This window comes from Paramormyrops kingsleyae, chromosome 16, assembly GCF_048594095.1.
Source record: "Paramormyrops kingsleyae isolate MSU_618 chromosome 16, PKINGS_0.4, whole genome shotgun sequence".
Taxonomy (NCBI): domain Eukaryota; kingdom Metazoa; phylum Chordata; class Actinopteri; order Osteoglossiformes; family Mormyridae; genus Paramormyrops; species Paramormyrops kingsleyae.
This window is the reverse complement of record NC_132812.1, coordinates 32,839,665-32,900,612: the sequence shown is the minus strand read 5'-3', so window position 1 is coordinate 32,900,612 and position 60,948 is coordinate 32,839,665. Positions and strand designations below refer to the sequence as shown.

At 44.4% G+C, this 60,948-nt stretch overlaps 4 protein-coding genes and 1 long non-coding RNA gene across 14 annotated transcripts; 2 read left to right on the top strand and 3 right to left on the bottom strand.

The window, feature by feature from the left end:
• Nucleotides 1-932: 932 nt before the first annotated feature.
• On the bottom strand, nt 933-2,033 carry dph3 (diphthamide biosynthesis 3). The gene is made up of 3 exons (XM_023811454.2): nt 1,829-2,033; nt 1,440-1,514; nt 933-1,181 (listed from the first exon to the last, which is right to left on the bottom strand). Exons 1-3 carry the CDS (start codon nt 1,934-1,936, stop codon nt 1,110-1,112), a joined length of 255 nt encoding a protein of 84 aa, XP_023667222.1. The 5' UTR covers nt 1,937-2,033; the 3' UTR covers nt 933-1,109.
• A 13,106-nt stretch (nt 2,034-15,139) lies between these two features.
• Nucleotides 15,140-22,162, bottom strand: LOC111843686 (uncharacterized). 3 transcript variants are annotated; one of them, XR_011982948.1, is made up of 4 exons: nt 21,822-22,162; nt 20,934-21,031; nt 18,071-18,269; nt 15,140-16,345 (listed from the first exon to the last, which is right to left on the bottom strand). It is a non-coding gene; the product is annotated as an uncharacterized lncRNA (long non-coding RNA). The 3 variants fall into 3 exon arrangements; XR_011982946.1 differs by having other exon boundaries at nt 21,998-22,162; XR_011982947.1 differs by lacking the exon at nt 18,071-18,269 and having other exon boundaries at nt 21,998-22,162.
• LOC111843685 (four and a half LIM domains protein 2) lies at nt 20,443-29,716 on the top strand. Of its 3 annotated transcripts, none has more exons than XM_072700446.1 (6): nt 20,443-20,600; nt 24,610-24,787; nt 26,399-26,573; nt 27,206-27,444; nt 27,678-27,864; nt 28,509-29,716. In XM_072700446.1, exons 2-6 carry the CDS (start codon nt 24,632-24,634, stop codon nt 28,658-28,660), a joined length of 909 nt encoding a protein of 302 aa, XP_072556547.1. In that variant the 5' UTR covers nt 20,443-20,600; nt 24,610-24,631; the 3' UTR covers nt 28,661-29,716. The 3 variants fall into 3 exon arrangements, with proteins under 3 accessions (XP_072556547.1, XP_072556546.1, XP_023667232.1); XM_072700445.1 differs by lacking the exon at nt 20,443-20,600 and adding an exon at nt 23,769-23,943; XM_023811464.2 differs by lacking the exon at nt 20,443-20,600 and adding an exon at nt 23,771-23,943 and having other exon boundaries at nt 27,275-27,444.
• Nucleotides 29,717-34,778: 5,062 nt separating this feature from the next.
• On the top strand, nt 34,779-48,513 carry tgfbrap1 (transforming growth factor, beta receptor associated protein 1). Of its 2 annotated transcripts, none has more exons than XM_023811394.2 (12): nt 34,779-34,929; nt 35,618-36,390; nt 36,836-37,030; nt 39,628-39,782; nt 39,910-39,992; nt 41,895-42,236; nt 42,513-42,570; nt 42,948-43,091; nt 43,725-43,871; nt 44,295-44,454; nt 44,569-45,002; nt 45,774-48,513. In XM_023811394.2, the coding sequence occupies exons 2-12, from the start codon at nt 35,703-35,705 to the stop codon at nt 45,960-45,962; spliced, it is 2,595 nt and encodes an 864-aa protein (XP_023667162.2). In that variant the 5' UTR covers nt 34,779-34,929; nt 35,618-35,702; the 3' UTR covers nt 45,963-48,513. The 2 variants fall into 2 exon arrangements, with proteins under 2 accessions (XP_023667162.2, XP_023667164.2); XM_023811396.2 differs by lacking the exon at nt 34,779-34,929 and adding an exon at nt 35,209-35,363.
• Nucleotides 48,514-48,759: 246 nt separating this feature from the next.
• Nucleotides 48,760-54,589, bottom strand: gpr45 (G protein-coupled receptor 45). Of its 5 annotated transcripts, none has more exons than XM_023811398.2 (2): nt 54,368-54,589; nt 48,760-51,808 (listed from the first exon to the last, which is right to left on the bottom strand). In XM_023811398.2, the coding sequence occupies exon 2, from the start codon at nt 50,697-50,699 to the stop codon at nt 49,566-49,568; it is 1,134 nt and encodes a 377-aa protein (XP_023667166.1). In that variant the 5' UTR covers nt 50,700-51,808; nt 54,368-54,589; the 3' UTR covers nt 48,760-49,565. The 5 variants fall into 5 exon arrangements, with proteins under 5 accessions (XP_023667166.1, XP_023667169.1, XP_023667167.1 ...); XM_023811401.2 differs by having other exon boundaries at nt 54,222-54,587; XM_023811399.2 differs by having other exon boundaries at nt 54,372-54,587.
• Between the last annotated feature and the right edge of the window lie 6,359 nt (nt 54,590-60,948).

Here is a 60,948-nt window from a genome sequence, read left to right as displayed (position 1 = left end):
CCAAACCGGTCATGAACAATGTTACAGGCAGCATAATGTTCTCCAGGGCTTCTCCAGACCGTTTCACTTCTGTCACATGTGCTCAGGGTGAACCTGCTCTCATCTGTGAAAAGCACAGGGCGCCAGTGGTGGACCTGCCAATTCTGGTATTCTATGGCAAATGCCAAACGAGCTCCACGGTGCCGGGCAGTGAGCACAGGGCCCACTAGAGGACGTCTGGCCCTCAGGCCACCATCATGAAGTCTGTTTCTGATTGTTTGGTCAGAGACATTCACACCAGTGGCCTGCTGGAGGTCATTTTGTAGGGCTCTGGCAGTGCTCATCCTGTTCCTCCTTGCACATAGGAGCAGATACCGGTCCTGCTGATAGGTTAAGGACCTTCTACGGCCCTGTCCAGCTCTCCTAGAGTAACTGCCTGTCTCCTGGAACCTCCTCCATGCCCTTGAGACTGTGCTGGGAGACACAGCAAACCGTCTGGCAATAACACGTATTGATGCACCATCCTGGAGGAGACGGACTGCCTGTGCAACCTCTGTAGGGTCCAGGTATCTCCTCATGCTACCAGTAGTAACACTGACCGTAGCCAAATGCAAGATTTGTGAAAAAAAACACTCAGAAAAGATGAGGAGGGAAAAATGTCAGTGGCCCCCACCTGTTAAACCAATCCTGTTTTGGGGGTCGTCTCATTGTTGCCCCTCTAGTGCACCTGCTGTTAATTTAATTAACACCAAAGCAGCTGAAACTGATTAACAACCCCCTCTGTTATTTAACTGATCAGGGGTCAGTTTCCCGAAGCCTTCTTAACGCTACGTCGTTCGTTAGTTCTATCTTTTAACACAGAACTTAAGAACGACGTAGCGTTAAGAACGCTTCGGGAAACTCACCCCAGATCAATATCACAGACGTTTAATTGACTTGATGCTATACTCTGATTAAAAAGTTTTCCTTTAATTTTTTTGAGCAGTGTATTGCTTTCAAACCGTGTTCATTTCATAGTGTAAAGGAGTCCATGTCTTTAACTTTTGTCAGTTCCTGTTCTGCTGTGTCGAGGTAGTGATGGAACCAGTCCATAAAATCTGTGCCAGTCCTCAGTGAAGCTCAGAAGATGCTCAGGTCTTCACCAGCTCCGCTTTCCTCTCTGCTGCTGGAGCTTGAATTACTTCTCCAGTCATGAATTCCTCCTGCTCACAAAACAATCATTCCATAACTACATTATCACTGCATTAAACCAGTCCAGGGTGAATAAAATTTGCACACTGTACATCTTAATTGTAAACCACTTATCTTCAATTATAACAACACTCAGTCGTCAGATAGATCTGGTGACATTTACATGTTTTGCAATAAAAACCAACATAAACCCTCTAGCCACGGTTCCCAAAGCAGACTCGCCCCCGGCAGATTGTCACTGACGCCACACAGCTGCGGATCGCACTCACTTTGTCGTAGATAACTTTCACTATCAGCGAGCAGCTCGGGCATGTTGCTACTTCCTCGCCATTCTCCAAGTCCTCCTAAAAGCAATGTTAAAAGAAAGATTACACAAAACAGCCATATCACCATATACATGCTCGTTTACAGTCTAAATTCCCTACACCGGCTGGCTCAATTCAGTGTGTTTGTGTGTGTACACACTCTCGTTTTTAATAGATTAGAACTACATTATGTCAAAACGATAATCACGAATGATAACACATATAATGACAAATACATGCTAGTTAGATAGCTAAACAGTGATTGACCATTTCATGTTTACAGGGGATAATCGGCGAGCTTCATACGGGGACTCGGCACAACGTGAAAAAAGTTACTACCAAAACCGACTTACTTTGGTTATAGCAAATCTGTCTCCACACGGGCAGGGGAAATAGTATGTCTCCGTTTCCTCGTCATATTCAAAATCTTCAATTTCTACCTCATCGTGATATACTGACATTTTCCGTAAGTATCATGAGTTTCGTAAGTATCATGAGTTAACAACCCATGGATTTCTCCTTACCACCGTCTCAGAAATTCTACGTATGCAGCAGCTGCGATGGCGCGGGGTATTGTGGGAAATGACGTTTTTCATCAATCATCGCTCGTTTGTGCGTTTTTCATGAAATAAAACCTGTTATCACACTCACCGAAAGAAATCCACTTAACACCATACCACCTTTTTTATATGAATGAATGAAAGTTACATTTATATAGCGCTTTTTCAAACACTGAATGGGCTTTACAAAACCAATGGGGAGCCACTCTAACAACCGCCGCTGTGTAGTAGCCACCTAGATGATACGATAGCAGCCATTCTGAGCCAGTACGATCACCACACAGTAGCTAAGGTGGTGAAGGGTCAGGAGAAAATTCATCAATTAGATACAGGGGATGATTAGGAGGCCAGATTTGATAGGGCTACAGTGGGTAACTTTAGCCAGGACATCAGGGTACCACCACTACTCTTTCTAAAGATGCCCAAGGATCTTTTATGACATCAGACCGTCATGATCTCGAGGACAGCATCATTTTTACAGCACCGTGTCCCTGTCATTGCACCGGGATCCACACAGACCACAGGATGAGCTAACCTGCTGACCCCACCAGCACCTCTTCCAGCAGAAACCCAGCTTTCATAGTTGGTTTCCCCCATCCAAGAATTGGCCAGACCCAAACATGCTTAGCTTCAGGCAGATTACTTGGTTGTGTCCAATATAACATTTGAGAAATAACGGTTGAACACCTTCAGCTGAGTGTGACATCCATATATACAGTACAGTGGAATGAAAATAGTTGAATTTGTGATTACTGTGACACTTCATCCTTCCACATTTATACCACTTCTCCTGGTGCAAACTTCAGTAGCAGCATGCTGGGCTGGTCAGACCAGAACTCTTTTTCCAACACAACATATACTGTAACTCCTTCTGGGAAATTCCCCAGGCCTTCCCAAGGCACCTGGGAGGTATAATCTTTTTAGCATGTCCTGGGTGTGGCCCAAGGTGTCCACCCAGTGAATAAGCCCAGAATAGCACCCTATGGGGCAAACTGGGCAGTGACCCTCCATCACAGACCCTGACATTCCTGTAGAAGGAAACATCCCTCAGTGTAGTTGCTTCTACTCACGACCTTGTTTGATTAGTCATCACCCACAGCTCTGCACCTTAGCTGTGGACTGGGGAAGGCCAGGAAACTGCAAGTGTAAATCTGGCATCTTAGCCCTTGCATCCTTCACATTAGATCCAGTTAGTGCCCTCAAAACAGTAGCGACCAAAACAATGCCAGTTCATTCTGTTGTATGACCATTTATGAATCAGATCACAAGGTAAATTCATTAATTAGTGGCAGAGTCCCCCAAAGCCCCCAACTTGGAAAACAAACAAATAAACAAACAAAACAGTCCACTCCTACCCATAAGTGTACCATGGTTTTGGACATTTAGAGTTGCAGATTGTCCTTGTTGCCACTTTACATTGAATCTCTCAAGTTTTTGCTGCAGGTCCTGACTGGATTTAAAAAATAAAAAATAAAACCAAATTTACACGACATGGGAAATGCCAGGAATGTCACATGTACTGAATGTCCTTCCAGAAATGGCTGTAGTTTGATTTTCTGTCCATGAAGATTATGAACAGGAGTGGAGACGAGTCACACTTCTGCCAGAAGCCGACATGCACTCTACAGGAGCTCAACTTTATGTGAAGCATGTGCTCATAGACCTGATACATTCAATCGAGCCACCAGGGGGAGCTGTATTCAAAAAAGAAGAATATGCTCGTATTTTGTTCTTGATTTGCTGAAATTAACCTTTTTTTGCAGAATTCTTTGACAAGAACAAATCAGTAGTATTCAGTTGTAAATTTAAGACAAAAATCTACGTAAAAATCATTAACATACTAATCTCAGAAGGCTGTTGCAGTTCCCTGTAACCTCAAGATGGCATTTTATCAGTTAATTAGCCACTTCTGGGTAATTAATTAACCCTGTCATCACTGAATTCTCCAGACACCTAAGCAGACTTTCCTGAATGATCCTCTCCCTGGAATCTTCCCAGATGCTAGTTCTAGTTACAGAATATCTTTACTGCATGCAAGTTTCAAAACCAGTTTCATTTAAGAAAACCTAGCTCATTTGTGTAGTTTGCTACATTTTATTTGATACAGTTCATACATTAAATATTCAAGCATAATATTTTAAATTATACTTTAACCATTTCCAAATTTAATTACAAACATCTAATGATGTGCTCAGCTACTAAAACAGATATTGTTTTGTTGTTGTTTGTTTGTTTTGATGTTGTTTCTCTGCAGATCCATCCATCTTTCCAACCATCTTCTTGTCACTTATATAACTGCACATTGTGAAGTATATGCAAACATACATATGTTCTTAATCCATATTTAAATACATGAAAAAATTTGATGTATATATTAAATAATGTATTTGCATAGATGTAAACATATAGTATGTTTGGTATATAGTTTTTCTTACATTATCTCACTTTTATACAGGCAGTACTCACTTTACTGGGTACTCATGGTTGTTAATGTAAACAGCCTGCGCCTGCAAACATTATTTCACTTTTATACAGGCAGTACTCACTTTACTGGGCACTCATGGTTGTTAATGTAAACAGCCTGCGCCTGCAAACATTATTTCACTTTTATACAGGCAGTACTCACTTTACTGGGCACTCATGGTTGTTAATGTAAACAGCCTGCGCCTGCAAACATTATTTCACTTTTATACAGGCAGTACTCACTTTACTGGGCACTCATGGTTGTTAATGTAAACAGCCTGCGCCTGCAAACATTATTTCACTTTTATACAGGCAGTACTCACTTTACTGGGTACTCATGGTTGTTAATGTAAACAGCCTGCGCCTGCAAACATTATTTCACTTTTATACAGGCAGTACTCACTTTACTGGGCACTCATGGTTGTTAATGTAAACAGCCTGCGCCTGCAAACATTATTTCACTTTTATACAGGCAGTACTCACTTTACTGGGTACTCATGGTTGTTAATGTAAACAGCCTGCGCCTGCAAACATTATTTCACTTTTATACAGGCAGTACTCACTTTACTGGGCACTCATGGTTGTTAATGTAAACAGCCTGCGCCTGCAAACATTATTTCACTTTTATACAGGCAGTACTCACTTTACTGGGTACTCATGGTTGTTAATGTAAACAGCCTGCGCCTGCAAACATTATTTCACTTTTATACAGGCAGTACTCACTTTACTGGGTACTCATGGTTGTTAATGTAAACAGCCTGCGCCTGCAAACATTATTTCACTTTTATACAGGCAGTACTCACTTTACTGGGCACTCATGGTTGTTAATGTAAACAGCCTGCGCCTGTAAACAGTGAATCATGCAGCTGCAACTGAATACAAGCAGTACTGCAGTATATAGCAGAATGTTCTAGAGTTTCGTGGGAAAACATTCAGTCAGGGGCAGTTTTGTTGCTCAGGACACTTTACTAATGTTTTCAGAGCAGTCATAGGATAACGGACTAACTCATTACAGGTAAAAGAAAAACCGCAAGTGCAAAAATAACAGCTCAGCACATCAGTGGTGTGTAGAAAGGCTTCTCTAAACACACAACTCATCAACCCATACAATGATTCTTGAAAAAACAGGGGCTCATACCTGGTACTTCATGTGTACCTATCAAAAAGCCCTCTGGGTGTATATCATTTAAAATGTTTGTTAACAGTTTAGTTACTGACCGCAAGGAGATCTTTCACCCTCTTATATCATTCAAGGAAAAAATTGGTTGAATTGTTGTGTTTCTATTACATTGCAGCACTCTGTCATACAGGATCAGGGATTTTTTTCCTGGGAAAGTTCCTGTTTACAGTAACCATTCTTCATATTTCTGTGAAGCATGTATATGTGTGACTTGGTAAAATCAAGTTTAGTAAAATTAAATTCTGTAATTTGGTAGATTATGGCTAAAAAGTGAGACAGAACCTAAAGTTTGACTTGATTTCCCATTGATAGTTTGCTGTCATAGTTGGTCAAATTTACTGAAAAATATTCCACCATCACCAGACAAAACTTGTATAACCAGCGCATATATTCCCAGACTGGATTAGAAAGAAAAGTAAATAGTCTTTGAAATGTTCTTAATCATTAAAATGTTTTGAGGTTTCTGTTCCACCTTTGGCCTCTTCTGAAAGGACAGGGAAGCTGATTAAAATGGCTATAGAATGCCACTAAATGCTTCCCCATTTCCAGGGTCCAGAGGGCCTCTCTGCAGCTGCTGGCTCCAGTTATCGCATGTCTCTGCCCCCCCACACGATTTCTTGTTTGGGTCTGTCGCTGGGGTTCCCTGACCCACCTTGGCACCTTCCTCTATCAGCATGTTACAGAGGGCACTGCATCTTTCAAAGTTTTGGCAGGACACTGATGGGGGTTAGATATCCTGTGCTTAGTAAGTGGGGGGGGGGGGGCGTGATCAGTAGGTGCAGATCGTCCTGTCCAGCTCTGGTTATAGCCTGGCCAGACCCCAACATCCATCATCAGATCCACAGGGGATGCTTTGTTGCTCTCCATCTTCTCTCTCTTTGCAAATCGATACCCTGATGTTCATGGATATTGAAGATTCAGCTCCAGGTTATACAAAGAAAAATATGAAGCATCTTTTAAGCATTTTTTTTTTACTTTTCTTCTGGGTGAACTGTTTTCATGTCATCATGCACTGTCTACCCAAAAACACAATCTATGATAAGATTCACATTCACAATAAAATGTCATTCAGATTATTCTCATTTATTAATTATTTTCAATTAACAAATGTGGCTGATGTAGACTGAGTCATCAATATGTCTCAGTACCTTACTTATGTGACTGCATCTCTGTGGCATCAGCTTGTTTTTGGTGAGTCGTACTGGAAACAGTAAACCTTTAAGTCTGATCACGCCTGACATTTCAAGAGGTCCAGTGAGACCAAAATCCGATTTGTAATCCCCAGCGAGACGTAAAGACTTCCACCCACCAATGATTTCCATCCATTAAGAAGGATTCTGAAAATTCTGTTGAAGAATGAGTGCATATTACAAAGAGGGTTAAGGTTTTCAAGAATGGTTGTTTCATAATAAAAACCACATGCCTTATTACAATATTCTGGCTTGTAAGAGTGCAAAATCGGAGGGCACAGGGTATTCCCGCAAGGAGTTTACTACCCATTTCCTAACCTCCTTGTTTTATTGAAGAAAGTCACATGAAAGTAGGTTTTGATTGACAGTGATAGCATTTTATTATTTTGATGCACAAATCATTGTGAGCATATTCTTTAATTCACTACAAAGGATGTCCGCTCTTGCATGTTTTTCATGTGGGTTTTAATTTTTTCTCCATGGTCTCAAGACATGATCTTTGGGTGAATATGTGACTTTAAATGTGATTGACTGGATTTGAGCAGGACATTACTCACAGTCCATTAGGTGGATTTCAGATCACAAAAGGGAACTTTACTACAAAGGAACTTTAAAAAACACAAAAGAAAAAGGGACCATGAGCGGTCAAAACAAAGGTAGGTAGGCAGAACAAGGACCAGCAAGGGCTAGAACTAAGGCAGAGGATACACCGAGGGAACACTAACTAAGGCAGAGGATACAACGAGGGAACACTAACTAAGGCAGAGGATACACCGAGGGAACACTAACTAAGGCAGAGGATACAACGAGGGAACACTAACTAAGGCAGAGGATACACCGAGGGAACACTAACTAAGGCAGAGGATACACCGAGGGAACACTAACTAAGGCAGAGGATACACCGAGGGAACACTAACTAAGGCAGAGGATACAACGAGGGAACACTAACTAAGGCAGAGGATACACCGAGGGAACACTAACTAAGGCAGAGGATACACCGAGGGAACACTAACTAAGGCAGAGGATACACCGAGGGAACAATAACTAAGGCAGAGGATACACCGAGGGAACACTAACTAAGGCAGAGGATACAACGAGGGAACACTAACTAAGGCAGAGGATACACCGAGGGAACACTAACTAAGGCAGAGGATACACCGAGGGAACACTAACTAAGGCAGAGGATACAACGAGGGAACACTAACTAAGGCAGAGGATACACCGAGGGAACACTAACTAAGGCAGAGGATACAACGAGGGAACACTAACTACTGTAAGGCAGAGGATACACCGAGGGAACACTAACTAAGGTAGAGGATACAACGAGGGAACACTAACTAAGGCAGAGGATACACTGAGGGAACACTAACTAAGGCAGAGGATACAACGAGGGAACACTAACTAAGGCAGAGGATACACCGAGGGAACACTAACTAAGGAAAAGGATACACCTAGGGAACACTAACTGAGGCAGAGGATACACCGAGGGAACACTAACTGAGGCAGAGGATACAATGAGGGAACACTAAGGCAGAGGATACACCGAGGGAACACTAACTAAGGCAGAGGATACACCGAGGGAACACTAACTAAGGAAAAGGATACACCTAGGGAACACTAACTGAGGCAGAGGATACACCGAGGGAACACTAACTGAGGCAGAGGATACAATGAGGGAACACTAAGGCAGAGGATACAATGAGGAAACACTAACTAAGGCAGAGGATACAATGAGGGAACACTAACTAAGGCAGAGGATACACCGAGGGAACACTAACTAAGGCAGAGGATACACCGAGGGAACACTAACTAAGGCAGAGGATACACCGAGGGAACACTAACTAAGGCAGAGGATACACCGAGGGAACACTAACTAAGGCAGAGGATACACCGAGGGAACACTAACTAAGGCAGAGGATACACCGAGGGAACACTAACTGAGGCAGAGGATACACCGAGGGAACACTAACTGAGGCAAAGGATACACCTAGGGAACACTAACTGAGGCAGAGGATACACCGAGGGAACACTAACTGAGGCAGAGGATACAATGAGGGAACACTAAGGCAGAGGATACAATGAGGGAACACTAACTAAGGCAGAGGATACAATGAGGGAACACTAACTAAGGCAGAGGATACACCGAGGGAACACTAACTAAGGCAGAGGATACAATGAGGGAACACTAACTAAGGCAGAGGATACAATGAGGGAACACTAAGGCAGAGGATACAATGAGGGAACACTAACTAAGGAAACAAACACACATGCACCATTTACAACAGACCCACAGAACCTGCAATGACTGACAAAGGAACAGGGCAAGGGCAGGCACAAACGCACAGGAGGACTATACAAAGAATAGATGTAGGGACTAATAATCAACTGAACACTAGGAATTAGGGGAGATACTACAGAGGAGATACTGTGAATAAAGGTGAAACAGGACAAAACTATAAAACTAGATACAAAAAGGGATAACTAGGAACAAAAGCACAAAAAACAGAACTAATGCAAAAATGAACAAATAAAAAATACATGATTATCAAAGGGACTAAATCTCCAATTGTCTAACATTATATATCCCATAAGAGAAGGGAAGCACAATTACTTAGCCTGATACTCAGCCCATCCGGCCACATGGCAGCCCAGAGGACAGCTGATTAAGTTGAGCTGCTTGCAGAGAATGTAGCTGAATACGTACAGCATCAAGTCAAGAAGTTCAGTTACTGAGCAGCATTAAGACAGCTAAGTCACATGATCTAAATTATTTTAAATGTGGCGTGATTGTTGATGTTAGAAGTGGTGGTTCCTGTATCTCAAAGACAGTCACCATCCTGGGATTTTCACATTAACACAATTCTGGAAGAAAAAGTGGCTGCTGCTTGGTACTAATTAGATGTAACCCCCTAAAGTGACGACTGACTGTCTATTGAGACAAAAAAAGAAACACAAATCCTGTACGGTTTTTAAAAATTCTGAATTTGGATTTTATTTAGTTTTATTCACAAAGACCAAACATTTCTAAGTTATTCAGAAAAGTATTGGAGGATGATATAAATGGATAAAATAATCCATAAAATAATGAGTTGAGTCAGTAGCCGTTTATGGATATTGGGAAATGGTCAATTTTTCTAATAGGATGAGATTATTCAATCATCTGCAGGGAAGCTCAGTGGAAAATCATTCACTAAGACTAAGAACTACTGTATGTAGTGCCAAATAAGAGGGGGAGGGGGCTTTCCCAAAGTCTATTGTGGAGTCAGTAATGGTTTGTTTGGACATCAGAAATCTTGAAACACTAACGTTCACTGATGGAACGAGGCAACGAGTGACTTTATTGAACAAAAGATGCCAAGATTAAATTCCATTCCTTACCACAGTAATTCATGCAGACAGACCAGATAAAATCACAGGCCTGTGAAACTCCTCCAACTATATACGTTACAAAAAACAAAGAGTCACCCTGCAACTTATGGACACTGGCTTTGCATGGCTTGGCATGGTCTGGACCAGGAGCATGAGGACAGAGTGCTTGAGGAGTGCAAATCGAACAGAACAGAACAGAACAGAACAGAACAGAATAGAATAGAATAGTGATTGTTTATCCTTGTAGTGAAACTGTCTTTTCTCATATCCCATTTGGTTCCCCTGATACTCACAGACACATATACAGATCAGAGCAAGCTTTTTGCTTCACATTGCAGGGTCAGGCAGCACCCCTAGAAAACAAAATTACGGGCCTTGCTCAGGAGCCCAATGCTGAAATCACTCCACCTGCCACAGGATTCAGCACAGCATCCAATCCCGTGCCCCCCCACTCTCCAACAAAAGGTACCAACAAGTTGACAGGAATAGAAGGAAAGGCAAAAAACAAGGCAATTTCCATCTATAGTAGAACTATCTATAGCATCTGAACTGAAGAGGGGGGCGAGAAAGATGGGGTCTCACATTTCACACATATTCCTTCTACTCTTTAATGAGTATAATACAATGTTGCAGGAAGTGGGAATGTCCTGGGGTAGGATCCAAGGAGAAGTGGAAATGGGAATGTCCTGGGGTAGGATCCAAGGAGAAGTGGAAGTGGAATGTCCTAGGGTAGGATCCAAGGAGAAGTGGAAGTGGGAATGTCCTGGGGTAGGATCCAAGGAGAAGTGGAAGTGGAATGTCCTGGGGTAGGATCCAAGGAGAAGTGGAAATGGGAATGTCCTGGGGTAGGATCCAAGGAGAAGTGGAAATGTCCTGGGGTAGAATCCAAGGAGAAGTGGAAATGGGAATGTCCTAGGGTAGGATCCAAGGAGAAGTGGAAATGGGAATGTCCTGGGGTAGGATCCAAGGAGAAGTGGAAATGGGAATATCCTGGGGTAGGATCCAAGGAGAAGTGGAAGTGGAATGTCCTAGGGTAGGATCCAAGGAGAAGTGGAAGTGGGAATGTCCTGAGGTAGGATCCAAGGAGAAGTGGAAGTGGAATGTCCTGGGATAGGATCCAAGGAGAAGTGGAAGTGGGAATGTCCTGGGGTAGGATCCAAGGAGAAGTGGAAGTGGAATGTCCTGGGGTAGGATCCAAGGAGAAGTGGAAATGGGAATGTCCTGGGGTAGGATCCAAGGAGAAGTGGAAGTGGAATGTCCTAGGGTAGGATCCAAGGAGAAGTGGAAGTGGGAATGTCCTGGGGTAGGATCCAAGGAGAAGTGGAAGTGGGAATGTCCTGGGGTAGGATCCAAGGAGAAGTGGAAATGGGAATGTCCTGGGGTAGGATCCAAGGAGAAGTGGAATTGGAATGTCCTAGGGTAGGATCCAAGGAGAAGTGGAAGTGGAATGTCCTGGGGTAGGATCCAAGGAGAAGTGGAAATGGGAATGTCCTAGGGTAGGATCCAAGGAGAAGTGGAAATGGGAATGTCCTAGGGTAGGATCCAAGGAGAAGTGGAAGTGGAATGTCCTGGGGTAGGATCCAAGGAGAAGTGGAAGTGGAATGTCCTGGGGTAGGGTCCAGGGAGAAGTGGAAGTGGAATGTCCTGGGGTAAGGTCCAGGGAGAAGTGGAAGTGGGAATGTACTGGGTAAGGTCCAGGGAGAAGTGGAAGTGGAATGTCCTGGGGTAGGATCCAAGGAGAAGTGGAATGTCCTGGGGTAGGGTCCAAGGAGAAGTGGAAGTGGAATGTACTGGGAAGTCCAGGGACAAGCCTGATACTCACCTGTAAGTAGTTATGTGTAAATAGATAGTAAATTGGTTGATGGCTGATTATCATTCACCTGTGGTAATATCTCATCTTCCGACTGTTCATTTTGATCACAATCATGATAGTCTGGAGTTTATACCAAGTAAAAGCAATTTTCAGAGATATTTAGCATTTCAATTTAAGGATAAGATCATTTGAAATTTAAATATATTTCCTTATTTATATATTTACCCTTTGCATTTGTCATGCAGTTTATTATTCTGGCAGCTGTTAATTATGAGCATAAGGCTGCAGGTGCATTTACTGAAATGTGTCTGCCAACACTTCATAAAACACGTTTTTGTTGGTTTATTGTCTATGACAAACTTTATTTGATTATGTCCCAAAACTGCCTGTGCAATTACTTTAAAGCTGGGTTATGCAAACCCTATGACTAAAATGAGTTAATCATTCCCTTGCAGGCTGATTTGTAAAGCTGAACCATTCCATGTAAGATCATGGTTGACCAGGTTCATCATGCACCTAGACTGAGTTTGCTTCAGCTCTTAAAGCCCTCTAATGCAATATGAAGAGATCCTACAGTGACTACTTCATAGACAGTAAATGATGGTTTGGTCTAATTACTGCAGATGAGTTACACCTCTCCGGCTCAGGAATGGACACAACAAGGTTCGATGTTCCCAAAGAATGGAGTTACTGTGTACTCACAGTGGTGTGACTGTCAGACCTCATTCTTTCCTTCCAGCACAAAACATTTGTAAATGTATGGAGAATAAATTAAAATGCTCCATAGATCACTAGTGGTTTCTGCTTTGCATGCAATGAAAGGTCTTCTTTCTTCTGTGTCGCTTATAATCATTAGTTTTATATGAAACCATGTGAACAGTTTGCAGATAGAAAAATGCTTTCTGGTAAATGCGTCAAACTGCAGACTTTCACCTTTCCAGGAAGGATATGTCACTTTCCATGTTGTTTCAAACAAGCTTGACACTCCAGTATTATAGTACCTGTTAGTGATACAAGGTAACTCAGTGGGTAACATTATCACTTCCCATCACTGACTCTGGGGTTCAAATCAGGAACTGTTTGATGTTTTGTGTACTGAGAGTTTCTAATGTCTGATCACAAAGTGGTACAGAGATCTCCACAGCATTCTCCTGAGCAGTGCTGCTGAGTGTGTAACTCATTCATTGTTATCATGTGGTGTGACTTGGTGTTGACCAGATCTCAATAAGGTTTATACGGGGTAATAATACCAATGTAACGGAATCACTTTACACACCGGCCCTTTAATGACTAGCCAGTGGCGAGAACAAAGCACATTACATTTTTCCAATTAATTAGAAAGTTCTTTCTTCAATGTTTAAGATCCAGTTGCTGTAATTATTTTTAGAAAAATTGCTTCATAATTGAACAGAATGTCTTGCCAGTGGTGAGCCAATGCCTTGGGACACAAACAGCCACAATAATATCTTAAACAAGGACCCAGCTAGCAGTGTGTGGCTGAGTGGTCTGAGCCTCTATGCCTGTGATCAGCAAGTCACTGGTTCAAGCCGGGTCTCAGCATGTCTGTGGGGTCTTGAGTAAGAGCCCTCAGCTCTCGAGGCACCACAACAAGTGGGTGTCCGTGGCATCTTGCTTGCTCTCACCTATAGAGATTGAGTTGGAGGAGGTGTAAAAAGAGTTTCCCCATGGGGATCAATAATGTATCTATTATGATGTGTTCTGTTTTCTGAGTGTGTTGTAGCCTCCCACCTCAATCACTGGGGGCAGGGGTGCTGAATTTGGGCCCCATGAAAGCATATTATATTGGGCCCCCAACACAGATCAATCAGAATATGTTCAAATTTTTTTAGGGCCGCAGTCACTCAGGGGCCTCATCATCATCAAATCATCATAACTCTCCCCGATTTCATGGCGCCCCTGACCGTGGGTCGTGTTCTTGCCGCAGCTATGTGTCTGTGACATAAGAACATAAGAACATAAGAAATTTACAAACGAGAGGAGGCCATTCAACATGTGCATGTTCTCCCTGTGTTCAAAGATGTGGTTTAGCTGGATTAATGTCTCTAAATATTCATTAGTGTTTTTGTGCTGTGAAATTGACAGGCATTCTATATTGTACTCAACTCTGTGCTTCCCAGGACAGTCTTAGATGTATGCATAAGTGATATGAGAATTATACATACTTTCCCTTTAAGGAATAGTCATACTTTATATTTTGATTTATTGACCTTTGTCTCCATCCCTCAGACACCCTCAGGAGAATGATGCCAAACTAGGACACAAATTAATAGCAGAAATCTTGTCAAAGAAGATTTGACACATGCAAGAGTGGTCTGAAACAATGTGTTATTATTCTAGTTAAACCCAGCCTGGGTCAAAAAAACAAAAAAAGACAAAAGGAACAAATGAAAGAGAGAACCCCAGGGACTGAAGAGGGGATTCGGTAAGATTTCCAGAGTGTCCTGACTGGATATGAACACTCTGGAAGTTTCTTCGGCTTATGATTTTCTTGGTCAATGTCATCACAGTTGATCGCTGGAATTTGATGGAAGTAGTGTTGAGCTGTAACTATTGTCCACACATATGGTGGGGGGGGGGGGGGAGTTTGACTTCACGCCCAGGTCTTTGTCAGACTGTCCCCCTTGGGGGGGGGGGGGGGGGGTCCAAACAGATGACTCCTGGCAAACTACAAAGGACCCCCTTTTTGAGTCACTGCAACACACAAGATGTGGCATGCACTGGCACTGTGACGGGTAGCCCTGTGCTCTCGAATGTGACAGCTGTCGCGGGATATGAGTCCATGCTGCTATCTAGCCAATATTCACAGGGATTAAGGGATTAAGGGCACAGGGAGAGTAAAAATATTACCATGATTTTACTGCTAACTATAAAAGAAAATTACGTGTCTAATGGTCAAGCGTGATCTTTACCAACGCACAAATCACCCCCAGTAAGACTGCATAAATCTGTTTGACTTTATCCTATAAACTGTGCATACATGTACTTTAACGTGCAACCTGTGAAGTTTAATGTAGAGCGACCAACTAGAATGAAAAATGATTACTGATGCATATAAAACATCATACAGATGACCGTTAACAACAAACTGCAATTTATTTCTTTCAAAAAAAAGAAACAAACTTGATGCATCAAAACATGCGTCATTTCCAGATGTAATATTTACTGCTGGGTACTGCTGGTCCTTCCACCTACGGAGTTGGGCATGTGTGATGCTAACAACCTCCCTTGTCGTCCAATTGTCCTCTGGAAATGCACAGGCATTCAGTTGGGTGAACTGCTGTTTCTACATAGCCCATAGTATGTGTTTGCACCCAGTGATGGACTGGCATGCCACCCAGGGTGTACCCTGCCTTGTGCCCTAGACTGCCTGGGAATAGTTCCAAGAAGTCTATGTAACCCAGTCCTGGATAGGTGATTGGAGGATGGATGGATGAATGGATGGATGGAATATTAAATTTCATATAGAAATGAATTGATTCAACTGTCAAAAAAAATTGTTTTCAAAAAACCTTCAAAAAAAAGAAAACTTAAACATAATGTGCACACAGAAATGTCAGGTTCAGAGGTCATTGTCTGCCGACTTGTGACATTTATTCTTGCAGGAATGTTTCTGAGTAACAGTACAAAAAATAGGATGAACATTTGTAGATTAAATGAAATTACATCAAACACAAAGGCCATCTGTGTGAGTATTATGTGTGAGTTACGGCAGCAGGAGCCGCTCCCAGTGTTACACAAATGTAGACATAGACCACATTTGTTTTATTGGAATGTTTAATGTTTAATTCTTTTTATGCTTAGTTTCTCAGAAGCCATATTCAATTTTGTGTTGGTGCGCATATCCCTTCTAAATGAATTTAGACGGCATTTAAAGAAGAAACAAATCCTTGAGCAGCCTCGCGCACGCAACAGAGGATCTGGTGCGTAGACGGCTCAGTTCCCTTGACACTGCTTAGAGGTTCGTTCATGTCGGGAGGGATCACTTTGCCTCGCTGTTGGTTCCAGCTTGGCTCAGGAGACTGGGGGGGGGAGTGTTTTACTGCCTGGTGGATTTGCCCTGACCTTTCGCTTTATTTTTTTTTCTGGCATTGCCTAGAGCCAGGCTTGAGCGAGGGGTCTATTACGCTGAGCTGGACAGCTGTGCGATGCTAGTGGGGCGAAGGCATTGTGGCGGGCAAGACGTCACGTTCATGAGGTCCTCCGACACGTCAGGGCTGGGACGGATGGCAGGCACACCTGAGCATCTGATTCCCTGATTCCACTTCTTGATTTTGCTGAAAATTTAAATGCACATAAAATAAGCATTTGCACTGTTACAAGTAATTGTTGTGCTTATGCGTACTTGTAAGTACTCATGCAAGCAGCTGCAAGCGGTGCCTCTATATGGACATTAATAAAATGAAGGCAATATTTAAGTGAATCGCCTTCAGAAGCTGCCCAAACCTTTAATGAACTCAGGAGAGTCCAGGCCGTTGCGGAAGGTGATTTTAAAACTTCACCAGTGTGCGAGTGAGTGATGATGCTTCCAGTTTCATTCTGAGGATTGGGAGCTAAAATTAGGCTCATTCTGGATGCAAAGCAGCCCATAAGCAGAAGGTGTTTGGAGGGAGGGAGGGAAGGGAGTCAAATCAGGCTCAGCCTTGCATCCCATGAGGAGTCAGTGTATAGAATGGCACTCCTTCATGGGGAGGAATGTGTCTCACGTGACTCTAATTTCCTGACCTAACACAGTAATAGAGACCTTTACTTCAAGCATGCTTTTATGTTTAACTACATGTAAACATACTGCACACTGCTTATACTGTTCTAAAAAGAAAACAAGATGCAATGATCACAAATTAAGGCTGATAGCGTTCTTGATTTTGTTAGTGCTTCAGTAAAAAGGCTCTTTGTTAATGCACTCTGAAATGTTTGTATGATTTCTTTATGGGGGTGTGTTACAATGCTATTTCATTGATTGGAAGGTCATCAGTTCAAATCTCGTGGTTGGCAGAGTGATTTCTCTGAGAAAGACCCTTAAGCCCAGCTACACCAGTTACTGGCTAACTCTGACACATAACGATACATACTTTGTTTTGGATCAAAGCATCTGCTTACTGAGCAGATGTGCATTCCCTAGTAATTAAGCCCACAATCTTTATTTTGTTAGCACAGTGCTATATTTGTGTGTCTGCAGGAGCTACTAAGCAAAGGAAAATATAATGAAATCTTGGAATTGCTATTAAAACTCCATCACCTTAATTATGGAAGCAGCACTGAATCCCCTATCTGCCACAAGTTCTTACCAGCACAAGGTGCCACTCATGCAGACCAGTGTCCCCTGTCCGGATGCTGATGGCAGGTGAGCTGTCCCTCATACACACAGGCCACCCGACCCATCTGTGTTAAGTGACAATGGACACAAGGGGTCCTTGTGGGCCACAGAGAAAATCCCCTCACCTCTAAGTATGGCACGGACACCTGGTATCTCTATAAAAAGAGGAGCATCGACAGGTGTTGTAAATCTAGTTTCTCCGTCTCATTTGCCCATATGTCACTGTTCTGTCTGTCTGCTGGCTGCTGTCTTAAATCCCCTGAAAAATATGCAGCAATGGCAACCAATGGGCCCACTCTCCACATTAGCCTTTCCAGACACCGGATATGGGATATCTTAGTCTCTGTTAATCTAACTAGTCTCTATTATTATCCATCTGATGCAGTGGCTTGTGGCTCAGCAGGTTAAGGTCTGTGTTAAGTGCCTGTTATTGAAAGGTTATTGGTTCAAACTCCATGGTTGGGTGAGTGGTTTTACTGTTGTATGTTGCTTTGGATAAAAAGAATGCTAAATAGATAATCCTTTCACAGTCTAATAAGACACCGAAAAGATACACTTTAAAAGACTGGGATCTATAATGTTGTCACAACCAGTTTTAGTTCATTGAAAAACACATCCAAGTTCTTCCATGCATAGAAGAAGAAAATCCATTGCATGACATTCTGTACCACAAGGATATTGATACCTGGACGTAGCAGTTTGCAGCTCTGTGTACCAGAGACCTCGTTCTTGGGTAATGAAAGGAATGGGAATGAGACTTGACTGGGAGATGATTACATGATCACCAGTCTGGATATGGTAGATTCACCTCTAATCATGCATAATTTGCAAGCTTGAGTCAAACTTTGCTGTTTTTTCCAGGTTTTTCTGCAGAGGTGTCATTCCTGGGAGCAGCAGAAAAACAAACTCTATGTCAATGGATTTAATTCAGGAAAAACAACAGGAGGAAACTCTAGTCCATGTCACACCCGTGTGTTTTTTTCTAACTTTCTGCTCTTGCTAAAGAAACAGTGAGAAAATGTTACGTTGAGGATATGAAAGACATGATTGGGAAATAAGGGCATAGCTGATGGGGGGGGCAAATACCAGAGAGACAGAACCGGTCCTTTTACAGAGAGAAGAGAGAAAGGCATTTGTTTTTGGAGCAAGCCTTGTTCCAGACTGTCATGTTTCTTCATTCTCTCCATTTGTTTGTTTGGCCTTATATCCGTAATATGCGTGACCCAGTCCAGCTGAAAACCCGAGGGCAGCTAATCAGGGGCATGTGTTACCCCGCCTGCCAGTCTTCCTTTGAGGTTTCAGCAAATGCAGCTATGACTGGTAGCCATATACACAGGCTGCTGACACAGAATGAGCCACCAGGGGCATTATGACAGCAGATTGAAGGAAAAGCCTACTGTCAAGTCATATATGACAACACGGCAGAGCGAGTGCTGCCTAATTCCTGTGGATCATGTCAAGGGGCAAGTCCTCTGGAGGAGATTCATTTTTTATGTTCTGTAAGGCACTTCATAGGCCTATGAGATTGAAGGTTCATGTCATTCTTGCGACTGCTAGTTAGGCTGTCCCAGATGTGCCAACTTGCATTTAAAAAACCAAACAACTTTATTTCAATGTTATTTAATAACAATCTTGGCTGAAAAATGGTCACTTCTGGAGTTGAGTCCTGCTGTGGAAGACAGCACAACAGAAAGTATCTGGGTAAATAAGTCCTCACTTATGGTTGCCCAAGGACTGATAACCTGTTGGTAACCCAGACTTATCATTGACAGGAACATGGTCTTCAGTTCTGATCTTCACACCTTCGCCAGAGTGACATGTGATTAACTCCATGTGGCTGAGACCAGAAGCAGAAGATAGTGTCTTTCATAAGGCATTATGGACACTTCTATCTCTCTCTCTCTCTCTCTCTCTCTCTCTCATTAATCTCCAATTATCTATCTCATCCTATTTCTGTCCCTTAATTCTTTACCAAAAATGTACTACATGATTCATTCCATAATTAATTTTGTCATGTACAGTAATATTACTAAATTAAAGTTTTGTAACCTTTATGAAATATTCCATACTTGAATTTAGGTTGGTTTAGTTACTGACTCTCAGAATCTAATTGGGATGTAAATGTATGTGTGTAAATGTGTGTAAATGTGTGTTTTTTGGTGTCTATGGTAAAATCTGTTACTTAGCTTGTGGGGAAATTTTTCAGGTCCCCACAATATAAGTCTCTATTTTATAAACATCTGTGAATGCAATAAAGAAAAAAAATGCCAAAAATCTTCTATTCTGTTTAGTGACTTATGGTTAAGGTTAGGGTTGGGTAGGGGTTAAAAGTGTCATACTTGGGGTTAGGGTTATGCCTGGAGAAATGAATGGAGAGCTGCCACAATAATACGAATTAGGAGTTGTGTGTGTATGTAGGTGTGTGTGAGCGTGTGCATTTCTTTGCACGTGTGCATCATAAACATGTGTCTCAGCAAGTGTAGCTGGCGTGTGCGTGTGTTTGGTGCGTGTGTCTGTGTGTTTAGTGTGCGTGTGTTTGGTGTGTGTGTCTGTGTGTTTAGTGTGTGTGTGTGGGTATATCTGTGGGTGTGTTTGGTGTGTGTGTCTGTGTGTTTAGTGTGTGTGTGTCTGTGTGTTTAGTGTGTGTGTGGGGGTATATCTGTGGGTGTGTCTATGTGTGTGTGTGAGCGGGTTTTCCTATCCTTATGGGGACATAATGTCCCCATAACGTGATGAATAAACCGGTCCCCATAAGGGAAAACTTTCATAAAAATCGGTGACTGCTATGAAAAAACTAAAAATGCAAAAACTCTTGTATTTTGTTAGGTTACTTATGGTTATGGTTAGGGCAGGGTGGGGGTTAAGGTTGTCATAGTTAGTGTTAGCATTTATCCCATTGAAATGAATGAGTGGTCCCCATAAGGATATGTATACCCTACATGTGTGTGTGTGTGTGTGTGTGTGTGTGTGAGTTCAGGACCACAATGTGAAGCCTTATAAGGCCACCAGCTGCTGTAGGACAGCAGACTTTATCTCCAGTGGCTCTTTGGAAGTTCTGTATTTATAGCTCTTCTGGATAAAAAGTCCGGTTCTGTCCAGACAGGCCCCTATTAGCCCATCCATTGGTGGAGTGATCTGATAAAGCACAGCTTAGAGTGACCACTGTCGCGCTGCGCTCACTCCGGACACGCGGCTCCTGAGGACATCGCTGCACGGTAAGCCTCCCCCCGCCCCCCCCTCTCTGCATCTGCTTTCGCCATCTCCCCGTCTAAACATCTGCTGCTAATGTTTATTCACTTCTGCGTCTTTGCATGTTTTACCTGGTCAGTTATGCTTAAGAAGCAGGCTTTGCTGCGTCCTGGACGTGTCAATGTTCATTTGAAAAGACAGAACAATTTACATCTCTGGAACTTTACTAACTTTAAGTTCACTAACTTTCATATTCCTGGACCCCCCATGACCTTAAAGAGGTTAAGTGGTGACAGAAAATGGATGGATGGAACTTTCATATTGTTTTCATAAATTGTATTTTATTTTATGTTTGTTACCTGTGATGGGTTGGTGCCCCGTCCTGGGTTATTTCCTGCCTTTGCTTCCGGAGCATTGGGAATACACTCCAGACTCCCAGAACCCTTCATAGAACAAACTGGCAAAGAAAATGGATCGATTGATGGTTATTATTTGCAAAATGTTAATTCACATTATATTATATTATATTATATTATATTATATTATAGTTCACTCAGTGAATATTTTGGCATACCTGACCATAACTAACAAAAAATTTTCACATTTAAAACTGAAGGACAGTGATTATTTTGCATGAAATGAGCAGTTCCTGATGATACATAACCCGTAACCTTACAGTGTGCTTTTATCCTCTTGGGGATACCGGCTATACGGCTGACTGCATTTGACTATGCTAGAAACCTTCCCTAGCCAAGGGAACCACAATCACTTCTATCAAAGCTGCTGACTGTATAATTGTTATTTGTTTTGTGTAACCTAATTCCACGAGTATATGATAAGTGAACAGGGTGAATTAAATAATGGAATTGCACTAAATTAGCTTTCAGACTAATAGCTCATTATTTTACTGCTTGAACTGTCTTCTAAATATTCTAATGTACATTTCCAGACGCCTACACAGACACTGTAAATAAATATTACTTGGTTCGGCTAAATATTAAATTTATCAGCATCCCAGCACTTAAATATAATGTGTAAGTTTAAGGTATATAAACCATTAATTTTATTTTAAGCAAATCAAATTGCAGTTGACTAGCTATTTCTACAATATATTCTGATAAAAGTTCATTTCCAGTGATTTTTATTTGTCTGCTCACCCTTATTTCAGGAGGAAAGAGTCAGTAATTTCTAGGGAAAATCTTTGAAAAGGCTGCTTGGGCCCCTCCCACATACACAGGATTCCCTACCGTGTCGTACTGGTGGAAAACGCAGTTAAATCGAGCCAAGATGTTAGCTGAGCCCCAGCAATACAACACAATGGGAACCGGGATGCTGTAGGCGGTCGGAACAATGCGCTGTCAGTTTTGTTGTCCTTTCTGCTGTGGCTACAATCTGTCGTTGGAGGTTCCTGAGTGGAACTTACGTCGCCTTTAATTAGCTTTGTGCGGGATGCCGGCTTGCAGGCCAAGTACGTGGCATCTGTCATAGTGTTGAGAGATGGTTGCTGATCGGGGGGGGGCATGTGGCACCCTTGGGATGATGATGATGTTTAGGAACGGCTGGTAGTACGCTAATCAGAGGGGTGGGGGGGGGGGGGCAGCCCCAACTTAAGTCACAAAGCTGTGGATCGCTGTGGATAGGGTTAGCCAATGAGCAGCTGATGACAGGAGGCTCCGGCCTGCCCACCTCTTGACCACGCCCCCTCTCTCTCAGGGCTTTAGGATTCCCTTTCCTGCTTCCTGTTGCTCTTGACGTTTCCTAGAGTGCTCACTCTTGGGAGCACCGTAGAGATGCCGCCATAGAAACCACTTGTGACATTTTCATGCTTCTCTATTAATAACCTGAAAGCACTCAAAGAGTAAGTCACCCCGAAACAGACGCCGTGTCACAAAGCACAGCTCTGCCCATGGTGTCCTGGCAGAGGCAATGAAACAGCTTTTTCTCGGAAAGGATTTCTAGCTATGGAAGGCATTTCTTTTATAATTCAGACACTCCCCACTCCCCAATAATCCAGAAAGTTCTCTTCCTTTCCTTTCTATATATTATTAACAGAATTGATTAATTTCATTCTTATTTTTGAAAAATTTTCATTCAGGGTTTGGATAAGTAATTACAAAATATTTTGTCGGTTGTCTTGAGAGAATTTAATTTAGTAACATAATTAAATGTAAATGTCTAAATAGCTTTAAATGTCCTTGTTCTCCATAAGTGTGTCATCAATTCAAGTTTGCCACTTAGGAGTAATTAACTTAATGTTTTTTTTTTTTATTTAAACAATTTTATTTGGGATCTCAGAGGAACGCATTATGTGAACCTTGGGCTGCGGCCCGCCTGGGGGGTGGGGGGGATCAGAATGGCATTTTCCAAAATCAGCTTAGCATGTCAGCTGCTTCTCTCTTGTGAAACTTTACTGGGCCCCCCAGCGAAGGTGGGCTGACAGGAACAGTCTGAACCTACCTTCTCAAAAATACATCACTTTGGGTAAAAGCTTCTGTTAAATACATGAAGTGTAATGCTTCATGATCATCATCAGCTCCAGCAGCTTAACCCCTGAGTGCTTCCTATAATAAGACATCCTCTACCATCCATCCATCATCCAACCCTTTTGCTCTGAGCTGGGGCTCGGTGGATGGTGTAACTTAATAATGTTTTTTCTTTCCAGAATTCCAGTCTGCTGGAATATCAGCATTACCTTAAAACAGCAAACCTTTCCTTTTGAACATTATTTTAAAGTATCACTATACAAACACAGGCAACATCAGGAAATCCCTATGAGAACATGGACTGGTGTCATCATCACCGTCCGTCTGGTGTGATGCACACAAATGATTTTGGGGGGTGGGGCAGGCAGCTTGATGCCAGATCTGAGGCCTGAATTGTGGTTAAATTCTTTGGTGGCCCATCTCACGACAATGCACTTGCTCGAGATGGACACCCACCAAGAATGAACTGGGCGACTCAGGCGGGGGGTATGAATAACAGAATAAAATAAATGATAAAAGTCAGTTGTTTGGTTTTATTTTTTTTGGGGGGGATGAATTACTGACGTAAGAAAGTGATAAATACGCCACAGGAAACATGAAGTGTGTATGTTGCCAGTTAAGACTGGGGGAGAGAGAGAGAGAGAGGGGGAGGGAGAGAGAGAGAGGGGGAGGTTTCTCGGATTTTACCTCCTTATATGGTCAAACCACGGAGGGAATTCTGAGTGCGAAACAGCCGTTGTGGTGCTCATTGAGAGACGGAGCATCCCGGGAGCCGCTAGCCCAGAGAGGGGCCACGACAGTCTCGTGGGCTTGGGCTGCAGGATCTCACATCAGGGCAGGCAGGGCGAGCAGCCAGGATCCCCCCGGGAGGGAAGCGGTCACGAACGTGAGTAGCGATGGCAGTGGTGTGACATCACCCTGTGCTGTCGTGGTTTCATTCCGTTAGTAATCATCCTGACATTGATGGAGGAGAGCGGGACGAACCAGTGAGCGAGCTGATTGGCTGTGAGATGCTCTTAGAGATATAGACTGGAGGGCAGACAGAAGCTCAGGGGCATTAGGGTACCTGGGGCAGGGGCAGTAATTAAACACTGCAGACAGTCCAGCTGTCTCCTGTAGCTCAATATGCTAAAAAGAGTTATTGGTTCAAATCCCAGGAAAATTGTAACACCTTTATCTACTGTAAGCCACTTTGGTTAAAAACGTTATGTAAATTATGTGTTTGCTGTATATAAATAAGGAAAGCAAACTAACCAAACCGTATCACAAACAAATTGTGATCATTTCACATTTTATGACATTTTTTTTTTATTGATACTGCATGTCTTTTATAATACGATAATAGCTGATTATTTAATTTTTTTGCTTTAAGGCTATTAAATTAATCAGCCATTATGGGGAATCCCCCACACAATTATTTCCAGAAGCTAATAAAAATATAATATAATATAATATAATAAGTGTCTGTAGAGAATCCATAAAAGTCATGTGGGCTCATAGTGATGCTTTAAATTGAATGAAAGGCTGACATTGTCACCCCTCATAATCGCAGGTGAAGTCATCCCTGAGTCAAAATGACGGACCGCTTCGATTGCCACTACTGTAAAGAGTCCCTGTTCGGGAAGAAGTACGTCCTACGTGAGGAGAACCCGTACTGCGTCAAGTGTTACGAGAGCCTGTACTCCAACACCTGTGAGGAATGCAAGAAGCCCATTGGCTGTGACAGCAAGGTGAGCTGTTCTTAATACATCTACAGGCACTCTGGTGAGCCACACATTAAATCTTTGCAGTGCATTGCATTGATGGCTTTTAAATGATGCACTATATCAGGGCTGTTCAAATCACGGTCCTCAATTGCAGTGCTTTTGGACAAGCTGATCAACTTAGGCCCCAGAGCACTGATCAGCTACAAATCGCTATCAGTGGCTGCTTCAGTGGATAAAAAACGCACCTAATGTCATGGTAACACTTTACTTTGGTGGACACAAATAATGTAGTATTATGCTATTACTTATGTATTAAGTTTTAGTTACATACTTATCTCATGTTAAATCATCATTAATGAATCATGACACACCTTTTATTTCGAGCAGTTACTATATTTGTTACTATATCTGTTAATTCTGTAAACATTTGTGGTGGTATCAGCTGGTTGTAACTTTAGCACTCACTAAACCCTCTTTGCGTTAAACCTGAAATCATATCTTAGTGGGTAATATTTTAAACTCACAGCTCCAGGCTTTGGGCTTTGAATTGCCCCCCCCCCCCCCCCCCCCCCCGGCTCCATGTGTGTAGAATTCACATGTTCTATTTTAGTGTGAATTTCCTCCAGGTGCTCTGGTTTCCTGACAGCCCCAAAGCACGTGGCTAACCAAATTAGGGACTCGAAGTTGCCCTAAGAGAGCATACCTGTGTCCTGCAACAAACTAACATCGCATCCAGGGAGTCCCCTGCCGGACATCGCGGGCTTCCTTGTACAGACGCCAGACGCACCACATTGTGTATAAAGACGATGTCTGATGTTGGAAATGAAAGATGAGAGAAAGTATCGATGTTCAACAGAAGCAGGATTTTGTCTGTAATTATGTAGCATTTATTGGGCTTTGGAAATGACGCTGACAGATTTATCAGACCTTAATAGTATTGGACCTTCAGGTCAGCAGGCAGACAGCATCTTTAAAATCATTCCCTGCTAACTGCTAGGATCAAATTACGACAATTACTGTCACCGTAGCTGCATTATGAGGTAATCTGATCCTGTGAAGGTGCTCAGATCTCTTTGTGAAGATAATCTAGTAACCATGGAACTGGCGCCTATCAGCACCTCGTGATGTTGTCCTTCGCGCCGAGACCCTCACAAATGACTACTGTCCTCATCAACTTAAAAAGCTCTGAAGCCCGATGTTGCCTCTTGGGGTCAGAACATTTCCCTGAGTATCAAGTGAAAGATGACATTTCTGTGGCTCTTTCAGCTCGGATAATTGCAAAGTAATCGGAGGGTAGGGTGAGGTGAGGTGGCTTAGGATACTATGCCTGAAGTCAGAAGGTCATTGGTTCAAGTCCCCTGGTTTGAGTGAGTTCACTGTTGAGCCCTTGAGCAAGGCCCTTAATCTACAGGGACCCTGCTTTCTGAGTTATATGTTGATTTGGATTAAAGGGTCTGCTAAATAAAATAAATGCAAAGTGGAATTGGTTTGGCCCACACACAGTCATATATACATTCTTCCCTACTATATATTTTTATGATCTGTACTGAGTCATACTAGGTCACTCATGTGTTTTTTTGTCAGTGAGCTTGCAGCCAGACCCCCACTAACAGAGCATGTGATCTCTTCCTCCAGGATCTGTCATACAAGGACCGCCACTGGCACGAGACCTGCTTCCACTGCTTCCACTGCAAACGGTCCCTGGCGGACAAGCCCTTCTCTACCAAGGACGAGCAGCTGCTGTGCACGGAGTGCTACTCCAATGAGTACTCCTCCAAGTGTAACGACTGCAAGAAGACCATCATGCCTGGTCAGTGAGCTCTGCCAGGGGAATGTAGAGTCACAGTGAGGCCTGGGGATGTGGGGTCACACTGAGGCCAGGGGAAGCCGGAGCTCACCTTCTTCGGCCTACTCCAAGGCCAAATCGTCCCAAAATGACCTCGATAAACAACATAAATCTGATTGTGGCATACCACAGACAAAATAATTTACAGCATCAAAGGTTTTGAGCAGCAAGATTTTAGTTAATTTGATGAGTAGATTTAATAAAAAACTTAAGGACACAATGAGTTTCAGCAAGTAATGGATTAAAACAAATATGCAGCAAGATTTAGTCTGTGGTATTATTGCAGATGCCAGAACATAATCTCACTGTACTGCCCTACAAAGGCAAAACACAGTGACTACACTGACATGCAGACTAAGGAAATAGGCTTGAAATTGTTTTTACACTCCACCTACTGTATACGTGTTGTAGGAAGCATTTTCTTGAACACTGAGTATAACTGAACTGTGACATTTTGTCACAAAAGAAAAAACGAGTCTAAGAGACGCGATTTCAGTCATAGCTCAGTTTTGATAAAGTACGTAGTTATTGGATTTTACCTTCGTATGGCAGTAAACTTGTATGCATCTAGGACAATGAAACACTTCTGTATGTAGGCTTCATTCACAGTCTGAATGTCCCCCCACCCCTTTCCAACTGCCCCACGTCGATCTTCCCACAACGAGGCTCCAGGAAAATGGAGTACAAAGGCAACAGCTGGCATGAGACCTGCTTCAGCTGCCAGCGTTGTCAGCAGCCCATCGGCACCAAGAGCTTCATCCCCAAGGAGAACCACAACTACTGCGTGCCCTGCTATGAGAAGCAGTTTGCCATGCAGTGTGTGCAGTGCAAGAAGGTGGGGCCCCAGTGGAGAGGACCAGGGATGCATGTTAACAAGGCGGCCATTTTGGTTTAGCTAGCATGTTTACCACACATGATCTGAGATCAAATCCATCGCCCTATTGACTCTTTGCTGCGGAGTGTTTACCTATGAGATTAGGAATTGCAGCCATTAAAAAGCATTTCCGATAGAAACTCCTCTGCTGGATACTAAAAGGTCTGAGAGACTCTGTACTCCTGCCCCTGTAGCCCATCACCACCGGTGGGGTGACCTACCATGACCAGCCCTGGCACAAGGACTGCTTCCTGTGCACGGGCTGCAAGCAGCAGCTATCCGGTCAGCGTTTCACCTCTCGGGACAACTTCGCCTACTGCCTCAGCTGCTTCTGCAACCTGTACGCCAAGAAGTGTGCATCCTGCACCACCCCTATCAGCGGTATGGGACACCCTGCACCCTTAGACCCAAGAATTTACAACCTAGAGAGGGGTTCTCATTACTTTGTCTTAACAACCTTTCTAGCTACTGAAAGGGAACTAAGCAATGTAAGTTACCCATATACAGTGTTTAATATACTACACATCTATCTTCGAATCATATTCTAATGAAGTATTTTTGCACAAGAACTCATTACACTCTGAGTACAGGAGATCCACTTTAACTCTTTAGGTTCTTTTACTGTGTCTGATTGCTTCATAATCTCTACAATTTTCCATCCATGTTTAATATCTATAACCAAGAAATCGTGTAACCACACTAATATCTAAAATCGTTATTCCCAGAGTGCTCTGCTCTACATCCATCCTCTACCGAATAACAGGAGACACTGATGAACTTCAGACACTTTAAACTTTTAAGAATCTTATATATTCTAGCTAGTTGAAGGGATCTCATGGAGATCAGGGGTGCAGTAGCTGGTTCTTCTTGATCCGGGTGCCACCCGTGTCATGGCCCATCTCCATGGAAACTGGCTAACATTCGCTAGGCCAGATGGGACCACGTGCCCCATCTCCTCGCTGGGCTGCTGATCACCGGCCTTGCGTCCCACCTCAATGGCCCCCTTGTCTGCGTCCCCCTTTCAGGGTTGGGTGGGAGTAAGTACATCTCCTTTGAGGAGCGCCAGTGGCACAACGACTGCTTCAACTGCAAGAAGTGCTCCATCTCCCTGGTGGGTCGGGGCTTCCTGACCGAGAGAGACGACATTCTGTGTCCCGAGTGCGGAAAAGACATCTAAAGGCAACGAGGACGGAGAGGAAACTGCCGATCGCGGCCGGTGTTAATCATCGCCCGCGTGCCAGACCTGAGCAATACCACCCTATCGCTGTCCAATGACAGACATGTATCTCCAAAAATCCATTATTTCAGGAGTGGGAAAATATGCATTTTCTCAGAAAATACTTCACAAAATAAACACAATGAGACACCCTTTGCACCATAAATAGAAACCTATTTTTACACAGTAGATGGTTTAATGTTTTCAATGGACTTATGTGGATTGTTTTCAGTGAGGAAAATATGTGAACAAGATACAAACTAGTCTCGCTTCTTTAAATTCACAATTAACAATGACATGTGTCAGCTGCCTATTTAGCTATCAATGTTAAGTTTTTAAAATTACCAATATAAGGTATTCCATACAAACAACTATTGTGAATACAAATGTTAACTAGCACAAACATAAACACTAGTTAAATAGATTACTTCATACAAACATCTTTTCATTGGTCAATTAGATCGCAAACATCAGTAGACAGAATGGTTGTGGCGCATCTATAGTAAAAAGTCACAATATGCAAAAACTGAACATACATAGTCTTCATCGGACAGCAATGTTATCCTGCCCTCATAGTAATCCCCTGCAGATTATACATACTCACCGAAATCACCATCAGACAATCCTAGCTCATTTCAGAATAACCTGTGAATATTCTGGTTTTCTGCATGCACTGATTTGACTTTCTTGGAATAAGTTTGGAGTTTTAAACTTGACATATAAATGAACTAACAATTCAGTTTCAAATTTTTTAAGATTAAAATGTTTATCTGATTCATTTTTTTTGTTTTGAATTTTCTCTATTATCGGTCCTGTTGGCTTTTACAGTTAGAGATGGCACAACCTTGATTATTGTCCAAGCCATATCTCAATAATGCTTTATTATACAAAAGAAACTAACCCATGCTGTGGCGAAAAGAGTAGCAGCTATGCAAAGGTGCATACAATTTCTATATTTTATCGGAATATATAACAATTACTTTGTGTGCAAATGTAATAAAGTAGGTTGAAAATGCATGTAGTGTATTTTTTCATTTTCTTTTTAACAAGTCAAATGCATACAAGAATGTGACCTTCGTCTTATGGCTCTATCACCAGTCTCTTCTTTAATCACCGGGAGGGATTAATGACAGTGCTTTGGTATGCCATGAGCACCAGGAGGGATTAATGACAGTGCTTTGGTATGCCGTGAGCACCGGGAGGGATTAATGACAGTGCTTTGGTATGCCGTGAGCACCGGGAGGGATTAAGGACAGTGCTTTGGTACGCCGTGAGCACCGGGAGGGATTAAGGACAGTGCTTTGGTACGCCGTGAGCACCGGGAGGGATTAAGGACAGTGCTTTGGTACGCCGTGAGCACTGGGAGGGATTAAGGACAGTGCTTTGGTGCGCCGTGAGCACTGGGAGGGATTAAGGACAGTGCTTTGGTACGCCGTGAGCACCGGGAGGTTCAGGAATACAAGGCATGATTCTAGCCAATCAGTAACTTGCATCCACTGCATCCATAACAATTATCCAACGAAGGGTCCCAGTGAGCCTGGATTTTGGAATAAAATGCCTATACCATGATGTCATCCTAGGGTGGGTGTTTCGGTGTGTTAGGTGAGCCAGGCCCGGATCCTGGCTTAGGCAAACTAAGCATTGGCACGAAGTGAAATGATGTCACTTTCTTGATAGGGGGTGTCCCATGTAAAGCACAGCCTAGAGCCCCTGAAAAGATAGAGCCAGCCTATGAGTGGGCATCAGAGTTTGCATTGTGTCAGAGGTCTTGGGGGGGTTCCCTGGGGGGCTCGGGGGGTATTTCCTTGGATGGTTCTATTAAATCAGTAACGATAAGTTAAAACTGGACAGTCTCTGTTGGGTGCGTAGATAATCTGTTTGGCTGGGGGTGGTGTGTGGCGTGTAGTCCCATCCCTGTTGGCACCATAGGGGACATGCCATTCCTGCTCAGGACACACACACACACACACACACAGACGCACACACACACACATACGTACACACACACACACACACACACACACACACACAGTCTTTTGCGAGTCTTTTGGTATTTTTAGTTTTTTGATTGCAGTCACAGATTTTTATAAAATTGAATTTTCCCTTGTGGAGACCGAAAATGGTCCCCACAACATTTAAATAGAGACACCAATTCAAATGACAACACTGCAGATGTGAAACTACAGCACCCATCAGTGAATTCCCATAGTCAGTGAATACTCATATGCTACAGCTAAAAAAAAGAGAAAAAGAATCCTATACCTCCTATACAAAACGTTAATGACACAGTACAGTGAAAGTGCATAAATATAGTCTCCATGACATTCCATGGCTTAGCTAATGCTTTCATTCAAAGTAATTCACAGTCTTACCCCTTCAGATATTTATTGGATATTTTTACTGCCTGATTCACAATCCCTCCATTCTTTTACTCATTCAGTCCACTTGTTAATGACCAGACTACTGCTACTAGCACTGGTAAAAAAATATGGCATTGATGTTGCCTGACATTTTGGAGTGTTTCATAGAGCGCCTGGTGCTCTTATTTCCCAAAGAAATTCCTGCTATTTATGGAAATTCGATGGAAGAGTTTAGAAGTTTAGAGTAGAATAAATGCTGCTGAGGAAAAAATTCAGGGGGTTGGGTGCTAGTAATGAAATATGGGCTACTGTGTCCCAGAAGACCTTTTGAACCAATCTTTGTCCTAGAAGACATTCCCCAGCAAGGAACAAGATTCCTTTTGGTGTTTAGGATTTGATATGAAGACCATATTTCACATGCCATTGTCCCATATTGTGTCTTCACTTACCAGATCCCACACATTTTTCACGTATCCTATCCTATCATTTTGTGGTCAAGGACAAGTGTTGGGTACTTAAAACGCTGGGACAGGTGCTGCTGTCCATGTCACACCTGTGCTGTCATTTTCTTTGTCATTTTATTGTGGCATTAATATAAACCAGAAGTGTCAGTTCCCAATTCTGTATTAAGTCTTCTGCTAAGACTTAATTTGCTGTGATCTTGCTGTTCTTGTCTGGCAGAAGCCTGTCTGCATTTCTGCAGTTTTGCATTGAGGTTGTTGTGTCCTGGTTTCTGTCCAGTCAGCAGGCCAAAGCCCATCAGTTACCGGTTTCCCGTGAAGGTCTGTTCAATGAGACCATTGGCGGAAAACAGGACAGAGTAGGTGGGACAGTCTGTGAAGGACTTGCTTTCTGTCAGTCACTGAAACTAATTAAGCGAGTTTTATCAAAAAGCTTGAACAGAACGCAACAATACACAAGTATTCTTCCTTGGCTGGAGTCAAATCTTAGTTTGTTAATTTTGACATATTCAAATTTATAAACCCATTTGAATTTATGGCAGCGAACAAACACAGAACTAGCTTGTAGATGGATGGATGGAGTGTCTCAGTAATGCATCCAACCAAAACCGCAAATAAGGACATGCTGGAGGGACTATACCTTTCAGCTGTCTTCTGAACATCTGGGGATCCCTGAGAATGAGCCAAATTGATCTTGCAATGCACAATATCTTTTTTTGAACAGAAGTCATTTGTTTGCACAATGACAAACAAAACAGCCAACATTAATGATATGATGCAGAAACATTGCAAAATTAAAATTACAAATCCATGCATATTCCATTCCACATTCTCTATAATGTTTGTGCCATAGATGCTGGATGTAATTTTATCAATGATAAAATTATCTGCTAGATAATGAAACCCTTCTATCATTTTTGGTCTGTCAATCAAGGAGGTTATATTTAATCTGGCAAAGCTAATCTTCCTAAACTCTGGGCATTACCTACCCTATTCCCAGTTCCAGCAGCTGCTTTTGTTATCTCCATCGTTGTCAAGTGAAAGGCATCTTTAAATAGCAACATGAGGACAGATAAAACTGCTGTTTTAATGCCATTCCAAGAACTGCTACAAATACTTCTCTGCCTCATTACATCCTTCATGGAAGTGAGGTTATTCACCTCAACTGGCAACCCTGAATTTTTACAGAAAAACATCCAGTGTTGAAATCCTTAGTTTTCTAGGAGCAATTAATAGATTTTTATCTATGTGTACATAATGATGTACATAATACTATCTAACTCCTCTATGTGTAACAAAATTAGAGAAGATAAACTTAAATGCACTTCAATTTCAGAATGAAACTTGAGACAGAAGGGGCATTGGCTTTATTGACTTGCCAGCCTTCTTGAAAAAGCTCATGGTTGAGATTCTCTTCAAGCTTGTGTACATAAAAGCCGATTTCCAACCCCTTGTGTCACAGTGTATCTGCCGTCCAGCCAGACCACGCTTCAAATCCCCCATCACGGTCCAGCAAGCTATAACCACTCTGAATTTCCAACCTGTCACGTTTGGAAGCCCTTTGGTGACAGTAATTAAAGAAACTGCAGCCTGGTGTCGATGGCGAATGTGGTGGGTGATGTGAAAGTAATAATGACAGAAAGCGTCATCGATGGAAGGCAGTGCTGGGAAAAGCACGACCATTATCAGGGCGGCAAAAAGAGGAAGTCAGCACCATGCATTGTGCCCATATGAGTTTATTGTAATCATACCATGTCAGAGATGACAAGTATTTATTGGAATTTTGCCAGGTTCCTCTGCATACAATGATCACAAGGTGGTTACTGTAAATTAAAGATCCATATCGGCAGCAGTTTGTTAGTACATGAGTGCAGCAGCTAAAGCCAGTTAACATTTAAGGTGTGAGTGGCAGTGATTTAATTAGATGAGTCGCATTCTGACACGTGCTTCTGGTCTAGCTATGTGATTCACTGTGCTGTGTGCTTCACATGCATGTCACTTTGGCTGGTACCTGTTATCCCTGAGGGAGTGGGTGGGGCCTAGGTCTATCGATCGCACTGGACCTTAAATGAACCCAGACCTGGAACCCCAACCTAGCCCACCAATTTGACTATTCCATGACCCCTTTCAGTGTTTGAGTTACCCTGAATATTTAGACTGAAATTGCAATCTTCTACATTGACTCCTCTCCATTGCTTTACATATATTTCCACTCAAATCCTAACATAAAACCCATTTTTCTAGATCCCATCCCTTGCATCATGGGACCCTTTTCACTGCCCCAGTTAATGCAAATCAAACATCAAAAGCTAATGAAAATGAATGAATAAGAGTTGCTGCTGTTTATGGAGTTAGCTGGTTTAATTGTTTTGTAAACCGCACAAATAAGGATCTGATACTTACATCAGGACTTCATTCCAGGAAGAGATTAATGTCACAAAGTTGGATCTGGTATAGCAGCTCATTGAAATACCAGTCATAGGTCTCTGGACGTCCTCCGGCATGAGAACTGGTGGGAGGTGGATGAATGAGGGAGGGTGACGTATTGGATGGATTTTGCACCTGTCTATTTTGGCTTTCTTGAAGGGGCTTTGGTCCTGTTTTAGGTTTTGTTTCATCCTAATAAAGTAATTTATTTATTGAATTCCAATTATGTTATGCTGTTGTCCAGATCAGGTAGCAGATCTCTACCCTGTAACCTATGCAGAATAACTATTTTTAAGATAAAGACATATTAACCAGCCCAAACGTTCCCTGGTATCTGGTTAGCTAGACGGGAATATGACAAGCCTTCGACAGACTTCTTGTAAAGTTCATCATAGTCTGTATTACACAACCTGAAAATATATTATTATGCATAACCATGAGCAAAATACATGCAATACAATAATTTAGGTGCTGCAGCAGCACATTGGATTCGTATAATTTATATTACTACCAATTTCCAGTATATTTCAGTGTTGTCTTATAGTCTAAAGATGTCCCTAAGTGTGCCACCATGTGTCTTAATTGTGAGTGTAAGTCTTAGTAATGTTCTAATATAATTCAATTTACGATATACACGTATAAAGTAATAACCCATTCTGTAAAAAATAAAGTCGCCAGTTATTTCTGAATATTTCGATGACGTAGTACTGCATATAGCACTTTAAAACTAGATACATTTTCAGCATACAAATACGATGTATCATGGTGAATAAAAAAACTAAAATATACATGGATCACATGGTAGAGTAGTATATCTTTAAACTTGTAAACAGTCGAGTAATCACGTGATAGGATGTAACGTCACGAGGGAGCCGGAAGTATTCGCTGTGTCAACTTGGAAAAAAGCTATTGGGAAGTGAGGAAAGAGGGAGGTGGAAAAAATTGGCATTTTTGAAGCCGATTTTCGGGACCCCTGTTTAGGGTATGCAGATATTTTATTACACATTGTTAATTGGTCTTTGAGCTGATCACTCTGAAAAACGTGGACTGTTTACGTTTGGACCAGTGTGCAGAACACTCCAGTTCATTTCAGCTACTGGCTGTTTGCAGTATAAGTAGCTCCCTTTAAATGCAGCCTGTCAGCATCGCTCGATTACTGTTGAATTATATATAATATATAATATTTTGAATTATATATACAATGTAATGACATTTTAAGGCTGCTGAACTTTTCCATCCGAATGTGGCGGCATACGCCCGGGTAATTCGACACTGGCAAAGTGAATATTTGCTTGCAATACTGATAAGGCATCTGGCACTTACCAATGCCACGATTTTTGCATCGTTTAAAGTGGAGGTTTAGAAGTGTCTTCGTGAATAACAGTTTGGCGCATCCCCTCTCGCTAAGTGAAGAATGTAGGTGTTTATGAGTCATTATATCAGTTCTTAAACGTGATGGTCGAGTTATAGTTCTTTATGGGGCAATTGCTGTATATCTGCCAGCTGCGATGTATTAAACTTGTGTGTGGTTTTTACCGTTCTCGCTTTATTTATTACTTAGATACAGCAATCTGGTACTTGGTGTATTATGACTACCAGAATAAATGATTGCTTTAGGTTAAAAAATAGTAACTAAAATCTCAAGAGAGTGTTGTTCATTTTGTTTTCAGATAGCTGAAACTGCTCTGGAGTTCCCCTGTATTCCTGAGAGCTGCTTCCGTCCGTCGCCTGGCCGCAGCAGATGCCAGCGGCAGCATGAGTGTGAAGGCCTTCGAGCTGGTCCCCGCAGTGGGACGGGAGCTCTTGATGGGTGACAAGGCACTGGTGAATATCGAGTGCATTGAATGCTGTGGAAAGCACTTGTACGTGGGTACCAACGATTGCTTCATCTACCACTTCATCCTGGAGGAGAGCACCTCCACCAAGGGCAAGGTGACGTACTCCAGCCAGAAGCTGCTGCACAAGCACCTAGGTCTGAAGAAGCCGGTGAGTGAGTTGAGGGCTGTCTCGGCCCTGGAGCGGCTCATTGTGTTGTGCGACAGCACCGTGCTGGTGGTGGACATGGCCAACCTGGAGCCAGTGACCTCGGGCGTGGCCCGGATCAAAGGGGTGCTTGCCTTCTGCGTCAACGAGAACCCGGTGAATGGCGACCCATTCTGCGTCGAGATCGGCATCATTTCGGCCAAGAGGCGGACCGTTCAGATATTCCTGGTTTATGAGGACAGGGTGCAGATGGCCAAGGAGGTCAGTACACCAGAGCAGCCCTGTGCCATCAGTCTGGATGGATACTTCCTGTGTCTGGCCCTCTCTACTCAGTACATCATCCTCAACTATAGCACAGGGGCCTCCCAAGATCTCTTCCCCTACGACAGTCAGGAGAAAAAGCCTATTGTGAAGCGGATTGGGCGAGAGGAATTCCTGCTGGCAGCACCTGGAGGCCTGGGTGAGTCCCCACCGTCCTCAGGCGTCCTGTTGGGGCTCTCATAAGCTTAATGATCACTGTTCAAATGGGGATCTAATTATGATGCTGAAATAGTGATGGACACCAAAGTTTGAAAGAGTTGGGAAGATTGTGCTGTTTTTCCTGCTGTAAACTTTGCATTGCAAGTTTTGCTTCCATACATGACTAGAATGAACCAGATATTAGATTTATTAATATTAGTTTTTTTTTTATTGCTCAATTAATAATGAATATATTCCTCTCATTAGTCTTAGTTGGCACGGTATTGGAATCCTGAAAGTGCTGAGGGATATCTGATGCCTTTCTTGTGATATATTTATTTTTTGCTTGCAGTGGTTGTTCATAGAACATCATATACAGTATTTGCTGCTTTATAATAGTCAGTGTTGAGAAGGGGGAGATGAGAAAATGAAAGGTCTTTTTGCAGGGATGTTCGCCACCGCGGAGGGGATCTCGCAGCGGGCCCCGGTCAGCTGGTCAGAGAGCGTCATCGCAGCCGCCGTCTGCTTCCCCTATGTGGTGGCTCTGGACCAGGGCTTCATCACCGTCCACAGCATGCTGGACCAGCAGCTGAAGCAGACGCTCTCCTTCAGGGACGGCATCATTCTCCAGGACTTTGAGGGTACTTTCCGCCCACTGTGCCAAGGATCCTTAGCAGATTTAAATGTGAATCTGTGGTGCCATCTTGCATCAGGATTTAATTGAATCATTTTTAGTACCTTTTATGGTCCCACTTTACAATAAGGCTCCCTTTGCCACTTCTAAATGGTAGTAACTCATTAGTAAAAAGAAAACTGTGTTGTAACTTGTTTAAAATTGTCTATTAATAATTTACAAAGTGTTACAACTAATTAATAACCAGATTATAAACCATTCATAAACGCTTTATATGGGTAGCCTTATTGTAAAATGGCACCCCTTTTATTTAGTACGTTTAATCCTTCTTATTGGGCTTTTATCCTGATCTTGGTTGATGAAATTTGCATCAGCCTGGAGTGCATGTATGCGCCAAGTGTAGTGATGTGGCACTGAGAGAAATGATGTGGAAGGCAGAGCCCACTGGGGGCATGTCATGGGTGGCAGAGATGTCAAATCTGATTGGCTCAGCACCATGCAGTATCCAATCAGAAATGAGGTTATGTGACTTTTAAACTGCTTTTTCTCAGTTCAGTCCTTGAGGAGCTCTAGACAGTCCACATTTTTGCTCCATCCCAGCTCCCAACACACCTGTACCAGGCATTTGGTGTTCTTATTGGTTAGGAGCTGGGAGGGAGCAAAAATGTGGACTGACTGGGGGTCCTGGAGGACTGGGTTGAGTAACATTGTTTAATACCACAGTGCTGTTTGTAGCCTTAGGAGTCTAATATGACTGTAAATTGTGCAAACAGGGAACAACGAATTGCACTAAACTGCAGTGAAGAAAAAGCATTTTTCACCTGAGGGTTTCCATCAGATATATTGTTTTATATATGCTATATTACACAAAAGTGAAACTGACGACTTATCCCTCTCTGTCCTCACTGTGTTGCCTTCATTTATATTAGACGCTTTGTGCTACTCTTGATACACAATGATATCCGAGTTAGTCAGATGTCAGTTGCTATGTGGTTTACTTGTTCCCTGTGCTTGTTACCGGCTCGTTACAAGTTCTGTGATGTTGATTAATCACACAGGTTCAAATCCCTTATCGCAGTGTGAGGGGTTTGGTTGATTAATCACACAGGTTCAAATCCCCTGTCGCAGGGTGAGGGGTTTAGTTGATTAATCACACAGGTTCAAATCCCCTATCGCAGTGTGAGGGGTTTGGTTGATTAATGACACGGGTTCAAATCCCCTGTCGCAGGGTGAGGGGTTTGGTTGATTAATGACACAGGTTCAAATCCCCTGTCGCAGGGTGAGGGGTTTGGTTGATTAATGACACAGGTTCAAATCTCCTGTCGCAGGGTGAGGGGTTTAGTTGATTAATCACACAGATTCAAATCCCCTATCGCGGTGTGAGGGGTTTGGTTGATTAATGACATAGGTTCAAATCCCCTGTCGCAGGGTGAGGGGTTTGGTTGATTAATGACACAGGTTTAAATCCTCTGTCGCAGGGTGAGGGGTTTGGTTGATTAATGACACAGGTTCAAATCCCCTGTCGCAGGGTGAGGGGTTTGGTTGATTAATGACACAGGTTCAAATCCCCTGTCGCAGGGTGAGGGGTTTAGTTGATTAATCACACAGATTCAAATCCCCTATCGCGGTGTGAGGGGTTTGGTTGATTAATGACATAGGTTCAAATCCCCTGTCGCAGGGTGAGGGGTTTGGTTGATTAATGACACAGGTTTAAATCCCCTGTCGCAGGGTGAGGGGTTTGGTTGATTAATGACACAGGTTCAAATCCTCTGTCGCAGGGTGAGGGGTTTGGTTGATTAATGACACAGGTTCAAATCCCCTGTCGCAGGGTGAGGGGTTTGGTTGATTAATGACACAGGTTCAAATCCCCTGTCGCAGGGTGAGGGGTTTGGTTGATTAATGACACAGGTTCAAATCCCCTGTCGCAGGGTGAGGGGTTTAGTTGATTAATCACACAGATTCAAATCCCCTATCGCGGTGTGAGGGGTTTGGTTGATTAATGACATAGGTTCAAATCCCCTGTCGCAGGGTGAGGGGTTTGGTTGATTAATGACACAGGTTTAAATCCTCTGTCGCAGGGTGAGGGGTTTGGTTGATTAATGACACAGGTTCAAATCCCCTGTCGCAGGGTGAGGGGTTTGGTTGATTAATGACACAGGTTCAAATCCCCTGTCGCAGGGTGAGGGGTTTAGTTGATTAATCACACAGATTCAAATCCCCTATCGCGGTGTGAGGGGTTTGGTTGATTAATGACATAGGTTCAAATCCCCTGTCGCAGGGTGAGGGGTTTGGTTGATTAATGACACAGGTTTAAATCCTCTGTCGCAGGGTGAGGGGTTTGGTTGATTAATGACACAGGTTCAAATCCTCTGTCGCAGGGTGAGGGGTTTGGTTGATTAATGACACAGGTTCAAATCCCCTGTCGCAGGGTGAGGGGTTTGGTTGATTAATGACACAGGTTCAAATCCCCTGTCGCAGGGTGAGGGGTTTGGTTGATTAATGACACAGGTTCAAATCCCCTGTCGCAGGGTGAGGGGTTTGCTTTGGCCTAGGATGTATCTCGCCTACTCCTGGCGTCAGCGCCGCTGTGTTCTCGCTCCCCAGGGAAAGTGGCTCTGACTTCTACCAAGGCGGTCTACATGCTGGTTCCTCTGCCCCTGGAGAAGCAGATCCAGGACCTGCTGGCTGGCCGCCGCGTGGAGGAGGCGCTAGTGCTGACCGAGGGGGCCAGGAGTAACATCCCCAAGGAGAAGTTCCAGGTGGAGTAGTGTGAACGTCTGCATTCATTCATGAAGTAATGGCTCACTCTGAGTTTTTAATTGACAACATGAGTGAGTAAGATGGACAGGGCAGTTTGACAGACGCCCCGTTCCTGCTCTCCTTCAGGTGATGCACAGGCGCATTCTCCAGCAGGCAGGATTCATTCTCTTTGGACAGCTCCAGTTTTCGGAAGCGAAAGAGCACTTCAGGTAAAAAAAAAAAAAAAAAACAAAACAAAACAAAAAATTCACGCACTTGCTGTATGAATGCTTTAGCCAGTCGGACTTGCTGAGAGTTCTGTATGTTCATTGTTGTATTTATTAAACCATAGGTCAGGGGTCTCCAGCTCCGGTCCTGGAGGGCTACTATCCAGTCGGTTTTCTATCCTACCGGGCTTCTGATGAGCCACACTAGTCCTCAGGTAAATACCAGGAGCAGGTGTGGCTCATCAGAAGCCAAGTGGGACAGAAAACCTACTGGATAGTAGCCCTCCAGGACCGGAGCTGGAGACCCCTGCCATAGGTGATTTCCCCTGTTGCTCACAGCGCCCCCTGTGTGCCTGACCCAGTATGACTGCATGTCAGTGACATGAGGCGCTTTTTCCCTCCCGTTCTGCACGTCTCTCCTTTCTTACTATTTGTGTCCTAGAGCTTCATTAGCATGATGCTTTATTGCTCAGCCTGCTGCCATTCTAACCTGATCTGTAATTGCACTGAAATCCTGTTGCCTTTTCTTAGGTGTCAGACAAGCAGACTCTGTATTGCACGTGGCATTAATACAGTGTTGCATATTAATATTCTCATACCTTGCTGCCCTGGCGTACTTAACGTTAATGATTTGCTGGACCTGTTAGTCTGCAGCTAATGCTGCGCTTAAGTGCTGTATGTCCTGCTGAAGTTTGCTGAACATTCCCAGGTGTGTCATGTGACTAAGGTGAGGAAAGTGCGTGGGAAAGTGCGTGGGAAAGTGCGTGGTCAGTGTGACGTTTTACCTTTTACTCACACTCACTCTTTGGGAGAATGGGATATGGCTGAACACCGACTGTGAGCCGTTCGGGTCTGATGCTGCACGCGTCACCTCTTTGTAGTAACGCGTCAGGACCAGAAGGTGGCGCGGAGGCTCTGAGTACAGTCCAGGGCTATGGGTTTGATGTGTATGTGGAGTTTGTGCGTTCCCCCCCTGCTCTGCAGGTTTCCGCTGAGTCCTCTGCTTTCCCCCCACAGTCCAAAGACATACAGTTGTGTATATCTATGTCTCTAACTGCCTGCAGTGTGCAGTGTACACCGGTGTCCCATCAGAGCACGTCCCTGTGTAGAACCGTGTGGATATTTCAGATGAATCTGCATTTTGAGGGTTAGGTGGCATTTCCAACCATTTCACTTACATGTTTTGGTTCAGGTACAAAAAACAATAAATCAAAATAAATTAAGGTAAAGTAGAAATAAATATTTGCAAGTAATAAACATGTAGACAATCATAATTAGGGTACAAACACCTTTGGGGCAAATAAGCTTATGAAGTCAATAGGAGTATATAATACTGTGGGCGACTCAGTATGGAATGGTCCCATGTAGAGCTGAACAGTGCGTGATATTAGTATTGATATGTTATGCATATGCAGTTGTCACATCACAAGGGCTATCATAGTTGAGCCAAGACAATAAGTTATGACAATAACTCAGGTTTGCCGCTGCTGCTATAGCTGTGCATGCGCTTTCTGAGACGGTTTTAACATTCCTGTCCTTGCTGTTCGGCTCACTCAGATGGTATGTCGCATTTGTGAGAAATGTAACAAAAATAAGTGAGGAGGAGAAAAGCGAGCAAGAACTGGTGACTGGAAGGCGTTCACCTTCCACTGCATGGAAATATGTTGTATTCCATGGAGATGATATTGAGCAAAAGTAAGTGATTATAAGTGAATAGTGAATTATCTGCGACATCATGCAGCCCTAATGCTTAGTGCCAGTGTGCATCACGGGAGCTCCTTGTTTAGGAGGGCACTGGCCTGGCGGAGAAGCTGTTCAGGTAGCGGTCGGTCCTTACGGTGCTCAGAAGTCCCTCACACCGGTCTCCGGCTGCCCCGCTCTGCCCCCCCCCCTCCCTCCCCGCAGGAGAGGCCAGCTGGACGTTCGGGAGCTCATCTCGCTCTACCCCCTGCTGCTGCCCGCTGGTTCCTCCTTCACGCGCAGCCACCCGCCGCTGCATGACTTCGCCGACCTGAACCACCTGGCGCAGGGCGACCAGGGCAAGGTGCAGTGCTGCAAGCGCTTTCTCATCAGCTACCTGCGCGAGGTGCGCAGCTCCGACGGCTCCAACGGCTGGCGGCAGGACGTGGACACGGCGCTGCTCAAGCTCTACGCCGAGGCCAATCACGAGAGTCTGCTCGACCTGCTGGCCTCCGACAACGCCTGCCTGCTGCCCGATAGCGCCCCCTGGCTGGAGAAGCACTGCAAGTATGGCCAGCAATCCCTGATCACCCATCCCCGATCACCCATCCCCGATCAGCCATCCCCGATCACCCATCCTTTCTATGATTATTTTAAATACAGAGTCATTTGAAAATCATTTATGTGATTATTTAGTTCATTTGGGGGGGGGGGGAACTATTCACCTGACTTCTTACAACAGATTGAATTTCAAGTTTACTTTGTACACCAAACACAGACAGTTTAGTTCTGTAAATGCAACCAAACATTAATATGAATATTTGCTGTGCTTTTCTTGTCTAGGTATTTCGCACTGGGTCTTCTCTACCATTACAACGGCCAGGACGATGCTGCATTGCAGGTCAGATACCTGTATGTCATACGTCTGCATTTTGGGCATCGCCGTGTGCCTGTGCTGATGGAAGTGTGCTGGCCCTAGTAGTAGTGTGTGTGTAAAATAAGGGGTCGGTAGGTAGGTAGGGAAGTGGGCAGGTAAGTAGATATTCTTTACCTAAATAATGATCTATCATTGTGTCTGTTTGTCTCTTGTCTGTTTCTCTGATAGATGGATAGATGGATAGATAGATAGATTGATTGATTTTCTTTACCAAAGTAATTATTTATCAGATGGATGGATGGATGGATAAATTGCACATAGTGCCTTTTCCTGTCCGTGCCACCCAGCTGCCCCTCTGGGTTCTGCTGGTCTCATGATCTCCTCCTTACATCCGCACAAAGGTTTGGGTGCGCATTGTGGACGGGGAGCTGCAGGACTCCACCCGCTCTGACCTGTACGAGTACATTGTGGATTTCCTGAGCTTCTGCCCCAACCTGGCCGTGGTGTGGAAGTATGCTGACTGGGCCTTGAACAGATCCACGAAGGTCAGTGCCCACTGCTGCCTGAATCTGTGCTGATTATATTCTCTTTGGACCTGCAGAGAGCCTCACCACACCTAGCATCCGGTAGAAGGATCACCAGCTTTCTGTTTGGATGACCTGTTGCTTCACATCTGACATTAATCTCTGTTGCTGGGTAAAATATACACCTGGATAATGCTGATTGGCTGCCTTCTGGTGGCTGAAGGGGATTATGTAAGAGGGAATATGAGTGTGTTCTTTGATGGTCTATGTGTCTACACTACGGCGTTATTAAAGCCTTCTGAGACTGTGCACACTTGTTTGAATGTCTTCCAAGACAAACAGATCTGGCTTTTACCCAGTGACCCTGCATGGGCTGCCAGTGCTTTGCAGGGCCCATACACACAGTCATACTCTCTGAGAAATTCAGGCACTGGTCAGCCTAACTTCACGAAATTTGCATAAACATGCAAACTCCACACACAGGTGAGGCGGGATTCGAACCTGTAACCCTGGAGGTGTGAGGTAACAGTGATACTTACTGAGACACAGTAACGCCCTGCTATTTTCTCTTGTTAAAATACTAGGATTCTATTGCTTCTAGTGTGGTAACATAGTTCTTATGTTCTTATGTTCTGCGGTGATGGTCTCTTACAGGTCGGTGTCCAGATTTTCACCAGGAGGCCAGTGGAAGAGGAGCAGCTGGGGAAGATGAACCCAGACGATGTCGTCAAGTACCTGCAGAAGTACAGCCAAGCTCTGGTGCTCTACTTAGAACATCTGGTGCTGGAGAAGAGGGTGCAGGTAGGCCGACCTTGAAGACCACAAACGGGGGAGGTGAGCGTGGAAGGAGATTAAAGGATTGTGCTGTATGAGGTCATCCCAAGTGGGAGCCCCAGGAAGGTATAACCCAGCTTTTCTACCAATGAAGCAGAGCTACTGAGATCTATATTCATAGGCGTTTCCATTTCTCTGATCTCTGTAGCGTTGGTTAAACTTTGAATGATGAAGATCAGGTCTGAACCCAGATGTTTGAAGTCGTTTCCCTCTACCGTTAGGGTTACGGTTAGGGTTAAAATTTACCCATGAATTAGGAAAAAAGTGGAAGTCATTCATCTTTGTAATAGTGTGTGAAGGTGCCTTAAGGCTTATTGGCCACCAGCCATATGGGACTGACAGTTGTGTGTAAACGCCTCTTCCTGTCCCCCCCACCCCCCACCACCGCAGAAGGAACGCTTCCACACCCAACTGGCCACACTGTACCTGGACAGAGTGCTGAGCCTACTGGCCGCGAGCCCCCCCCCAGTGGAGGAGGTGACAGAAGCTCGGCGGCGACTTCAGCTCCTGCTCAGGGAGTCCAGCCTGTACCGGGTTCAGTGTCTCTTGGGTGAGCCCATCCTTCCAGTGCCTGACAGTGGGCTCTGGCTTGTAGCATGTAGCGACCGGGTTCCTGGTGGCATGTGGTCACGTGACCGTGTTCCTTGCCCCCCCCCCCCCACAGATAAGATGGGGGAAGCAGAGCTTCTGCAGGAGAGAGCAACGCTGCACGGCAAGCTGGAGGAGCACAAAGAGGCGCTGCACATCCTGGTGCGCCGGCTGAAGGACGCGTCCGCCGCGGAGGGGTACTGCGTGTGGGCGTCGGCCTCACGTGGCTCCGCCTACCGCCAGCGCCTCTTCCACCTGCTGCTGGGGCTGTACCTGGAGCCAGGCTCGGCGGGCGACGTCCAGGCCGTGCTGGCGGTGGATCTGCTGAACCGGCACGCGGACGCCTTCGATGCAGTGGCAGTGCTGCAGGTGCTCCCCGAGGGCTGGTCACTGCAGCTGCTGCGGCCCTTCCTGAGCCGGGCGCTGAGGGAGACCATGCATGGCCGCCGTACTGCGCAGCTGGCGCTGGGGCTGGCGCGCTCTGAGAACCTGCTCCTCCACCACGACAGGGTGAGTGCGTCTAGCCCTCTGGGGTCTGGGTTTCAATCCTGCATCCACTCTGAATGTGCGCAGTTTTATTCCCACTTTCTCCTTATGTCACATAGGCTTGTTTCTATAGTTCAAGTATGTGAAATGGCGTCTGTGTCCCTGTGTGTGTGTGTGTGTGTCCGTGTGTGTGTGTGTATGTGTGTGTCCCTGTGTGTGTGTGTGTATGTGTGTGTGTGTGTGTGTGTCACTCACAAAAGCAATCCATTACGGAAATGGAAAGTTCAGGGCCAAGAAGTATGAATCCAGCCAAGGTTCTGTTTCAACCAACCAGTTCAATACTCTGTGACTGTCACTCTTTATACTCAAACTGGTTGGTTGATGCAAAACCTTGTTCTGGATTTGTTCGTTTTGGACCTGAGCTTTTAGCTTTTAGTCTGTGATGATTGCTTTTGCGAGTAACTTCCCCAGCACTGTGCGTCTGTATCTGTTTGTCTGTTTGCCTGTGCAATGGATTGGCATTCCATCTAAGGTGTTCCCTGGCCTGCGCTCCCTGCAATAGCCTCTATGCTCATCATGCCCTAGGTATGCAGTTATGATGGGTGGATGGGTGGATGGATGTCAGGTATTTAGGCCAGAAGGGTAATCTGATTCTCCAGGTCATTTTTATCGTTCAGATGTCCTTTATTGTCATTTTAGTGTCTTTGCATGCATAATAAAATTACGTTATATTAATAAGGCATTGCAAGCAGGTCTTCTGCTTAATAACCCTGATACATGTTGTTTGCTTCCCAGCTGAAATACCAGGGAGGCCCCATCTTTGTGTCAGAGAAGAAAGGCTGCCATTTGTGTCACAACACCTTCAGCGAGCCCGACTGCGTCTGCCTTCCAGGGGGTGTGGCAGTGCACACGCACTGCGCCGCCCAGAGGGCCAGAGACTCACCCAGCAAGAGACACTGCGCCAATCCCAGCAGCCACACATGAGCCGCCCCTCCCTCTGATCACCCCACCCTCCTGTAGAGGCCCCGCCCAGAAAATAGGTAGCGAAAAGCCACTCTTTGGTTCTTGTCAAAGTCCAATGCGGGGCTAAAAGCACAGCCAGGCTGGGGGGGGGGGGGGGTTGACTCGACAGGACCAGCTCTGGGAGCCACCCTGGGACCCGGGTGCCAATGGAAGCCTTCAGCCGGAAGCGGCACACGTGTGCGTGAATTTACTCCCGTCCTCTGCCTGTGCACAGAAGCGGCGATCACTGACGGCTCGTCAGCACTTTTAGATAAAAGAACCACTGCACAAAACTATGACCTTAATCCAAAACGTTCCCCTACCAGCAAGGGCTGCACCTGCATTGGGACCCGCTCTGCAGTTACTGCCCGCACCCAGGCCGTCGCCTTGCTCTCTCGCGTACGGTGCCGGTCCAGTTTGTGTCCCACTGTCCAGAAGCCCTTGTCTGTCATTCTCACCGCCTCTTTCTCCAGCTCCGCGCTCCATCTGCTTGAGTGCAGGTCCGTCGCTCGTGCATGGGACGGTTTGCTCTGCCTCTCCCCATCTGTCTCTTTTGTTTAGTTTGCCATTCAACAGGGTAAATGCTTTATGTTATTTTCTTCTATATTTGCTCAGTCTGCAAAGAAAAAAAGGATTGTAAAAGGTGAACTTACGTTTTTGCACTTTTCTAATGCAAGTGTCCGGTTTAACCATGTATGCTAGGCCATGTCTCAGGTTTAGTCATGATTGGGTGGTTCCAAGCTATTACAGTTATTATGGTATGTACAGTTACTGTGACCTTTTCTGTGATCTTTCGGGATTGGATGGTCGATATAAGCACTATAACGTTCCCATCAGTCCTGTTGTAATATGTTTACGGTCCTGCTAGGCAAAAATTTTAAGTAACAGGACTCCTTAAAGCCCAGAGCTGCTGTATGTCCCTGCTCCCTGGTCAGTTTACAGGTGCATAGAGAGTGACTTGCGTGTTTCGCAGCAGGTTTCTCTCGCGTGACACCCTGCAGGGGTGCGGAATGAACCACTGGGCCGCGTGACGGGGTGGTAGTTTTTGTGCAATGTGAAAACAGCATCCTGTATCTTAGTCCAACATCATTTGCTGATGTACTGAATTGTGCCTGATCTGGGGAAGAGGCATAACTGCGGATTGTATGAGATCTGCGCCGAGCACAAAACTGACAGGCTGCCATGTTAGAGAGAAAGCCCCCCCCCCTTTGTATTGGTTTGCTTCGCAGTTTTTGGTTATGCCCTTTTCCAATCAGAGACCCCTCCTGACTTCCTGTTTCCTATGCGAGTGCGAAACTCCATCACGATTCAGTCACTCTGGAATTGGGTAGGCTGTCAAATGGCGGCGGGAGTGATATCTGAGAGAAATATGTTTTTGAGTCTAAATGGCAGATTCCAGAAGGGACAAGTTATGGGCAAATTGCTGTTCAGATGGGGCAGCCTTGCTGTGGGGGGGAAACCAGGCCCACGGTGACTTTGGGTGGTTACATGCCGATCAAAGACGGAAGATATGTAACTCTCAGTGCAGTAGCAACATACACACACTATTTCTGTCTACTTTTGTATGAAGCACAGGTGCACATTTTGACCTTTGATGTGTCTGATTTTGACCCTGTTCTGTTGAATGGGGCATTCAGATAATTGCCATGTGAAAGCAACAGAATCTGCGTCATGTTTGAAATTTGGGAACGCAAAGCATGGACATTAGTGTGTGGGGGATGGGGGCTGTCTGGGGGGGTCGGTCCGTCCGTACGTCATTTTATTGATCAGAATGTTTCCTCCGTCTCTCGTGGAAAGCTGACAGCCTCTTTCATTCACATCATAGACAGCATTTGTTGGGAAATAGAGCTTCGACGACTAACTTCAAATGGTTTACGGTAATCCTCTGTTCCTTTAGAGTAGTATTTCCAAATCTGGTCTTTGGGGACCCACAGACAGTCCACATTTTTGGGAGGGAGCAAAAATGTGGACTGTCTGGCAGGGAGCAAAAATATGGACTGACTGGGTTGCAGAGGACCAGATTGGGAATCACCGCTTTAGAGAATCTCCTCTTGACTGTTGGGCATGTCAGTTTGTTTTTAGAAGTTTCCCACTTGTACTGACATAATGGGCAGAAAATACTTGACAATTTTTGTTTTATTTTTAGTCGTGAGTCAGTTCTATCAGATCGCCGTATAGCTGATCTTGCGAAGCTAAGCTAACCGCTTTGTCTCTGTCCAAGGAGTAGTTCCTGCAGCCATTGCCCAGTTCAGCCAGTGTTGACCTCTCCAGTTGGTGTTCATCCGCAGGTGTCCCGTGGGATGATGCGTTCATGCTTCCCCGCCCTAACCTTTAACTAATGAACAAATAACGTTGTTTTCACGTTTCTTCCTTCGTGTCCCATCCTGCCCTGTGGCTTTTTTTTCTATCCGCTGTAGTACTTTATAAATATATAGAAACCTGTGTATATATTTATATCGTGTTGCTTTGTAAATTCATGCCAATGTAGGTGGAATGTATAAAATGTCCATTTTAATAAATGACTAAATTATAATGCATGTTCTTGTTTTCGGTAAAAGCCGCTTTGTTGTTTTTAGTTTAATAGGTTCCCTTTACCTGGGTGATTACTGACCATCAGAGGTTTACTTCATTTACAAAAATGTGTGAAATACTCATTCATTTCAAAGCTGTAAAGTGATCATGCAGTCACTGGTTCCTCACTCATATAACAACCTTAAAATTTTTATTAGCCAGTAATGATTCTGAAGATTTACGATTAAAATGAGTGAAACAGAGACAGTTTCTTGAATGTATACATCAGATTTATTTTTTCCCCTTTTTTTTAATTTGATATTCCAGAAGAGACTTATCCAATTTATGAATGATGAATCAGTCATTTTATCACTCACGGGGTCACAGCTGGTAACAGTAAATTACAACATTTGTATTACAAGACGCACCAACTCTGAAAGGGTCACTTCTTGTGGGGTCGCATTTACGTGGTTGTGAAGTGAGAGAACCAAATGTGCCAAAAAGACAGTAAAGGTGATGCACAGGGCAACTTTTTGAGCAATGTTGCTGGGCAATTGCCAACCAAGTGAGGCAAAGGGCAACTTACCTGGATCTGGATGATCCCAAATAAGTTCTTCAAATAGAAATTTGTTGCTTATTATCAATGAGGAAGTGCCCAAGCAACATTGCTTGAAAAGTTGCCCTGTGTATTCTCACCCTAATGGTAACAGCGCTTACGTAAGGTTGGCCCACTGTGTAGAGGAAATGATGGGGATGAGCATCAGGAAACTCTGGACGAGGTTCATACATTCACAGACACCAAAGACTTTTCAAACTATCAAAGGGTTGGATAGACACACCACCATTTGCCTACAGTGTGCACTAATGGATACGAAAAGGTTATCTACAGACAAGAAGTGGCCTATAAACACAGTTCGCTCTTTTTTGGTACATCAAAAACATTTCCATTGTCAAGGACGTTCACGATACTCTACGACTCCACAGGGGGAAGGTGCGTGTTTCTGAGATTAGGGGCCAGAGCTTGTGGGGCTGAGAGGGTGTGTAGAGGGTGGAGAAGGGTGCAAAGACAATTCCTTACACGGCTGATTGGGTTTCACCGCACATGTAGAGGTTGCTGGGGCGGATCCTCCGTCGACTGCGTCCCGGAATCTTGGGGAAGATCCTGCAGGTCTTAGGCATAAACTCCAGGCAAGCTTCCCTAAACTTCCTGATTCTCCAGCAGTAGATGATGGGGTTAAAGACGGTCTTCAGGTAGCTGAGCCACAGTGCCCCCACACTGATGGGGTAGAACTTGGGGCTGAAGTAGAAGCTGCTGCTGAAAACCGCCAACAGACTGACCACGGTGTGTGGCATCCAACACACCGAGAAGCCAATGAAGAGGATGAGAATGGTGGTGAATGCCCGTGTCTTGAAGCTTACGTCCACGTTGACCTGTGGTGGCCTCTGGAGACCAGTCAGGCCCAGCTTGCTGACCTGGTTGAGGCAGAGGCTCTCGGCGTGGTTGTGGATGCGCAGGGCGTTGCGGCGTACCGTGTTGAGGATGCAGAGGTAGGAGTAGAGCATGACGCCGAACGGCACGAAGAATACGGCGACCGCCAGCAGGACCATGTAGCCACGGTCTGCCAAGGACTCGCTGTAGCCCAGGACGCACTGCAGGGGCCGGGTTGGCACCTCCACCACGGTCCAGCCCACCACGGTGGGCAGGGACACGAAGAAGGACAGCATCCAGGAAGCGCCGATCATCACCTTGGCACGGTGTGGCGTCAGCTTGTCCTGCCGCTGGACAATGATGAGGAAGCGGTCCACACTGATGATGAGGAGGATAGAGACGCCCTCCAGGACAAAGAACCAGTAGAGCATGACAGACACGCGGCAAAACTCGCCACCAAAGTGCCAGTCAGCAGAGATGACAGTGACCGCCGTGAAGGGCATACAGAGGAGCGAAAGCATGATGTCGGAGAAGGCCAGCGTGGCTAGGAGCAGGTTGATGGCAGAGCGCATGGCTGGCTTCTGGTAGACAATGAGGCACACAATGGCGTTGCCCATGAAGCCGATGCCAATCATGCAGATCATGACAGCAGCCAGCACCACCCTGAGCGTGATGGGCATGATGAGAGCGTACTTCTCAGGCAGTATCTCCGTCATGCTGGGGTCCTGCAGGACACACAAGTCCAACGAGCTGCTATTGCAGGCAGCCATAGTAGACATCCAAAGCAAGGTTTGTGCTTACGAAACAGCTGTGTACTTCTCTAATGATATTTTGAATGTTTGTCGTTGCCTAGATGTATATAAACACCCCTTCAAATGCAGTTTGTATGTGATGTTCTGTATGCAATAAATATGCAGTGAGATTGCGTTAAGAATTCTCGTCTCTCTCTGACCACGCAATAATCCTCCATATAAGTCTCCTAAGGACACATCAAACTTTTTGAAAAGCCTTCGGTTCTGGTTGGAGAGCAGGTATTCCCTCAGAGTCTATCCGTCCTCATTCCATCAAGCTGTTGGGTTCAAAAGAAGCCCGAAATGTGATCTGTTCTGGACTCAAAGGGAGCAGAGGATGTGCCTCGAATCCTGAGAGCAGACTGGACGGATGTCTTGGTGCTGCAGCGTAGCTGAGATGCATCACAACATACTCAGTTTGGGTGGGGGGTATTTTCTGCGGGTTCTCTGTCATAAATCACAGGAGGGTCAGTGGAAGGTTAATTCTGGTCCTTAGTCCACTCGAACGTGCATGACTGGACAAATTCTGGGAAGGGGTAGTTCATGTAGTGGTCATATGTGTCAAAAGATTCCATGATTACTAGTGGTGTTGGCCCGATTAGCTTAGCAATTCTGGATCTTGTTTTGCCCCTCAGAAAGTCTGGAACCATTTCAGTATCTGTATAGAAATACTAGGCTCTAGGGCCACTGTGTTAAAGTGCCATGTACCGATTTGAGAAGGAAAGGGATTCTTCGTTCCTCTGCGCCAGCATCAGCATTTGGCAGCACCAGATTTAAGTACTCAATTCTCCAGTCAAGCCGGCAGACGGAAAACAGCCGTTGCCATGGTTATCTGTCGCGGCAGCATGCCGAGGGACCAGCAGCTTCTCAGAGGCAGGCCGCGAATACCGTCTCACAGATGGCCGACTCTAGGACCCGACCCTCCTCATCGAGCTGCCGACACTGTGCTCGCTCTTTCCTCTCCCATCCACTCACACAGCCGTGGGTTCGAACGATGACGGCAGGGGTGGCTGAGCGGGGAGACCATCCTTCCCCTGTCACCTGGTTCTCTAGTTGCGATTTCACCCAGGAGGAAAACTGGGAGGACACAGCAGGACCTGAAGCGATACAAAACATGCCCGTCATGCTGAAGTACACAAAAACACACAGCGGGAAATCGACGAGGGAAGCCTGTCCCTTAAGCGAATATAGCGGACGAACGGTACAGGGTGCAGATGTTCGTGGTTAATTGATTAAACAAAAAATCATTAAGGCCCGTGTTATAATTAATGCCTCCCTTCTGCAAGAAGAATGCATAAGGACCCTGGAATGTTATCAAGAACTCATTATTCTGACTTGAAGTAAGCCTGGCACCTTCATTTATAGAGAATGTGGCAATGCTTTATTTGCAAAATAACAATGCGCTCGAACGCCTCCATCTGTCAGACGCCCGTAGCGAGCGAGATAAAAAATTCTTCAAAATGGCAGTAGTTCTGAATTCCACGCCTGGGAATATTCCTCTGAGCCACGCATACGGATGGCATAAAAAGCCACGGGAATTAAAATACCGCAATAAATATATAAATAAGCCGTTGTAAATTTCGCGACGACCTTGCAATGAGAAATTGTTGTACGATCTTTTTTATTTGCTGCCAAGGCAACCGGGTCATCACTTCCATGGCAACCAGAAGATGGCCAGCTCAGAGAATGTTGCCGACACCGTGTTGTCTGGGAGAGGTATTATCCCCCGCCAAAATGCTGACATGCGAGTTCAGTCCTGGAAGGAGATCTAAATGTGCACTACATTCACACAGGGAAACCCAGCCAGGGCGTGAGTCTGTGTGGTAAAAAAATGAAACCGCGCGATCGGGTCCAGAATCAAAGCACAAGCGGACAAACAGAACAAAGACGACATGCATAGTAATTTGGTGCTATAATGACATGAAAGCTAATATGCAAACATGTCCAGCAAGCCACAGAGGACAGATATCTCTTAGCAGAATGTCCATAAGATCATTGGCAAAACTATTTCATGCACCAATCAGGAGAATCACAAAATGCATAGTGGCACAACCAGGGTCTGGATTGAGAAACCAGTATGATATGATTTCTTGGAGCCCAAAATCTCTGACAACCCCTGGCACAAACGAAAACATAACTCTTATTTTTACTATACAGATTACAACATGTCTGTGTTTACATTGTAGAGATTTTTTTCCTGGTCAAAAGCACACACACGTGTGTTCTGCTGACACTGCCGCTCTAACATGGCTTTCACACACATGTCACATGATCCTGGCTCACGCCTCGTCCAGCTGCGGTTGTACTGCCGGCCTTTAATGTTTGTAAGTTAGATGGAGGGGCTCTTGTTTGAAAAGCTCACACTCAGTCTGGACAGCTGTGTTTCTGCAGATTGAAGTCGGCAGAACCGTCCTCACTGTGACTCAGTTGAAGCTCTGTTGTGTTTGTGACATTCAAAAAAATGTCGTGCACTCTTGTTCTCGATCCCGGCACAGCGATCAGAAACTTCCACCAACGATCCATCACTAAAGAATCACCACGTAGCATCAACATCTTACATTTTACTCTTTATAGATGAGTAGATAATATTATATAGATTCAAAGGTGGGATTTAATCCCACCTTTCGCAATTCCATGCCCCCATACTGTTATACTGGCATTTCCTCACTGTTCTTGTGGCAGTATTGGTAAACACAAAGTTGATTTACATTCACATCATAGAGTAGATGGTTTTGTCCAAAACAATGGCAAACAGCACAGTCCAGATAAGTTAACATCACAGAGAAGACATGAAGCTAGTGCTGCAATCTACTTACCTTTTATTAACAAAGAGGACAGACATTACCTGGGAAATACACTGGACACGTCAGGCTCTGAGTGGTTTCTCTACCAAAACTACTCCAGCCTACTAACAAAATTAAAGTAATTGAAAATAAATTAAATAAATTATAATTGTTATTATTATTACTATTATTATAACATTGCAAATGGTGTAATAAAAAACAACAATAACAATAACAATAATAATAATAATAACAATAATAATAATAATAATAATAATAAACTTTAGACTGGCGGTCACTTGTGATAATTAGACCGAAATGGCGCCAGCCATGATGGAATTCATTTCGAATGTGGGTCAAAACTGACACCCAAAGTCTACACGAAAATTACTGAGACACAACTGAGAGCTGATTTCAGCCTTGCGGAGGATCAAGAAAACGTAAAAATAAAGCTAGCATTTAGAAATTGGTAGGCTAGTGGTGTAATTCGACAGCGAATAATTTACCGCACGTGAATTTATTACTACATCTTAATAAGGAAATAGCAATTAACCGAGATAATCCTGTGGAACGATCCTCACAATTCACTGACAAATGCGATGTAGTAAAATAGCATGCCAGAAAAGCATACCATCGCATTCAAATAAGCATGCCGTCGTTGAACGAGATGGTTTTTTTTAGGACGGTATTCCTCCACACGTCGTTTTAACCCTCACGCTGAACGTACCTATAAATAACACTGTGAAAGCTCCATTCTCCATATACGGAATACGGACCGACATCAATAGCCGAAAAAAACAGCCTCAGGTAACATCATGCCGTGCAGAAAGGCGCTATGCATTAAAAGGGCAGCGGGAGATGTGCATGGCATACCCACGTCAATGCAAAACGGCGGCGCGGAGACCGGCGCTCGGGCGATCATTCAGCGGGCTTTCCGTGCGCGTCCCCACGCCTCGCAAACCTAGGGGTCCGCAGCGATGACGCGCGACCCACTTCTCGTCATCTGGCGTCGGGTTCCGTGAGCCGGGGGACCGGGTTTCGGCGGCTCGGCGACCTCCGACGGCGGCCGGAGTCTGGCGGGGGTGTCGGCTGACTTAAAGGAAACACGTGAAGCGGAGCAGCCCGCGCTCGCCGACTTAAAACCAGAAGGAAACTAACTGAAAGCATGTCGTATCTGGAGAATAATAATAATAATAATAATAATAATAATAAATTTACCTTGAGCACTTAAATTTATCTCCCAAACTATCTGCAAAAAATAATAATATAATAATAACTTAATTGTATTATATTAAATGTGTTTTGTGCTTTAAACAGTTTAAGTTTAAATTTCACCCAAGCATTTTCTAACGATTATCCCGGTCAGGGTCTCGGGCGGGTGGGCATCCTGGACGTGATGCCAGTCCATGGCACATATACATACACACACAATTATGGGCAATTTTGTGACACCAGTTGGCGTAACTCCATGTGTTGTTCTGCCCAAAGGTTCACCGAGGGAGGTTTTTCAGAGTCCTTAACCACCGCAAGATCTGCTTATCTTCTTAGTCAGTGCCATCTAAAACAAACAAGGGTCTCCTTAAAGCTAGAATATTTTAAAACAACGGCGATATGTTAGTGTTTCGGCAACTCCACTCAGATGGAAAGACAACCCTGGGTGCCAGCATGACTGAGTTTGAAGCGGTCATGTTACGCTGTTTCTGTGCTTCAGAAGGCAGGTCATGGTCATCACCAGCTTTTCACTGCCTGCCACAACAAACGACCAACTCCACACGGAAAGGACCCGGGACCGAACTCAGAATCTTATGCCAAAAGTATATTATTCCATTCAAAACCTAAAATTAGCTACATCTCAGGCGTTGTGTTAGTTTGCAAACCCTACAGACTCTTTACACGTCAATACAACGTTCATACTTGTAAATACGTGTGCATGTGCTTGCGGACTTTAAAAACTCGATTTGAAAATCACACTCCAGCCAGTTGACCAAAGTTTGCAACCCTGTGAACTACATGTTCCCACAACAATGTTTAACGTATATATCTTATACATGCACGGGTATATAAGATGTAAAAGTCTGCGTGTATAATGTCGGAGTTCTGATAACTTTGACATTCTGGTAACCCCCAAGAGTAGTCTGTGCATTTTCTTTACAGTTTAAGAACCGCTACACAACTTCTGCAAGAAGTAGACAGAGACTCGGGTACATGTACATCGCAACTAGAATTATTCAAAGTGTTCAAATATCAAGGTAAACACTATGGGTCATGCGTGCTACAGAATCCGGTTTACAGTGTTATACTGCCCCCTGGTGGCACTGATTTGCCATGACTTCCTCACAGTACCTGTTGGTAATTTGCTGAATAGGCATCGATGCGGGTCGCTGTGAACGGAAGCGTACTTTTGTTTTCTCTCAGATGAATTAGAAAGGTTTGTAACATCGGACTTTGAAATTCATTTCCAGGGTTTGTATAGCTTGTTATGTGAAATTGAAGACAGAGGAATATGCATATGTCTGTTCTGAGTGCGGTGAACCCAGACACAGCTGAGCACCGACAAAATGGTTTGCGCCATAGATAACAGTGCAGCTGCACATCACTGGAGTTGAAGGTTAAAATACTGCCATTGATTGTGCATGCAGATTCTGGTGGTGTTTCCAGAGGTTTGCTACAGGTACTGTTACTGTTAGGAATACAGTTAGGAAGGGAAGCATTTGTAAATTACCCTTAGCATCCTGTACTAGATAATGACTTATAGAGGATAGACAGATACATGTTTGCAGCCGGGTGACTGAGGATGGTGACGTCATGAGCATCACAGCACGACGTTCGCGCGGCGCTGAGGAGGGTGAACACCAGGAAAGCGGCAGGTCCAGACAAACAACAAACAACAACAAACAAATTTATTTTTGTATAGCGCATTATCACAACATTACATTGTCCCAAAGCGCTTTACAGCATCCCCACCCAAAGCCCCCAGTGAGTAAGCCATAGGCGACAGTGGCAAGGAAAAACTCCCCAGAAGGAAGAAACCTTGGGAGGGACCAGACTCAAAGGGGGAGCCCATCCTCCAGGGGCCGGCAGTTAGACGGCATCTCCGGGCGCCTGTTGTGCTGACCAATTGTCAGGTGTGTTCACCTCCATCTTCAATGAGTCCCTGGAGAAGTCCGTGGCCCCTATGTGCTTCAAAAGATCCACTATTGTCCCAGTGCCCAAAACCAACAAACCCTCATGCCTGAACGACTACCGGCCTGTTGCACTGACATCGGTGGTTATGAAGGTGTTCGAGGGCGTGTTGAAAAACATCATCTCCTCGTCCATCCCCAGCTACATAGATCCGCTCCACAGAGATCCACAGAGGATGCCATCTCCCACGTCCTGCACACCACTCTCAGCCACGTGGATAAGAAGCAGGGTAACTATGTGAGATTGCTGTTCATTGACTATAGCTCAACACAATAGTGCCTCATAGACTGTTCACAAAGCTGAGGGATCTAGGACTCAACAAACGCTTGTGTGTCTGGGTGTTGGACTTCCTCACGGACAGATCTATCAGTGAGGGTGGGCAGGTGCATCTCCAGCTGCATCACAATCAACACGGGGACTCCACAGGGGTGTGTTCTTTCTCCACTGTTGTACTCCTTCTACACTTCAGACTGTGTGGCCACGCATGACTCCAACACCATCGTTAAGTTTGCTGACGACACGGTTGTGCTGGGCTTCATCACCAACAATGATGAGTCGGCCTATACAGACGAAATGGAGAACCTGGCACTATGGTGTCAGGAAAACTGCCTCCAGCTGAACGTCAGCAAGACTAAGGAGCTGGTGGTGGCCTTCAGAAGCAGACAACATGACCACAGACCCCTCACCATCAATGGAGCTCCAGTGGAGAGGGTGAGCAGTTTTAAATACCTGGGCATCCACATCTCGGAGGACCTGACATGGACTGAGCATATCTGTGCTCTGACAAAAAGGGCGAAGCAGCGCCTGTACCACCTGAGGTAACTGAGGAAGTTTGGGGTTTCCGCTGCTGTCCTTAAGGCTTTCTACTCGGGCGCTGCTGAGAGAATATCTCACCCTGGTTTGGGAACAGCTGTGTGCAGGACCGGAAAGCCCTCCAGAGAGTGATCCGGGCAGCCGAACGCTGCTGCAGGTTAGCTCTCCCCTCCATGCAGAACATTTACATCAGGAGATGTAAGACCAGGGCAGCTGGGATCATTAAGGACTTGTCTCACCCCAATAACAGACTGTTCAAACCCCTGCATTCAGGCAGAAGGTTCTGTGTCATTATGGCCAAGATGGAGAGACTCAGGAGGAGTTTCTATCCCCAGGCAATTCGACTCCTCAACCAGGACATGCCACTCTCCTGGTCATAGTGTTATGGTTATCAGTTCACCTTACACTGCTGTGCTGACACTGCACACTGCATTTTAACTGGCTATCATGCCACTCTCCTGGTCATAGTGTTATGGTTATCAGTTCACCTTACACTGCTGTGCTGACACTGCACACTGCATTTTAACTGGCTATCATGCCACTCTCCCGGTCATAGTGTTATGGTTATCAGTTCACCTTACACTGCTGTGCTGACACTGCACACTGCACTTTAACTGGCTATCATGCCACTCTCCCGGTCATAGTGTTATGGTTATCAGTTCACCTTACACTGCTGTGCTGACACTGCACACTGCACTTTAACTGGCTATCATGCCACTCTCCCGGTCATAGTGTTATGGTTATCAGTTCACCTTACACTGCTGTGCTGACACTGCACACTGCACTTTAACTGGCTATCATGCCACTCTCCCGGTCATAGTGTTATGGTTATCAGTTCACCTTACACTGCTGTGCTGACACTGCACACTGCACTTTAACTGGCTATCATGCCACTCTCCCGGTCATAGTGTTATGGTTATCAGTTCAACCTTACACTGCTGTGCTGACACTGCACACTGCACTTTAACTGGCTATCATGCCACTCTCCCGGTCATAGTGTTATGGTTATCAGTTCACCTTACACTGCTGTGCTGACACTGCACACTGCACTTTAACTGGCTATCATGCCACTCTCCCGGTCATAGTGTTATGGTTATCAGTTCAACCTTACACTGCTGTGCTGACACTGCACACTGCACTTTAACTGGCTATCATGCCACTCTCCCGGTCATAGTGTTATGGTTATCAGTTCAACCTTACACTGCTGTGCTGACACTGCACACTGCACTTTAACTGGCTATCATGCCACTCTCCCGGTCATAGTGTTATGGTTATCAGTTCACCTTACACTGCTGTGCTGACACTGCACACTGCACTTTAACTGGCTATCATGCCACTCTCCCGGTCATAGTGTTATGGTTATCAGTTCACCTTACACTGCTGTGCTGACACTGCACACTGCACTTTAACTGGCTATCATGCCACTCTCCCGGTCATAGTGTTATGGTTATCAGTTCAACCTTACACTGCTGTGCTGACACTGCACACTGCACTTTAACTGGCTATCATGCCACTCTCCCGGTCATAGTGTTATGGTTATCAGTTCAACCTTACACTGCTGTGCTGACACTGCAGTAACTATAAGCATTTTTTTTGCACAGTATTTCATTTCATCCTGTAAAATTGTATATACTGTCTTTGTAAATTCATAGGTTTTCTTTTCTTCTGTTTTTCACTCTCTATAATTTATTTACAGTATATTTTACAATTTATTTTCTAGTTTTTCTTATTTGCACACAGTATGAGCGGTTCAGGATACATTTCACTGCATGTTGTACCTGTATAACTATATGCATGTGACAAATAAAGAATCTTGAATCTTGTTATTTTTGGATCATATGATTTAGACAGTGATGTCTGAGGAAAGTAGGTTCTTTACCTCAAGCATGATACAGAGCCACAGAACAGCAGGGACAGGTTGTCATCTGAGAAAGAACCATGTCTGGAACAGTAAAAAGCAGATCTAACAATATGAGTTCCAAGAAGTTTTTTTTTTTTTTAAATACAGTTACTAAATATTTTATTCAGGTATCTCAAACAACTTCATTTTCTATCACGACGTATTAATGTTTCGGTCACACAGGCATCTTTGTTCTGTGACAAAAACCATCATATTTTTGTTTCTTGTTTCTTTAAACTAAATGCAAAGATTGGCTTTTGAATCCTACCGGCATTAAAAGCTTCCTGGTTTCCATGTTTTGCCAACGCGGGAGTCTCGATCGTTCGCAGAACTTTCGTGCTCTGACCTGCTCACGCCAACATTTTATTTCTCCGTGATTGGGTTCCTGCTGGATGTCGGCAACCATCTGTGCCAAACATCTGCCCACGGCTCCAAGCACACAGGCTGCCAGAGCAAGAAGAGCAGGAGGACTGAGCCAAACGAAAAGCCAGAGGAGTCTTCCATGCGATGCACTTTCAGCAGTGCTTTTTAACTTTGATCGTTTACGCATGATGATGTTACCAGAGACGGATTAGATGCTAAGACTAGTACAAAAAGTGAAATATTACTGCCCTCTTGTGGCTAAATAGAGATTTGCGTATTTTCAGCGCCACGCAAAACAAAATAACCCCCGGATTTCTCGACACCTGCGCATTTTCATATTATAAAATGCTGCACATTATAAAATTTCGTAAAATTTAATCAACTGTGTTCAGCCTCTCTTAAAAATGTAGATAGATATCGGTTGGAAACAGTGGGATATCTAAAAACTCTGGGGGCTCTAGGCAAAAAGAAAAAAGGAAAAACACACAGGGCCCTCCAACTCACCCTCCCCAGACATGGTAAAATTCGTGACCATTATTTTAAGGTGAAGTCTATATTAATAATATTAACAAAGGGATTTTAATAAACGCAAGTTCGTTATTTTCATTTTTGTTGAAGACAAAATACACAAATAAAGCAGATTTGTTGTTGCAAAATACTATGTAGTCATCTGCCCTAGGTGGCCCTCTCCCTGTGTGGGAGTCCCAAGCATTTGCTTCTCCTGCCCGATCGCTGTGCCTCTGGTATGACCATCTTGGTTCTGTCCTGTAGGATCTGCAATAAACCCCTTCCAGCAGCATGCGTGTGTGTATTTACCCACTGATCCTGAATGAAGGTACCAGCCAAATCTGGAAAATGGAAAAAATACATGAGATCCTCTGAAGGACAGCTGATGTCCTGAAGCGCGGACATGCTTTCCTGTTTTACCATAAGGCGCCTTGACGTGGCTGGATACTCGGATCTGCATGCAGCTATTGCGTCAATGTTCATTTAATTCTGCGATCCTAGATGCCTCCTGTTTCCATACCACTTAAAGACTGACTTTATTCTCACCATAAACCTCTGGTGAAGATGTCGACAGCTGTCATTTTTTCATTTATTACAATTTATTTCAAGTTTCTCGATGTGACATTGCAGCAAGAGAGTCATTCTAGCAAAAACAGGTTTTGGATGCTTGAATATACAACCCTACTTA

Bases quoted from the DNA above. Each gene is read 5' to 3' on its own strand.
- tgfbrap1 (XM_023811394.2), top strand. From the start codon at position 35,703: ATGAGTGTGAAGGCCTTCGAGCTGGTCCCCGCAGTGGGACGGGAGCTC. The intron at 42,571-42,947 runs GTCAGATACCTG...ATCCGCACAAAG, and splicing joins AGGACGATGCTGCATTGCAG to GTTTGGGTGCGCATTGTGGA. The intron at 44,455-44,568 runs GTGAGCCCATCC...CCCCCCCCACAG, and splicing joins CCGGGTTCAGTGTCTCTTGG to ATAAGATGGGGGAAGCAGAG.
- dph3 (XM_023811454.2), bottom strand. From the start codon at position 1,936: ATGTCAGTATATCACGATGAGGTAGAAATTGAAGATTTTGAATATGAC. The intron at 1,515-1,828 runs GTAAGTCGGTTT...CATTGCTTTTAG, and splicing joins ACAGATTTGCTATAACCAAA to GAGGACTTGGAGAATGGCGA. The intron at 1,182-1,439 runs GTGAGTGCGATC...TTTTGTGAGCAG, and splicing joins TGAAAGTTATCTACGACAAA to GAGGAATTCATGACTGGAGA.
- LOC111843685 (XM_072700446.1), top strand. From the start codon at position 24,632: ATGACGGACCGCTTCGATTGCCACTACTGTAAAGAGTCCCTGTTCGGG. The intron at 26,574-27,205 runs GTCAGTGAGCTC...TTCTGTATGTAG, and splicing joins CAAGAAGACCATCATGCCTG to GCTTCATTCACAGTCTGAAT. The intron at 27,865-28,508 runs GTATGGGACACC...TCCCCCTTTCAG, and splicing joins CTGCACCACCCCTATCAGCG to GGTTGGGTGGGAGTAAGTAC.
- gpr45 (XM_023811398.2), bottom strand. From the start codon at position 50,699: ATGTCTACTATGGCTGCCTGCAATAGCAGCTCGTTGGACTTGTGTGTC.